Source organism: Ictalurus furcatus, chromosome 1 (genome assembly GCF_023375685.1).
Source record: "Ictalurus furcatus strain D&B chromosome 1, Billie_1.0, whole genome shotgun sequence".
Taxonomy (NCBI): Eukaryota; Metazoa; Chordata; class Actinopteri; order Siluriformes; family Ictaluridae; genus Ictalurus; species Ictalurus furcatus.
The window spans coordinates 36754838-36826926 of NC_071255.1; the positions used below are offsets into that span (position 1 = coordinate 36754838).

At 40.9% G+C, this 72089-nt stretch overlaps 1 protein-coding gene across 1 annotated transcript; it reads left to right on the forward strand.

Annotated features, from left to right (window-relative positions):
• Positions 1-4488: 4488 nt before the first annotated feature.
• olfm3a (olfactomedin 3a) lies at positions 4489-51604 on the forward strand. Its single transcript, XM_053625188.1, has 6 exons — positions 4489-5713; positions 28064-28207; positions 37810-37965; positions 40229-40448; positions 47785-47891; positions 50065-51604. Exons 1-6 carry the CDS (start codon positions 5645-5647, stop codon positions 50740-50742), a joined length of 1374 nt encoding a protein of 457 aa, XP_053481163.1. The 5' UTR covers positions 4489-5644; the 3' UTR covers positions 50743-51604.
• Positions 51605-72089: the final 20485 nt, after the last annotated feature.

The window sequence follows — 72089 nt, forward strand, 5'->3', positions numbered from 1 at the left end:
CTCAAGGGAGGGTGCATTGTTATTGGCACTACTGTACATGAGACTGTGAAGGAGGGCACATTTGAAAGCCAACACTGTATAAGGGACCTCTTGGGAGGGAAGTATGTGAGATGAAGTTGAACTACAAAGAGCATTTGTATGGGGAGTTCTGTAGAAAAGAGCTTGCGAGAGAATATATTCTACAGGACCTACCTGAGAAGAAGTATCTGAAGGGCACGGCCACAGAAGGAAAGTCACATTTGAAGGGCATATTTAAAGGAAACCAAGCACTAAGGGAGGGTGAATACATCAAAAATGTTTGATGTACCTTCAAACATATGTACACACAAAAACAAATGGTAGCAAAGTCAGAACCAAGTTTGACTTCCTGTGTGCTTTTGTACATGATGAGCAGTACCAGTCCTCTAAAGCACTCTCCATTAATTACACAGCCAGTGGTGTAATTAAAACTTACCCAGCTCTCATGTAGAGCTAGCTAAAAGCTTTTTGAGAGGCTTCTCTGTCTCTCTCTGTTTGTGTGTATGTTTTTGTGCATGGTTTTCTATGCTGTTCTTCTTGTGTTTCACATCCTCTACACTCGCCTTCTTAATGGACCGAAGACACTGTATGATGAAGAGCTGGTCCATATAACTGTCTTTATGGGGACCAGGTTTTGCTCCTCATTAACCTTCCTCATGGGTACTTAAAATGTTTTAGGAGTTTAAAAAAATCATAAATGTATTTGTATTCATATTTTAGGAACTATATTTGTGTTCATCTCTTAATGGTTTCACACCTACCTTGTGGAGACTCAGTCCCATTCTGGTCCCCATAAGAGTCCCTACTCTGTATTCTTAGCATCCTGAAGATATTCTGCAAATACCACCTAAGGCTGTTTTCATACACACACACTCACACACACACACACACACACACACACACACACACTGTTTAGTCCATTTGAATGGTGTGTTCTTCCCCTCAGCTCTGAGTCAGATGGTCTCAGACCGCTTTCTCGTGTTTGAAAGCATTTGCATCGACTTGACTGCAGGAAACGAATAAAACATGTCGTGTGCATTGGGTTGCAGAGCTGGAGTACTGCAGAAACACCACTTTTCTGGAGATTTGCACTAATAAAAAGTGAAAATAAACATGATTTATGTCATTTTCTCATAATTTATTGAGCTCTGGTGTTTTCATAAACACTCCTACCTTTCAGGATGACCTGCCAAGCATTTGTTTGCGTATCCACGTCACTTCACGTTTGTATGAGTATAATTTCAAGCTTTTTCATATATATTTTAATGCTGGGATCATTTTCCAAAAAGGTCACAGTAATAATGTGCATAAAACAGCGCAACAATACACACGCTACTGCAGGGCGGTTTGATAAAGCAGTACAGACCATTAGCACTCTGCGTTAGGCTCCGTGTTCTCAGAGGGATTTCTACTCTCACTCGACTAGACGTTTTTTTTTTTTACACCGTCATATTTCTGACCGATGAATGAAAGAGATTTTTGTGGAGGGTTTTTAGCTCTTCATGCCCCTCAGACAATTTTGTATTTTTATTTATTTTTTTGCTTTTGTATTAAATGAATACGTAACATTGAAACGTAATCAGACCGAATAGCAAACAAACCAAAAGAATCAATTTCACTCGGATTCAGACACAACAAATGGACTAAAAGGACATGAAAGTGCTGTGAGACAGAAGGACCACAGTGTGTCCCGACTGTTTTCAGATGTTGAGCAGAAAGGGTTTCAAGATGGTCATGAGGATCATCGATAAACGCTATCATTAGTTATATAACACCTACATAAGGCCTTTATGAGCATTGCATAACATGTTTATGAAGCAACATTAGAGAATTTAGGAAAGGTTTGTGATCAAAATTCTATTATTATATTATTATATTAAACTATTATTATTATTTTTAAACTTACGCTTATCTCACAAGCTTTTCCTAACAGTTTTATAAAGGTGTACATAGTGCTTCATAACGTGATCTTTTAGTTTTTATGGAAATTCGTCTAACGTCACGTGCAGCTACACAAACATAATAGCAAGTGAAAACACAATCACGAATGAGCAGCCTTATTTGAGAACATTAAATGGCATACATTTATTTTATCTGTGGTTTATTTGTGCTCATGTTCTTTGCTGAGAAACAGAGTGTAGGTTTGAGGTGAATGTCTTCTGTGTGTGTGTGTGTGTGTGTGTGTGTGTGTGGTTGTGTGTGTGTAGCTTATTGTAATTCGTCCTTTAACATCTCCTCCTGCATAATGTATAGTCTATCAGGAGTGGGTGTTAAACTGTTTGATTTCACCAATCACACCAAAAGTGATAGACCAGCGAACGCCTGATGATCTCGTCCTCCTGTTCTCCTCGTGTTATGTTCTTCGTTTCCTCCGTCGTTCCTTCGTTCATTTACATTTTCACTCGTTCATCGGAAGTGAGGCAGAATCCAGTCCAAGCCACAAGAAGGAAGTACAAAGAGCCAAAGTGCGGCTGAAGAAACTTTCTACCAGCAGACCAGAAACAGGAAGTGAAGAATCAGCAACTAAACACAGGCTGGATTAACAACTAGTATCCCACGACACTGCTGAATTCTGGATCGTGATTGGTCAGAAGGTTTTGTAGAACAGCAGCTCTGACAGTAGCGCAGCTGCAAATCACAGGTTTATATTAGTGCGCTCGTTGTGATACGGTATCGTTTCCATAGTAACAGCTCGTTCTCAGGGACTCGTACTCCGGACGATCCACGTTAAGAAGCACCCCAAAAAAGTGTGTCATTTGTTGATGTGTATGGAGACGCTTCTGTAACGTTTACGGAAGGAGCCTCCAGTGTTATTACAGAGTCTTATTAACTTCGAGAGAGAGAACACAGAGCGGCCGCTGGGGGAACGAGTGCTTAGAGCAGAACAGGAACTAACTTGTTTCAAGAACGTTAAATGTAACAATAAATGGATAAAAAGCACAATGTTTTGTGCTTTAATCTTTTAAAATTGTAATCGTTGACAAATAGCTGTAATATATACTCACGGTCCACTTTATTAGGAACACGTGTACACCTGCATATTCATGCAGTTATCTAATCAGCCAATCATGTGGCAGCAGGACAACGCATAAAATCTGACAGATCCATCAGAACGAGGAAAAAGTCTGACAGGGGTGGAACCTGATGTGGTCGTCTGCTGTTGTAGCCCATCCACCTCAAGGTGTGATGTGTTGTGCATGCTGAGATGCTTTTCTGCTCACCGCGGTTGTAAAGAGAGATTATCTGAGTTACTGTATCCTTCCATGCAGCTCGAACCAATCCGGCCATTTTCCTCTGACCTTTCTCACCAACAAGGCGTTTCCACCCACAGAACTGTCGCTCACGCAGTGTTTTTTGCATCATTCTGTATAAATTCTAGAGATTGTTGTGTGTGAAAATCCCAGCAGATCAGCAGTTTCTGAAATACTCAAACCAGAGCATCTGGTACCAACAACAACGCCACGATCAAAGTCCCAGAGATCAGACTTTTTCTTCATTCTGATGTTTGATGTGAACTGAAGCTCTTCACCTGTATCTGCATAATATTTTGTTTGTCCTGCTGCCACGTGATTGGTTGATTAGATAACTGCATGAACGTGCAGGTGTTCCTAATAAAGTGGATGGTGAGTGTCAGTGGAATAAAGAAAAAATCTTTAGAGCGTGCTGTTATAGGAAATGAATCCACCTCTGCTTCGTGTTGGACCATCCTGCACCATTATGTTTCAATCATATCAACAATTCCATCCATCCATCCATCCATCTTCTACCGCTTACTCCTTTTCAGGGTCACGGGGAACCTGGAGCCTATCCCAGGGAGCATGGGGCACAAGGCGGGGTACACCCTGGACAGGGTGCCAGTGCATCGCAGGGCACAATCACATACACACTCACACACCCATTCATACACTACGGACACTTTAGACACGCCAATCAGCCTACCATGCATGTCTTTGGACTGGGGGAGGAAACCGGAGTACCCCATATCAACATTTTTTTTCACTAATTTGTGAAACCTGTTAAAATACACAAAAAAAGAAAAAGAAAACTGTTTCACTGATTGTTGACATTCACTAAGCTTTAAATGCTTTATTTTGTACAGAGCTCGATGCTTCTACTGAAGAGAGTCAATGAGAGAACCGTGTACGACTATGAATCCTCTCATGGGGGTCATTTCATGCGGTAATTAATGCATGTGGACCTGCTAAAGTATGTTGAGTGTACGCTGATTCATTCATTAGGTAATAAATACAAGTGGATCTCTTGATGGGGTATGCCATGTGACCCTGAGCTGTGGAGCAGATCAGGCATGTACACAGTCAGTGAGGAAGTCATGCATGGAATATCTCTGGGGTAATTACTGCACATGGTTCTTACTCAATGGGTTAATCAATAGAAGCTTCAGAAAATGTGTTTTAGTGCGATGTTATAGAGCACAGGTTCCCGACCCGGGACAACACTAATACGTGCAGGTCAGTGGGTACTCCGATTCCAGGGCCGGGAACCTGCGCCATTTTAAAAAAAAATAAAACTTCTCAGTTGCACCAGCAAAACTGGTTAAAGATCCATCAATCAAAAACAACATGAACAAACCATCGGATCGCTAAGACGACAATGCCATGGGTACCACCAGGCGCCGGACGTCAACATGGACACCCCTGAAACACGTGGACGTTCATGCAAGACCTGCGGGCATTGAAGAAGACATGGAACGACGCAGAGAGCCTGGCCGGAGACGGAAACGTTGGCGAGAACTTCCAGCCCGATATGCTGCGTAGCATGGGAGGATCTAAGTCTACATAAGTAAGATTATGTATATATTTTATTGTCTATTTTACTTTGAACTGCACTCTTTTCTTCTCATTTTCTTCGGACCTTTATAGTATTTTTACTTTTGTTTTATTCTGTAGTAGCTTGTCTTGTTGCGTTGTCACTGTGACACACTGTCTGTGGTTTTGGTATGGACGCTTTTCTGCGGTTGTAAAGAGTTGTTATTTGAGTTTCTGTAGCAGTTCGAACCAGTCTGGTCATTCTCAGCAACAAGATGTACTCGTCAGCAGATGTGGAAGTTTTTTTGTTTGTTTGTTTGTTTTGTTTCTGGACGCCTCTCTGTGCAAACTCTCCAGACTGTTGGGAGTGAAAATTTCAGGAGATCAGCAGTTTCTGAAATACTTGCACCAAGAACCAGGTCCCCCACGCCCGATCCCCCCCCCCCCCCCCCCCATCATTATGAAGTTTGATGTGGACATGAATGATTTTATGCCCTGCACTGCTGACACGTGATTGGCTGATTGGATAATTGCGTGATTATCAAATGCATAATCATCATTTGCATGCCTCTCCACGGAGCAATTAACGCACGGTACATCTACTCACTCGGTAATTAATTCACGTGCATCCACTCTTCCTCCTCCTCCTCCCTCTTCCTCCTCCTCCACCTCCTCCTGTCCGGTCGGCGCCATCGCTCTGATCGGGAGTGCATCCATCTCCCAGCGCGCGCGCGACGCCGCCGCTGCCGCCGCCACTCCCGTTAGTGCGGTTAGTGCGCGCGACACAGCGACTACACCAACCAAGACGAGACAGGACGAGTCGAGAAGGAGGCAGAAGCAGCGACCGAGACGGAAGCAGGATGCGCGCGCTGCTCGGCGTCCCGACTCCCATCTTCCTCCTCGTCGTGTACGGATTGTGTCCCTCTATGGTGAGCGTGGCGCGTGCATTCTTTACCCCAACGACGCGTTATAGCTTTCGTATGAGCGCTCTTCCTACAGTGATGGTCCAGCGCGTGGGTTGAGTGTCATATCGATCTCTTCTATAGACTATATGATTATTATTATTATTATTATTATTATTATTATTATTATTATTTTACAAATGCATCTAAGGTGAAGTTTGTATGTTTGTATTCTTACTTCACGTGAACTATAGAAGACGCACATGTACAGTACAGTATACTCTTTGGTGCGTGCGTTGTATTGCATTACGTTACAGCAGCGGGATGCTCGTGCACGCGTGTGATGGTCGGCTTTAAAGTTTGACTTAAAAAACAAAAGTCAATAGGAAGCGAGCAGTGCGCTCGTGACGCGTGTATGGATGGATAAGCAGAGAGACAGGTTCACGCTGCAGGTTTGATTGCATGCACAGATATGCGCAGAGGTGCGTTTGCAAAAAAAAAATAATAATAATAAATAAATAAATAAATAAGAAAAGAAAAAAAAATACAACAACTGGAAAATGCAATGTCATTATAAACACCCGCGTGCGCGCGTGCATCACGCGCTGTTGCATGCTCCTTTTCACGTTTAAGGAATTTGCTTTGAGTTGTGATTCACTCACACAGCACATCTCACTCTGCTTACCTGATTTATCAGATTAGCGTCTAAAGTACCGAATTATCAGATTATCTCATGCACATCTGGATCAACTCCAAAACGGTTAGAGAAATTGTTTTATTTAGGTTCATTTACACAAATCGTACCACAGATTTAGCCTCTCATCCAAGACGTGTTTGCCATCTAAAGGTTTTTATGCCTTTTTTTGTGCTTTTTTTTTCGTTAATTTTGCATCAGTGGTAATAAGTAGCATATGTTTATATCTCACCCAAGTTCTCCATAAATTCATGTCAAAAGCTTAATGTACTTGCTTCAAACAGGATCATTAAGCTTCGTAATTTCATTTTAAACAACGCAGTGAGATTATTTATGACTTTACGAGTTTGTTGGTGGAGAACAGAAATGTTTGAAATGTTTTAGTGGGAAAGTGTCCAGTATCGTGGCTCGTAGAATATTCTAATATCCAGAGACATAATGAAGATGACACAAAGTTCCTGTTGTCACTTACGTTATAGCAGCTATAAACAGTCGTTCCCTCACCAGCCCTCTCTATTTTCTCTCTTTATTCTCTCTCTTTATTTCCTCTCTTTATTCTTTCTCTTTATTCTCTCTCTCTTTATTCGCTCTCTTTATTTTCTCTTTATTCTTTCTCTTTATTCTCTCTCTTTATTCTCTCTTTATTTCCTCTCTTTATTCTTTCTCTTTATTCTCTCTCTCTTTATTCTCTCTCTTTATTTTCTCTTTATTCTTTCTCTTTATTCTCTCTCTTTATTCTCTCTCTTTATTCTCTCTCTTTATTTCCTCTCTTTATTCTCTCTCTTTATTCTCTCTTTATTCTCTCTCTTTATTCTCTCTCTTTATTCTCTCTCTTTATTCTCTCTTTATTCTCTCTCTTTATTTCCTCTCTTTATTTTCTCTTTATTCTTTCTCTTTATTCTCTCTCTTTATTCTCTCTCTTTATTCTCTCTCTTTATTCTCTCTCTTTATTTCCTCTCTTTATTCTCTCTCTTTATTCTCTCTCTTTATTCTCTCTCTTTATTCTCTCTCTTTATTTCCTCTCTTTATTCTCTCTCTTTATTCTCTCTTTATTCTCTCTCTTTATTCTCTCTCTTTATTCTCTCTCTTTATTTTCTCTTTATTCTCTCTCTTTATTCTTTCTCTTTATTCTCTCTCTTTATTCTCTCTCTTTATTCTCTCTCTTTATTTTCTCTTTATTCTCTCTCTTTATTCTCTCTCTTTATTCTCTCTCTTTATTCTCTCTCTTTATTCTTTCTCTTTATTCTCTCTCTTTATTCTCTCTCTTTATCCTCTCTCTTGAAGTTAATAAGGTAAAAAAAAACCCGAAACAAAACCTGCAGCTTGTTACGCAAGTTACCGAGAACCCTGAGAAATCCTGTCCTCAAGATGTCGGAAAACTTACCAAAAAAGTCACAGCTTTAACTCTGACCGTTACAAAGAGCTGACACCGGAGACTCCTTCCGTAAATGTTACAGTACAGGAACGTCTCTTTAGTACAGTACAGTGCAGTGACCCACACTTCAGCAAATTCATTCTGGAAAATAAGAAAAGACAACCTCCAGATACGAGGTTCGAAGCCTGAATATATTTACATTGTAAAAATAAACCTTTTAAATTCTTCAACTCTTAAACTTTAGCTGCTTACCCACTTACCTTACCTCTCCGCTTGCACGTTGATACACTTAACGGTGTCTACCGAATAAATTATAGTAAAAATAAAAGTAAAAAGAAAGAGGTTTGAAGTAAGTAAGTGCTTAAATCTGTTTTTTTTTTTTTTTTTCCTTAAGTATCTGCACTTTAGGTTTTTTCACCACATACTTTTTGACTTCAAAAGAAAAAAGAAAAAAAACCTCCTAAAAGCACAAATTTTTCCTCACTGCGTTCTCACAAATCACTGCAGTCGTCTATAACCATCAATCTACAAAAATGACATCTTAGCAAGTGAAAAAGTGTCGATTATAGACAAATACATCCAAAATTTCTTATTAGCAAACAACAATACACCAAATATAAGATTCTTATTTTTTTTTAAAAATGTAAAACTAATTTCAAGCTTGAACTAGTCTCGTTCTACTGTAAAGAATAGAAAAGAAGCAACATTTCGAGGCAATCGAATCAGAAAATGTAAAGCTTGAAAACAGTAAAAGTGTCTAGAAATAGGATTCATAATCGTATATTTAGTTTATTGTGATTTTATAATTAGAAAATATTTGATTAAATTGAGTATATTCATGATTTTTTTTTTTTTAATAACCAAGATGTCACTTCAGTGTGTAAGGTGACGTTCTAGTATCAGACCGCTTCTAATCTAAATTCCAAACAAACGTAAAACTTTTACACAGGTCTTTTACATGCAGGTCGACCATCGCACCCATGTGATTTTGAGCTGAAATTAATCCTATGCAAATGAAAAACGCTGGTCCAAATCGTTGCTTCAACATGCACTTGTGCTTTACTGTGGTGGTTATAAAGCTCAGTACTCATGAGGGCTGTAAACAGTCCTTAAAACGTTTTGAAATGTTTCCAGAACATTGCCGAATCATGAATCCTGAACTGGGAAGTACAGTGCTTTATAAAATCGAAGAGTTATCCAGAATAGCAGGATAGCTTTCGCCACTCTCAGTGTCCCCGGTATAGACATGGTAAACAGTCTGCACTTATATAGCGCCTTTTAACTGTAGCAGTTCTACAAAGCATTTTACACTGTTTCTCATTCACCCATTCACACCCAGGCACTAGCCTGCCATCAGGAGCGACCCGGGGTTCAGTTTCTAAGGACACTTCGGCATGTGGAGGCTTGGGGACCAGGGATCAAACCACCAACGCTGTGATTAGTGGACAACCCGCTCTACCACCTGAGCCACAGCCGCCCCAAACCTTTCAGCTTCAACTGACTCGGACAAATCTGTTCCATTTTCTTTTGACAGTTTCTTTGACAGTTAATTTCTACGCCTTTTACACAGAGGCTTAGTGGTTACCATGTCCGCCTCGCACCTCCAGGGTTGGGGTTTGAATCACACATCCACCCTGGTGCGGAGTTTGCATGTTCTCCCCGTGCTTTGGGGGGTTTCCTCCAGGTGCTCTGGTTTTCTCCTCCAGTTCAAAGACATGTGTTGTAGGCTGATTGGTCACATCCTGGTTTAGGCACACCGTACCTATATATATATATATATATATATATATATATATATATATATATATATATATATATATATATATATATATATAGAAGAGGCAGAGGCAGGGGATTCCAGAATCTTTCAGCTGACTATAGCGCCCCCTTGCTGCAATGCTCAGAATACAGTAAACAAATTTTGACCATGACACATTTCTGAACCCAACAATACGTGACATCTACTTTGTGTACCTCAAAGCATATGCATGTGCACAGATACATTATGGCAGGGTTCTTCAATCTTCTCCAAAAAGGGCTGGCGTGACTGCAGGCTTTCATTCCGGCCAAATACCAGGAACACTTGATAGTTAATTGGAGACCACTCTGAACTGATTAAACTAGTGGAATCTTGCTCAGTTGGAACGAAAGTCTGCAGCTACATTGTGGACATGATTGAAAACCCTTGCATTAGGATACATAAAGTTGCTCAATTATTTTAATGGCAATGTCAAAAACTATAACTTCATTCTAAGTAATATGGCCAATGTCTGGAAAGTGCTGGCTTTAAACTTGAGTAGTTTTTGGTTGGTGTTGATCAGTACAATAGAAATGGAGATAGTAAGTTAAATAAGAAGTTCAATTTGATATAAAAAAAATAATCTCATGTTTGTTTTGATTGTCAAACCCCACCTTTATTTATTGCATTTATTGGAATATCTCATTCATCAGATAAACAAACAAAAATGTTTTTTTTTTTTTCGAATCAGCAGATTCAGATCTACAGGCTGAAATGGAAGGATCAAACTAACCAGAGATAACCAGGCAAAGAGTTGGAGTCAAAACAGGTGGAAAACTGTAAAACTTTAGAGAAGTTTTATAAGATTTTATATAAAAACAAACTCAAAAGCAAACAAAAAAAATAGACACACACGTAACAGCGAGACTGAGACCTAACACACATCACTGTAGTCTATCTGCTTCTACGTACACTTTGTATTCATCATGAATAGCTGTTAGCATTTAGCTAGAGTTATTAACATGCTAGCTAGCATGCAAGAGATTAGGAATAACGCTAGTTAGTTAATATTAGTTAGCCTTAGCTAACATTCCTTGGTTCCTATGGCACCGATTTAGCTTTGTGAATCTTCTTTGTGCTTTTACTTTCATATTCATGTAGATGCGCTTTAGCACTTGCTAATTGAATACTCAGTGCTGACTACTGAATGCAGATTCTGACTAATAATTTCACAGTGGTTTCTAATATTTTTTTTTCATTAGCTAGCTATTGTTTGAATCCAATGAAATGCAGTTTTATATCTGTATATTTAGATTCTAGCTTTATATCTATATATTTTTACCAAATCTACCCATTGCTATTTGTATTGTCTTGGAGAAGTTGTCAATCTTAGCTTAATAGCTCATCTTTAAACAGGTCAGGTCTACTGGTAACCAAGATGGTGATGCGTTTTGACACTGAGGCTCGGTGCGGTCCACTATGAAGCTTCATTACAATGTTACAATGACAATAAACCTTCTTCTTCTTCTTCTTTTTCCTTATTACCCTAAAACAAAATGGCTTCCTAGTTCCTAAGAAGCTATAGCTAGCACTAAATCTAAAACACTGTAATTATCAACCAGAAAATAAACTAGCTGTATTTAAAAAAAAAAAAAAAAGAAAATGAAAAAAATGAAAAAGAAGCTACAACAGTTGAACGTACAAATATACGTTTAACCTTTAACCTTTAATCAGCTTGGATAGGAAAATCCATCATTTTAAAACACTCTCAAAGAGAAAGTGTGTGTCCAGGATTTCATTTTTTTCCCCCTGTCATGTTTTTCTTGAATGCAATTACACAATTATGTGGACAGGGGGTCAGCGACCCTCGTTAAGCACTGATTGTAAGAGACACTCGGTAAATATAAGCCTGCATCTGTCTGAGTGCTGAAACTACGCCAAGTAATGCATGTGACTCAAGGGTAAGCGCATCACGGGACGTGGCTGAGTGATGAATTGATGCAGTCAGTAAGTGGAAATATAACATCAAGGAAAATTACAGTCATGGAAATAAGAGGTGTCTGTGTACTAACTGATTACATGGTATACTGCGGTATATTGTCCATACCTGTCTATTTTAGAAAAGGCTCTCCAGATTTTTTTAGGGAACATTGCATGTGTCCTCCAGTTCCCACTGTGAAGTTGATTATTTTCTCACAACAGCACATCCTGAAGTGTTTTCTTCCGCTTATACCACAGCGATTCGTCAACGATTACACATTTCTGTTTATTAAAGAACGGCACACCATACGTTTTATCTGTTCAATGGTACCTTTAATGTCGGAGAATGTCTTTGAAACAAGTTAGTTCCTGTTTTCACTTACGTTGTAGCAGCTATAAACAGTCATTCCTTCACCATCCCTCGCTTTATTCTCTCTTGATGTTAATAATAAGGAAAAACGCAGCTTGACTTGTTACCGAGAAACCGCAAAGAAGCTTAAACTCCTCCGTCCTGAAGATGTCGGAAAACTGAAAGTTCCAGCTTTACCTCTGACTGATACAAAGCGCTGACACTGGAGACTCCTTCCGTAAATGTTACATAAATGTCTCCTTAAAGAAAACTTCACTGTATCAACGATTACACACATTCTTTAATCTGTTTCTGTGTTGCGTTCACCGTACAGGTCCCTGTGATTGATTTGTGTTACTATAGAAACGATAATGCATTAAAATGAGCACGTTGATCAATAATCCGTCAACCGTTAATTAATCAATACCTCCTGACCAATAAGAATCCAGAATTCAACAGTGCTGCTGTATAATTTTGTTTATTATCATTCTATTATTGAACAGTCTTCTTCTTGACATCTTAAAATGGTCTACATTTGGAAATTCTTAACTTGTATAAAAAGTTACGATCGTTAAGGTTAGTTTTAGGCGAGGTATTAGTGTTATTACCTTTTCTTGTGGCTTTATGATTTAAAAAAATTTCATACAAAATCACTCACATTGGGTTATTGAATTCTCATAAATTTCTCTTGAGATCAGCTTGACTTGCTCAATCATGTAGTGTTGTCTCCCACATGGAAACTTCAGGAACTCCATTATTCACCTGCTTCTATACAACAAAGGCATCAGTTTCCGACTGTATCTGTCCGATGCCTTGGATTTTCTCTTGATGGTGACATTACAAACCAAAACCCCACTGTCACCTTCTTTTGTCTCTTCTCAGCACATAGCTTTACTCCTCTATCATTGTGATTAATCTTGGCAGGCTTTGGATTATCACTGCTTCTGTGAGTAAGAGACATATAGTGAATGTTTTACTGTGAAAATAGAGATATCAGCCTAACTAGCGAGCTCAGGTTTGTCAGTGCTGAGCATTATCTCCTGTTATCAAACTGTCAAGTAAATTTTCCAGGGTGGGCGAATGTTGATGCATTAACTGTTTAAAAATAAACAGAGATCTGGGGAAACCCTTTGTACACTACAGATTTTCATGAAGTGACATATGTTTCACTCTTTGTACCGCTGTATTTGATAAACTGGCTACTTATACAACATGATAATTGTGGACAGACAGCAAGGTAAAGTAAGGCATTTGCCTAAATGAAAACAGTTCTACATTGTTTTGGAGAAATATATTTAAGCTTTCTTAAGTTCCCTTTCAATGGGAACTCAACGTTGCATGAGCTTCATGCTGTGTGAAGTGTCCTCGTGCGTGTCCGGCATCTGAAGCTCAGTCAGCCTCTGAGAAGCTTCTGACTCTAAAGGTAGCTCTTCTGCTGGCCCTGACATGTCTCAAGCGAGTAGGAGATCTAAACTCTCTGTTGCCCCTTCCTGCCTTAACTTTTCCCCTGGATTAGTCAAGGCCTTCTTATATCCTAGGCCAGATTATATTCCTAAAGTGCCTACATCTGCTGCCCAGCCAGTAGTGTTGCAGGATTTCTGCCCTCCTCCTTTCCTCGCACCAGAACAAGAGAACTTACCCCTGCTGTGTCCAGTAAGGACTCTCTGTACTTACATCCACCACTCTAGCCAGTGGCGTAAGTCGGAGCAGCTGCTGGTCTGCTTTGGCGGCGACAGCAGAGGTGATGCTGTGTCGAAGCAACGCATCTCTAATTGGATACTGGAAGCAATCTCTATTGCTTATGAGGCACACGGTCTCACTACGCCTCTGGGCATAAGGGCTCATTCCGCTAGGGGGGTCGCCTCCTCAAAGGCTTTGTCCAAAGGGTATCCTTACAGGATGTGTGTGCTGCTGCAGGGTGGTTTATGCCACACACATTCACTCAATATTACAGCCTGGATATACATTCCACCCTGGACTCGAGTGTCTTGCAGTGACACTCAGGCTCAGATCTTTTTGAACGGCCCGTACCCTCAGTATGACGGAATGGGTATTCTCTTTCCCATAGCGTGGAGCTCACGCAATGTTGAGTTCCCTTTGAAAGGGAACGTCTGGGTTACACATGTAACCCTGTTCCTTGAGAAGGGAACGAAACGTTGCGTAGCTTTGTAATACTGAGGCATGCCTGTGAATTACGTCTTTGCTTCAGATAATAGAGGCCGATGACATGCTTAATTCCCACGTCACCTGATCACGGCAGGCCTATAAATAGGCATGATGTTACACAAGCTTCAGATGTCGGTCACACGTGAGGGAGTGTCCCACAGCGTGAAGCTCACGCAACATCTTACATGTGTAACCCAGATGTTTTTCAGTCTTGTCACCTGAAAGTACAAAGCCAATGAAATGCAGCCAACAGAAATCTTTGGCTGTTTGCTAGAATTCAGTCACACTGATGTATGCCGGGATTTCCCACGACACCACACACAAATATAGAACCCTAAACCGTACTTAGAGAAACATAGTTACATATAGATCCTACAACAGGGGGGTTCTCTATCAGAGAAGGTTCCATGTACGACCCCACTGGAAATCCAAGAACCCTTAACTATCCAAAGAAGCCTTAAGAAACCTTTTTCTAAGATTAGACTTAGATCTGTTTTATTTTTATTTTTATCCACCATCTCTTTTTAGTGATGAATAGAGTAATCTTTCTATTTTTTTATTTTATTTTTGGCTATGTAGGCCAGTTGGACTGGTTGCTTCTGGGTTCTACGCTGACGTGTGCTTTCTTTTCTGTTAGTCCATTTGCAGAGTTTGAATCAGAATGAAACTAATACTTTTGATTAGCTTGATTTTGGTTTGGTTTCACATGGCCTGTAATTAAATGAAACAAAAAAGGTGAAAAGGTCTGAAAGCATCCTCATAAAACTCTCATATTCATCAGTCAGAAATACAGTCATGGAAAAATATAAATAAACCTTCTTCAAATGAGTAGAAGTTACCCAAATATGCAGAGCACAGCGCCGGTGCTCAATAAATGAATTAATGAGAATAAGCTTTAATGATAATTATTTAAACCAAAATTGAAACCATTTTGTATCACGTTCAGCATTTATTTTTTCATTTTGTTGTTGTTCCAAATCTTATGAAGGCCTCGCTCAGATTGTCTCAGACCTGAGTATGACTGTTGTGTTCTCACCTGCCTAAAGAACCGCAGCATAGTGGAGAACACACCAGGGTTATATTCAAACACGCTAAGCACTCGGCCTCAGCGCTTAAAGTATAGCCAGGAGCCTTGTTGGCTTTCTGAGCTTGTTCTGTCTGTCTGTGGTTTATAAAAGATTGCCAGAGTGTGCGCGTCCTTCCTAGACAGTGATGTCTCCCACAATTTGTCTCTTGTCATCGTCCTTCTTCTGCTTTTTATGACCATCCAATCAGGTCGGAATAACCGGGTTTGTTTTGGAGCGTTTTGTCAAGGTGCAGCTGTGATCTGAATGCTGACCTGCCATGTCACTTCTCCCAACACCTGATGCCGCTGTATAAAATCACATATCTGCTCTGTTTGATGATGACACCGACTGAATTGTAGGCACAACTTTTTTATCCGGCATTGACATTCCCATTATCAAGCTCCAACTCCTGTAAATGGGATTTTGACTCTCCTTATTCAGAGCAGATGTGAGAAATGGGTATCACAAACTCTTCTTTTCTTGCTGCTTGGGTAATGTTACTCTCTGCCTTGACAAACAGAGTGACACCAGCCAATCATGAGCTCATGAATGTGTAAGAGGGCAGATAGCGCTTTCCTCCGAGTGTGTTACGGTGCCCTGTGACGCAGTATGAGCAGAAGTTTGAGAAAACAAAAAACACATGCTAGCCTTCACCCTACCCCACTGCTAGATGTGAGAGAGCTATCTAGTAGGTAAGAATTGGCAAAATGACCAAATTGGAAGAAAATTGAAGAAAGCAACAACTACAACAACAAAAAAAGAGCTAGCAAGAGCTAGAAATACACGTCATTCAGGACACGGAGTTAAAAATGTTTTGGGATGTCTGTCTGTGTATCCGTCTGAGTTTTTTGCTAGAGCAAAATCTGAAGAATGTGTGGTTGATTGTTTGTAGCATTTACATGGAATTATTATTGTAGCTAGCAGATCTGGAACTGATTCGGTTTTGGAACAGATCCGAACATCGTCAAGGTCACAGCAAGGTCAAATATGTGAAATAGTGTTTCCTGAATAACTTCCTTTGTTGTTTGAAGTATATTTTAAAGGAATTTCAGACACAAAGTCATAATAAGAAGGACTAGACTTTTGACTTTTTCTCGTGTGATTTTTCACACTGACACAGCAGTTCTACGCTCTGTAGTTATTGTTTAATGGTTGGTGCATGGTATGGTAAACCAAAGAGATTTGGTTTTGGGATCTTGAACTGCCATTAGTATTTAATACTTGTACTCGAGTTATTAGAACAGTTGCGGCGCTATTTGTTTAATGCGATGTTCAGGGGTCCAAGCACCAAATCTGCTGGAAACTTATTGTTTTGTTAGGATTTTAAGGGGTCCAAGCACCGAACATGCTAGGACTCTATTGTAATTGGGATGTTTCTGTATTTCTTCTTCTTCTTCTTCTTCTTTTTCTGTCTTATATCGAATTGTACAGACCAAACCATAAGTCGTAGACACGTGAAACATGGTCAACAGGTAGTACTCCCTCCCACTACTCACGGAAGCAAGACAGGCCTAATTGGCCTAATGGTGGCTCTGTAGCGAAGCATTTTACATTTCATACCAAAAACCACAAGTCCTTTAAATGGTTATTTGTGATATCATTCTTGTTACCTAGATCATGTAATACCATTCAGGAGAGTAAGCCATAACATGTCCTTCCTCTGATACACACACTGCCACTGCATCCACAAGGTCACACTCATCAACAGACAGACAGACAGACACACACACACGCACATACAGATATGCACAAGGTCATTTTACCCAGCCATGGATTAGTTCCAATTATGCGTCTCAGCACTCACGAATGGCTGTGTAGTCATCGGGATTCGGCCTCATGTTTTCTCAGTAATAAGCAGAAACCTTCGTTTCGAATTACATGTCAGAAATTCCAGGGACATTATGTTACATAATTAGTGGGAGTGGCATAAATAAGTACCGCCTAGATAAGGTGATGTCAACTGGTGGATCCAGTAAATTCATCACACCAAACCGAGTACTTTGTACTACAGAATAAATCCTGTAGCTCAGCAACTTCGTTTTTCAAAACTCTAACCTCTAATCGCAGTTTCTGTAGCAGATCCTTGTTATCAGCCAATCACATGGATTTATGTAAATTATTTAGCTGCAGAAAGCTCAGTGAGAAAGGAGAGTGTTTCCATAGACTTTCATGTATTTTTTATTTCGTGCAATAATGACATTATAATTTTTGAGCTACAAAGTGTGAAAAATCATTGATGCCTCCATGAAAGTGCGTGTTTTATTAGCAACAAGCCAGCCATCTAACATTAATGACATAATCCACACAGAACTCAGACATAACAATATATATAGTTATGTAAGTCAGTCGGAGTAGCCTACAGACGATTGTGGTACAGTTTGGACCAGCCACGGGTAAACGACTCTCATCACTGCATTTTTCTTAAGCCCAAATAGGAATGCATGTCAAAACAGTGACAGTCCTGCTACCACCCAAAACTCAGTCCCAACCACAAATAATGCTAGCTAGCTACATTAGCGTGGCACTTAGCAAGCCATGTTAATTGTTTACACCAATAGTGTGCGATGGGTAAAGTGTTCATATATCAACATAACCAATTTTTATTTATTTATTTATTTTTACAGGTACTGTTTAGCGGAACATACATGACTAAGTGCAATAAATATTTCTTAAAGGGAGTACTGTTTATATTAAGATCATTAAATTAGCATTGAGCCCGGATGAAAATATGTGACGTGTTTCCTTAACGTTAACGTTGTGCCGAGTTTTTGTAGATGTTTCAAGCATGCTGCTTATTAAAATTGGTTCTGTAAATCAATTCTGGTTCCTGTAGAAGTATGTAAGTTTGTTAGTGCACTCGTTCCCACTCTCACTTTGTGCTTGTTCTACACGGGCTTGTTTGGACAGATAATACATCACACACTGTGTAGTGAATGCTGATACACCAGCGAGAAAGAGCAGGAGCAATGGAGAATAAATAGAGTAAGTAATAAAAACTGCAGGTTCTACAACCTTCTAATGGCTTTTGTTTGGAGGAAGAATTGATGAGAAGCATGACACGACAAAATAATAATCATTAGGACGACATGCCGTCTCTCTCTCTCTCTGTTGGTGGGGAAAATATGAAACATGAAGATGTGGAGAAATGCAGTACCACACACACACAGTCTGCAGGGACGTCTCACTGTGTTGCTGCGCTTTAACTTTACTATTTGTCATCCCATTTGTCACAGCGTCATTAATGTCCGTCTCCATGCAGTTAGAGCAGAAAGCACGGGTCTCGGTAACTGTATTAAAAACGAGAGGCTCACGATGATAAATGGTGATGTTTAGGAGCAGCTACAAACCCGTAGAGAAAGCTCAAAGACGAGAAACGGAGTCCCTCCTCAGAGCCGAAATGTTAACTCGTTTAAAAGGCGTGATCATCAGTCAGGATGCAGTCGTGTCCATTCTGCCAGATCACTAGACCTTTACAATGTCTTTTTTTCTCTCTCTCTCCCTTTAAATGAAATGGCGTGATGAACGACTGGGTGAAGCAGCTCCATCATTCTGCTCATATTTACTGAATAATTCTTGAATAATTCAGAAGGTTATTACTTTCCAACAGCACAGTGCACGAAGCAATAAACTTAGCTTTGATCGTTTATATTTATGTTTATGTTATTGTTTCATATGCTGATGAAATTCCACTTGTCCGGTATCAGAAGAACGCTGGAGAAAATGCCGTACCGTATATGTGTTCAGGACAGATAGACAGCTTGTTCTCCAGTAAAGAGAGAGAGGGCGATAGAGAGATAAAAGAGGAAAGAGTGGTGCAACAGGGCCAATTGTGAATGACAGGCGTATATTGAGTGTGAAGAACTGTGTGTGTGGTTGCGTGTTCAGTTGTAGGAAGGTGATGATGGATAGACAGATGATGAACTCTAAGTGTGTTTGTCCTGTAAGGTACATCCACAGGAGCTAAAACCACTCTCACTTCCCATACCCCCCACCACCCCCCCGCCTTCACTCTCTCTTTCTCTCTCGCTTTCTCTTTCTCTCATCTTTCCACTGGGGTAATTGTGGAGCCACCTGAATCGTTTGCTTTTGTTCTGTGCCATGATGTGCCTCGCATCTCAACTCCACCTCCGAATTATAGATCAAAGCCTGGAGAGAGCGATCAGGTGCAGTGTGGGAAGAGAGAGAGAGAGAAAGAGAGAGAGAGAGAGAGAGGGCGGGGGCATTAACAGAGCAATGTGACAAGCCTGTCCCACCCTCTTCCTCCCTCTTCCCCTCTCTCTCTGTGATCTGAGAGAGACCCCTTCGCACTCCACACCAAAACACATTTCCTGTTAAATTAGGGCTGGAGGAATTCAAGGCAGAGCAAGAGTTAGAGCTCATCCATCTTTTACCCAGCGAGTGTCACCAGGGAATCAGCTGCCTTTGCCACTGCCGCTTTTATAGCAAGGAAGCTATGTATATGACTTGGACAAAAGAGTGTGTTACCTTCTTCAAGGCTGGAGTACAAAAGAGAAAGAGAGAGAGGGGGCAGAGAGAGACAAAAGGACAGTGAGGTGAAAGACAGAACGATACAAAGGGAGAAGGAGACAGAGCGATATAGAAAGAAAAAAAAGAGAAACACACAGTTAGAGAAAAACAGCAAGAGAGGCCGAGGGAAGGGAGACAGAAGGAAAGAGACAGAGACGTACAGTGAGAGAGAAAAAGAAAGAGACCAAGATACAGAGTGAGACAGAGCGATAACAAGAGAAAGACAGACAGAGGGAGAGATAGATAGAGAGGGATAGACTGAGCATTCACATGGGGAAGAGTCTGGCACCAATAATTCTGAAGATCGTGACTCCATCAGTCCAGCCAGAGTGCCTCTGTGCATAACATTGACGCAGGTCCCGTACAGCACTTTCTTAGAGGCATTTTCAAGCATTGTTAGTTGTGGTGTTCGGAAGGACAAAAATGATCCCCACTGGTAATCCTCTACTGCTGCAGAGCTTTGTAAGAGCAATGGGGCTGCTGGCTTCCTCAAGGTCCATGCCCCAGAGCCTCCCTGAAATGGGAGGGCAGTCATTAGATTAGATGGTCTGATTGTACCCCCTTCTCTGTGCACAGTTCACCTGCTGTCTTCCAGTTGTTATCAGACCCCTTGATTTTTGTAATTCCTGCTCACTCTTAGATGTATGTGGATGAAAACATTCTGGACTGGATCAGTGGATCGTGGAACAGTGGCTCTTCTTTTGTTCTTGGGATGGGCTGTGCAGGAGTCCTGCTGATGTTCAGCACTGAGGATGAGGCTCTCAGGACAGACTGGTAGAATGGTGTTGTTGCTGACAGGTCCATTTAATTCAAGTTCAGCATGAACAGGTGCTTGTCATAGGTCAAGTCTTCAATGCACTGGAATAAGGCACAAGCCATGCCAGCCCATACCAGCCTTTCTCCATGGAGCAGCTGTCCACAGTCCTAAGTTCAGGCCCTGACCCCCGTCCTGCAGCGGCAAATGGAGAACAGAGGCATGAGTCCAGTGCTGTCCAGTCCAGAAAATGTTCACAATCCTCTTCTGGACTTCCCTGATCAATGTTTCCGGGGGTTTGATAATGGTGAGACAATGTCACAGCATGGAGGCGATCAGGTTGTTGGTGACCACTAAAGTTTCCCTGTAAGACAGCTGGGGCAGGACCCAAGTCCACTGTGATAGCACACCTTCTCCACTAACCCCTCCCAGTTATTGTTTTGAAAGTCTGCTGTTCCGAAGTATTTCAGTACAGCTTTTGCCCACTCATTACTGCCTGGTTAAATGGGAGGCCCTTCTCTCTGCCACTGCCCTACTAAAAAGCTCTCACATTTGTCCCACTTGAGGCATGCTGAAGAAGCTCCAGCAAAAGTACTTAGATTACAGGTCAGCGCTTGAATGTCATCTTGGTTCTTGATTAAAAAAAAACAGACATCATTAGATCTATTGTGGCTATATGATGATCTGAAAAACCAATGGGGACGATGACTGCTTTAAAAACTCTACTACTGTTTGTTTTAGTGACATAAAACATGTCCAGTCTTGCTCCAGTGATCCTTGTATCAGTAATTTTAATGCATGTGTATTGTTTTATGGCCTGATTTTTCTCCCTCCACATGTCAAACAAGCCACACTGACTGAGCCCTCTGATGAGTCCTTAGCAGACTGTGGGTGTGGTTCCTCCTCTTTCCTAACCTTGATCGAGTTACCAAAAGTCTGTTATTTCCTTGAGTGTGTAGAGCTGTTGATCTCCCCCAAATCTCCACCTGCTCTGTTTGAAACTTCACTGATTCTCCTGCGCTGTCTGACCCCCCCACTGCTCTGTGTGTTTATCTGTGCTGAGGGCTCCTCAGCCCTCTCCACCTGTACACCTTTCTCTGCAGACGTTTGCACATCTGACCCATCGTTTAATTCCTCACATCCACTCGTTCACCATCTACCTGTTACTCACCTGTGTGTTCACCACTGTTCAGTACATTATCCCCCACAGCGTGTTGGTCAGTGTCCTGCCCTCCGGCAATATCTGACTGTAGCTCGCACCATCCTGTCTCACTGGCCTGACCCTGCTAGGTCCAGCTTCCACAGGTTCATGTACTCTATGCAGGCAGATGAACTTTTTGTGCTCAATGTCTCCATAGCTGAAGCTCTTGAGGCTCCCAGTGCTGGTGTACAGCATGTATGATTTTCCCTTATGCAATACTCTGAATGAGATATCTAGTGCGGGTTCATTTAGAAACATGAGCAGGGTTTTTACAGTTTAGCGGGACTACACTGTTCATTATTTTACCGAAGGAGACAGTTCCTGCTCAATTTCTTCATTAGGGAAAATGGGGAATATTTAACACAGTAGCTTTTGTTGTTGTTGCACCCAGAGGAGTAACAGAATAAAGCTCTGCACTTAGCTTTATTTCATCTTCAGTCAGCTGGCGCACGAGTTCCCTTTCCTCTACAAACACCACCACAGCTTTGTTCATCCGTGATGCCGACACGTCCAACATACTCTCCTACCACCACTAACACCTGCTCACACCACGTCACAGAGTGAGAGAGGACAGGATCTACCGCTCAGGTGATCCCCCATCCCTGCACTCAGCCACGAGGACCACAGCTCCACATGGCGATAAAATAAAATTAATTTTGACGTTTGCTTGTTTTTGATCTTAGCTGTTTACCATTCAGAGCACTTAAATTTAAAATGCTCATTCACTCTCGCACCACGATCCACACTCCACTCTCACCCACCAACTCCCAGCATGCACCAGAGAGAGAGAGAGAGAGAGAGAGAGAACGAAAGAGAAGGACAGCTAGACAGATAGAGAGGTGTGAGATACAGGGGAGAGCGAGAGTGAGAGAGAGCATGCATTACATGTGCATACTTGAGACATATTAGTGTGAATTGTTGTCAGTTCACTTGACAGGGGTCAAACCACAGGAGGGCAAAAGCAGAGCAGAACAGAGCCGGGTAATTCATAATTAATCACCACCACGCAGACAGATCAGGGGTTAGCACCTCTACAAGACTTACATTGTGAACTACTACAAGGACCAGACTAGATAATACACAGCTATGTAATGCAGACTTTAAAAAGATAGACTAGTCAGAGATAACACGCTACAGGTGAGAATAATTAACAACAGAGGTGAGAGGTTAATGAGGTAATCATTCTAGTACAGTTGTCCGAAAAAACATTTTCATCTGTTTAGAATACTGTGTCAGTGTCAGATTGAGTAACGACTGTTACAGTGGCATCTCCCTGGCAACATGAACAACTCAACAGAGCTAGTGTAAGAAAAAGTAAGAATTTGTTTATTTATTTATCATTTTATCTATGACTGGAATGTGTTGGTGTACTTTGTAAATATTTATAGCTGCATATTACTGCCACTGTTGTTGTTTGTGGGTGTCATTTTATTTTAGCTCAGATGAAAAATTGTAGTAGCTAAATATGTGTGTCTTCTAAAGCTAAGTAGTTAAACACAATTAAATAGTCGGTGTGAAAATCGGTTGTTTGATTTACAATGCCCAGCAAAGAAGGCAGTGAAAAATGGTCTTTATTGTTTAAACTTTTGATCTTTTGTATAAAAAAAAAAAATCACAAAAATACTCGCGTATAAAAAAGGCGTGCAACAATTATTGGCACCCTTTTAGTCAAGACTTTGTGCTACCTCGCTTTGCCAAGATAACAGCTCTGAGTCTTCTCCTATAACGCCTGATGAGGTTGGAGAATACATGGCGAGGGATCTGAGAGCGTTCCTGCATACAGAATCTCTCCAGATCCTTCACATTTCGAGGTCCACGCTGGTGGACTCTCCTCTTCAGTTCACCCCACAGGTTTTCTATGGGGTTCAGGTCAGGAGACTGGGATGGTCATGGCAGGACCTTGATTTTGTGGTCAGTAAACCATTTCTGTGCTGATTTTGATGATGTTTTGGATCATTGTCCTGCTGGAAGATCCAACCACGGCCCATTTGAAGCTTTCTGGCAGAGGCAGTCAGGTTTTCATTTAATATCTGTTGATATTTGATAGAGTCCATGATGTCATGTAGCCTAACAAAATGTCCAGGTCCTCTGGCAGAAAAACAGCCCAAAACATTAAAGATCCACCTCCATATTTAACCGTGGGCATGAGGGACTTTTCCATATGGCTACCTCTCTGTGTACCAAAACAACCTCTGGTGTTTATTACCAAAAAGCTCTATTTTGGTTTCATCTGACCATAGAACCCGATCCCATTTGAAGTTCCAGTAGTGTCTGCACACTGAAGACGCTCGAGTTTGTTTTTGGATGAGAGTAGAGGCTTTTTTCTTGAACCCCTTCCAAACAGCTTGTGGTGATGTAGGTGACTTCAGATTGTAGTTTTGGAGACTTTCTGACCCCAAGACACAACTAACTTCTGCAGCTCTCCAGCTGTGATCCTTGGAGATGTTTATCCACTCGAACCGTCCTCTTCACAGTGCGTTGAGACGATATAGACACACGTCCAATTCCAGGTCCATTCATAACATTTCCAGTTGACTGGAACTTCTTAATTATTGCCTGATGGTGGAAATGGGCATTTTCAATGCTTGTGCCATTTTCTTATAGACACGCCCCATTGTGTGAAGCTCAGCAACCTTTTGCCGCACATCACAGCTACATTCCTCGCTCTTACCTCATATTTATACCCCTGTGAAACAGGAAGTCATGGTTGAACAATTTCCTGTTCCTAGTCACCCAGGTGTACTAAAAAAAAATGTAAAATATCAATGGGAATATACTTCAAATATATTTTTCTCATATGAATTCATAGGGGTGTCAATAATTGTGGCACACCTATATTTAACAAAGATTTTTATTTGATAAACCTGTGTTTTGTTTGCAATTGTTTGATATCCATGAGAGCAGAGTGTTTTTGTGAATTTTTTGAACAAAAGATCAAAAGGTTAAATAATAGACAATTTTTCACAGCCTTCTTTGCTCATATATACCAGGGGTGCCAATATTAGTGGAGGGAACTGTACATGTTACTTGATTAGCAAAGGAAGCTAACGATCTCTGGTTTATTTTTCTTCACGATTTCTCTATACACATTTAGAGGTTGATTATGACAGGATAAGATGATGTGTGTCAAACAGTAAATGGGAACCAGGAAATGAAGAAACATTGGACCACGTGTCATAGGATTGGTCCGAGGAATGATTCGAGCCAACCGTTTGGATTTTGTGTGCTTTACCCAATTCAGAAAATAATCTAATCTTTCAGTAACTGACTGAAATCACAGCTCCCACGTAGAAAAGAAATGCAAAGAAAATCGTCTTTGTGCTTTGTTGCTTGCTTACTCTGAATGTAGGGTTAGTATGAGAATTTGTCTTGGTATTGATCTTCCACACAGCACCTGCTCACTTTCAGAGTCTCTGGTGCTTTTGTAGATGGCAGGAAAGTTTGACACTCAAGGCGGCCTTGTGTGGGCTTGACTCCAGCTAAAAAAATACACTCATTAGCATAGGATCATACTGCAGAGGTACCGAAGTAGAGCGTCTATCATTGATTAATATACTTTTCCACACGTTTAACTTTGACCTATCACTCCTACTTTCTACAGCACCTGATAAACACATCCAGTGCAACTGCTAAAGATTGAGATTTCCTCATTGTAGCCCAGAACTTAGCATGCCCACATGCTAACTACTGCATGAAATAGCTAGATGGAGTTTAGATCAAGGCTGAACGAGCAGGAAAGATGTCACTTCAGTTTCCATGGTTAGGGTTAAAACAGGACCCACCTTAAACAATTCAGAAGAAAACCAACCGAAACAAAAATAAATCATGAGATTGAAACTCTACTTTTAAAAATCAGTATCAAATAAAGAAAATCTCAATTTAAAAAAACAAAACAAACTATAATAAACCTAAAAAAAATGCAGCATAATAGTTTGAAAGATCAACACGTTGTGCTATACATGTATTGGTCTGTGGTTAAAATCTAAAAAATAAAATCTAAAATAAAACAGGTGTGAACAGAGTCAATGACTCAGTTCATGACTCAGCCGATTAAGCTACACTGAAGTAAAAGAGACTGAAACACAGAGAGAGAGAGAGAGAGAATGAGAGAGAGAGAGAGAGAGAGAGAGAAAGAGAGAGAGCGAGAGAGAGAGAGATAGAGAGAGAGAGTGAGAGAGAGTGGGAGAGAGTGGGAGAGAGAGCGAGTGAGAGAGAGATAGAGAGTGAGAGAGCAAGAGAGTGAGAGAGAGTGGGAGAGAGTGAGAGAGAGAGAGCGAGAGAGTGAGAGAGAGTGGGAGAGAGTGAGAGAGTGGGAGAGAGAGTGAGTGAGAGAGATAGAGAGAGAGAGTGAGAGAGCAAGAGAGTGAGAGAGAGTGGGAGAGAGTGAGAGAGTGGGAGAGAGAGCGAGCGAGAGAGAGAGAGAGAGAAAGAGAGAGAGAGTGAGAGAGAGAGCAAGAGAGAGATAAAGAGAGAATGAGAGAGAGAGTGAGAGAGAGTGTGAGAGAGAGTGAGAGAGAGAGAAACACTGTACCATGTGTATGAGATATTTCCTCCCAAACATTTCATCAGCCAACACAATAAATGCTCCTGTCTCATCTTGAGGCCATAAGCAACACTACTTGCTTTACGTGCAAGAGAACGATGCACAGGTTCCACGTCACATGGCCACATCTGCAACATCGCAGCTTTCACTGGTTATCCATAAGAATGGGGACAAAAAAAAAAAGAATTCAGAGAAATGGAAATCATGATGAACTTTATGCTATTCCCAACGGGATGCTAACATTGCTGCAGCAGTAATGAGATGAACATGTGGCAGTCAATGAAACCAATACATCGTGCAACACACGGACTCTTCATATGATTCTCATTATTAAATGTATACTCTTCTGTACAAAAGCAAACAAAGCACATGCTCCAGGTTCAAAGTTGTTATTATTAGCGTTTATGGTAACCTTACTCCTTGTAAATAGTTGATGGATCGTCACGGTTGATGAGTTCTTCTTCATCGTACACACGATTTCTAACTAAAATCACACTCTTTAAAAATTAATTACCAAATGACGGCTAACGTTGATTTATATGTCACAGGCTGAAGGAGGAGGATCGAGCAATCAAAAAGGCCTCAAATAGACTCAAGGAATTCCCGCTTAACTTTCATTAGAAATCTCTCTATGAAAAATGGACAGGACGCTGCTTCGCAGTACAGATGGATAATGACCCAATACATACTGCGAAAGCAACCCAAGAGCTTCTTAAAGCAAAGAAATGAAACATTCTTAAATGTCTGATTACCTCAACCCAGTAGAACATGCTTTTCAATTACTGAAGGCACAAAGACCCACAAACAAGCAGCAACTGAAGTAGCTGCAGTAAAGACCTGGCACAGCATCTCAAGGGAGGAAACGCAGTATTTGGTGATGTCCATGGGCTCCAGATTTCATTCAGTCATTGACTGCAAAGGATTTGCATCCAAGTATTAAAATGAGTCCTAATATTTATGATTATGTTAGCTTGTCCAATTACTTCTGAGCCTGTGAAAATGGAGGGACGCTTCAAAAAAATGGCTGTTATTCCTAAACGGTTAATCATTAACCGTTAATGCAATAGTATTGTTAACCCCCCTTAATTTAAAGCGGAAAGTTTACACTTCAAACACTTGTTGATTGCTTCAATTCAGATATGTTGTAGTGGTGCACAGAGGCAAAAATTACGATAATCGTGTCGCTGTCCAAATACTTATGGACCTGCATTTATATCGCATAAAAATGACCTGGATGTCATCAGACAGTAGACGTTCATACTTATTGAACACTGTATGTTTTGTGCGAAGTCATGTTATGTGATTGCTAATGATAAAACAGCATTTAAACGGCATGTATAAAAACTGCACGCTTTCCAGAGAAAGAAGAGAGATCAGTTTCTTCCTTTCAGCCTACGTACTGCTCTGTCGATCTGAAAATCAAACGCATTTCTTTCTCCAAAAGATTTTGTTTGATCTCTCGCTGTCCCGACTTGAACTATGTATGCAATTGTAATAATCATTTTAATGGGGTTTCCCTTCCTTAGCGTGCTTCCTTACAGTGAAACACTAAACATATTGGACATGCCCAGTTATAGTAGTGTTTTATGATTGTACTTTTGGTTTTCTGGACAACTTTTCTCTCGCTAAAAACAAGTTGAAACACCTGGCTGTCTGTCCCAGGAGGAAAAATCATGCAAAGTCCGACATGTACGATGCACACCTATCTGATGTCTAACAATTACTCAATACAGTGCATGAAACAATGCTAAAACGTCTCGTGTACAGGTGAGCATGTAGCGTATATACAATTTATTTGAGCTAGAATCAAGCTAGAGTATATAAAGTTCAAATGCTGGGATATAGCTGAAATTTGTGCTAGTTTAACGCTGTGGTGCACAACGTTCAAACGCGTATATTCGGAAATTACAGTGAAGAAATAGATACACATTGTCACTAGTGTGTAAGCGTAACATACTGTATATACGTCGTGTGTGTTTGCAGACGATCGGGCCGAAGGAGGGCTGGCAGGTGTACAGTTCAGCTCAGGATGCAGACGGTCGCTGTATCTGCACTGTAGTGGCTCCGGAGCAGAACCTCTGTTCCAGAGATGCCAAGAGTAGACAGTTACGCCAGCTACTGGAGAAGGTACCGCAACACACACTTTACACACACATACTGTACACACAATGCTGTTAGGAGATTTAAAAAAAAAAAACAATGGATACTGAAGGAGTTATGAGATCATGAATACATCGGATGCTAAATATTTAAGATTTGTGCGGTTTAAAAAAGTGGGAATGAAATAAATGCAGTTTCCGGCTACTTTGGATTGGTGAAAAGAAAAAAAAAACTAAAACATGTACAACACATGGGAACGGGAAGCAAAGTTAATGCAAATGTGTTGTAATCAATTTGAAACATCTGGCGTGCAAGGTGCTAGGATCTCCTGTGAGTGAATTGCACTTGCTTATGAAATACTGTAACTACACTAGCTGGGAAGAAATGGTGAGGGACCCTATTGTTTTTCTTGGAATCCATTCATCAAAAGTTTTGTGCGGGCTGGGGGAGTGTGCTTCAGAGTGAGCTTCAGCATGAGTCGTGTTCAGTGAAAGGGACATTTTCAAAATGTTAAAACGTCGCGAGAATCTGTAATTCCAACCAAAACAGCACAGAGGACGCAAACATAGATTACTGACGAAGTGACACCAAAATCTAATTCATCGTGGCGAGAAGGCATCTGTTCACATCGACATTGGTCAATTATATATCACCTGAAGGAATCAAGGAATCATCTGGGATGAAGAACATGACTCAAGAAGTTTAAAGATGTCATCATATCAAAAGTTCTAGGGCTCATATGACTCCAGCTAAGAGCTCTGCCCACAAGCTGATGCGTTGAATATGGCCTTCTTTGCAAGAAAGCAAGTCCACTGGCTCTGCATTTAAATTTACATTTGCTCATGACTTACAACTGAGACAGGATACAACTGAGCAGATGAGCATTAAAGCCCTGCTCAAGAACCCAGCAGTGGCACCTCGGCAATACAAGGATTTGAACTCGCGACCTTCTAATCAGAAGCCCAAAGCCTTAAGCACTGCTCACCACTACCCTATTCCTCACAGACAGCAAGAACAATTACACCATGATAACGATGGAGCTACTGTATATGCCTTTGTATCGATATGCACACAGCCTTAGCCAGTGACCACAAGCTGCTTGACGCAATTATGTGCAAACTGCTCATCTTCACCTCCCTGACTACAGACGATGATACTCCAGCTCCACTGATATGATCCCACAATCATCCACAAACCCAGTAAGGCAATATTTGTTGCAGACACAGTTTCCAGAAATATCACTGTCAGACCAAGGGGACAGCTTCAGCGAAAGCATGGATATCAAAGTGCAGTCATGCTAAACTGGCTGAGATCCAGAAGGAGATTGCGAAAGCCATGCAGTTGACTTGGGGGGAAAAAAATTGCATTAAAGGCCTTAGGAAAGATACACAGAAAATGCCTCTAAAGCTGCATGGAGTTCTGCAAACGGTCAGAAATGCACGGTATTATTTTCAGGGTGAAAACTAAGAGCAGAAATTCTATCATGTATTCACAATGGTTATTGGACGACCGAAAAAACCCAAATAAAACTACAACCTATCAGAAACTTGCCATCACGCTTGGGAAAGCGTTATTGATTGGTGGAGTCTTATGGCAGGGGGTCTCATCAAAACTATTCTGCATACACAGAAACACAGTAATCGAAAAATCAGATAGAAAACATTATCCGTGTCTCTTCTAATAGCAAACACAGATGACTGCAGGTTCTGCAAAATCAAGGAAACTCCACAACACTCGCAGGAGCTTGCAATTTTTCAACATAACAGCATGTTTTCCACAAATTTGGGCTGAGACACGTCATGTGACGTCATCACGATGCACGTTCAGCCAAAGCCGTCTTCGATTCACACGAGTCACACGTGAGTGCAGCTAAAAGGTCTGCTTTACCAACAAGCATCACTGTGCAAAACTAATTTGTGCGAAGGCAATTAAAAAAAAAAATAATAAAAAGCACAAAAACACCCACAGCCTTGCTTCTTCATACATTATGTGTATTTTTACTTATGACCATTGGTGGTGCTGTTGTCATTCGTTAAGAGTAAATAAGAGGACGTAGATGCGAAAATAGTTTTGATTGAGAAAATAGTTTTTTCTTCAGAAACAAAGTTCAAGATATTTTCTGGCTAGCTATTAGCATGTGCAAGAAACTCTATTTTCCTCGAACACAGACCGTCAGATACCAAAGAGCCAATGCTCAGGCACAAAATCCAAAAACTGGCCATGGCAGGTGGTCACCACAGATCTGTCCACCTAGAACAGTACTGGCTATATGATCACATCAGTGTTGACTGCCATACTCGATGTTTTACTTTGTAAACTTCAAGCGTAAGCGTAATACACAAGCGGAGAGTACAGGTTTCCCCAGGCAGTGCATACCCAAAACAACCATATCCAACAATGGACCTCAATACAAATACAAAGGCTTTTGAGATCTTTGCTATGTCATGTCTCATATCACCAGAGCACAGTCCAGACTATCCACAAAGTAAAGGGATATCAACATAAGCAACAAAGATCTTTAAATTCCTACCGCAAAACAGCGACAGTGGCTCACAAGATTTCATATCCGAGTCTTCTGGAATATCGCAACGTCACTGTCGACAATTTCAAATCACCTGCACGTTCTACAGCTGTCAACCACGAGCATACATGGACGTGAGAAGAGCAGAACATCAGCAATGCCAGAAGTAATGCTATGACAGGTCAGACAAATCACTTTCACAGCTACAGCCTGGTGAGTGTCAGAATTCAACTACACGGTATTGGAAGCCAGCAGCCGCCAGCCAGCCAACACACACTCATCAGAAGAGGATCAGGTGAAGTGCAGAAATCGTTGACACACAACACAATAGAGCAAGTGACAACTCGGTATGAAACTGAACAGAGCTGGGAAAAAAAAACAAAAAAACCCACACATTACTGTACGAGTACTACAACACGGATCGCAGAGAAACCAGACAAAAACACAACGTGTGCTTCGCTCAGAGTGTGCAGGTGTAATGGCTGTCGGCCAAGTGAAAACACCAATTATATCACTGAATTTTTGGTGTTTGATTCATCACTAAACAAGAAAGACCCCGAGCAAGTCTTTATTTCATCAGTTATCAAAAACACACACGCAGTTGTAGTGTGGAAGCGTTTGAATTTGAAAGTACGGACTGGAAAGGCTGAGCTGCATTACTGGAAGATTTAGTGCATGCTGTGCTGGGGGGGTTCTCTTTCACGGTTTCGTCTAGTTAGTGGGAACGGCTGAAAGGAAACCTGTTTGATCATTTATGGCTGATTAGTTTTTATCAACATCACTTTTACCAAATCCTTTGTAAGTGGCATGAATGTTTAATTCGGTTTTGGACCTACAAAACCATTTACACACAGCTCCACTAAATGATACGAGGCCCAACGTGTGTAAATGATTGAAACAGATCATGTGGGATGATTGAAAAGTGAAGGTGTGGATTATGATTCAGAATGAAGGATGTTTCTATTAAACACTAAGTTTTAAAGGTGTAAAAGGTTGATGATGAGACATTACAGGATTTATATCTTTGATAAAGGACTATGGTGTAATCATGTAAGGCTGGCGTAGGTATAATGCTGGCTGGTGAAAGTTTTGATAAGATTAAAATTATAATAATGAATTAATTGCACACTGTCTTTCATAAGAAGCACTTCTGGCGTTACACGAATATGTTTTGAATTGAATAAACTTCAGTGAGTTTAGTCGGATTCAAACTGTGTTGTGTTGCTATACATTTCACTTGAAAGAGCATTTTTGGGTCTTCTTCTTCTCAGCTTGGGGATTCATGGTGTTGGTGTATTGCTGATATTACTGCTACAAGTCCTCTGTTTATGTATTATAATAAGAACACAATGCATTATTTGCATAACTCCATCACCGGGACTGGCAGGCATAGCGTACACGCCACCTTCACTGGGATTGCCAGCGCAGAGGCCACACCCCCTATACAGGGACCGGCCAGCACAAACTGACCATGCTGCCTGGTCAGTGGAGTTTGTTCCACAGTATCAGACTCATTCTAGACCGAATACTTAATAGCTACGTTTGTGATTAATAGCATGTACTTAATTCAGTGGATCTGCACAATATGCTAATATTAGCACCGATTTTTATAAACATTTCCATATTATTTATTGCCACTGAATGAGCCCTTGCTTCTGATTGATGGATTCTCTATGTTGCCACCTGAGAGGCCAGGCCTGGTGTAAGATAAGGAGGAAACACTCAAGATGTCCAAAGGCTGTTCATCACACCAGATGTTTAAACATTCATTACCGCAAGACTGGAAAAGAAGTGCTGGCTTGGGTGTATTAGGCAGAGGAAGACGCAATTTCTCACAAAAACTACAGCATGATAATAAAAGATGTTCAACATGAAGACAAATGCCTGAGAGTTTAAATCAAATGTACAGGTTGGTTATAGAAATAAAAGCTGGTTATTGTGGCTGATTCATTTTATTTCACACGAAGGCCACAGATCTTTTTCTAGATCTTTTTTTTTTTTTCTGAGAGTTGAATTGACGTCCTGCGTTTCCGCATTAACCTCCACGTCACTCGGATATTTACCCCAAAACTCGGTTTTGACGGTAATTTCACCGTCTGAGTACGCTACCTATAATTGTTTTCAATTCAGCTGTTATCTAAATTTGATATATTCTACTGCTGTTTATTACTCAATAAAGCAAGAATCACAGGTTGATATTAATGCGCTCGCTCTGATATGTTATCGCATCTACAGTAGCAGCTCATTCACAGGAACATGCGTGTTGGACGCTAAGCCTAATCATAAATGGATTTTAAAAACGTATTATTTAACAAAGAAGAATATCCAATCCTCGATGAGGTGAACTTTTCGGTAACGGGACTGTAGATAACTGATGATTTATTGTGCAGCCAATAGCGACACACTCTGGGTGTGTCTACTTGTATTGTACTTCTCCGCTTGATATATCGCTTTGCCTGTATTTCCTCATTTGTAAGTCACTTTAGATGAAAGCGTCTGCTAAATGAATAAATGTAAAACGTATAGGTGTCAGTTGGGGTCAAGCTCAGTTGCTGTTTTTTGGACTTCCTGTTTAGATGCGTTTGTGCAGTTGCTCTGCGGCTGTTAATAATGGTCTCCTGCATACAAATGCCTCTGTGCATATCAGTCTACACGGTGTCAGAACAAAGAAAAGGGACTGTAAAGCATAATGGCTAAACCATTTTCTCGACCGGATCCTCTGATCTTTGATGGCAGTATAGCAAAGAATTGGCAGAAATTTGAACAAGAATATGATATACTCGTTGCTGCGGCTCACGGTGACAAGCCAGATAAACCTGAAGTCTACGTACTGCTTGATCCTACGGGAGCAGAGGCAATGGAAAGACAGCGTTCGTTCACATATGCGCTGTTGATTCCGGCTGTTATATAGACAGGATTTTTGGTCATACACAAGAGGATCCGAAATGTTTGAAAGGAAAATTCAGAGACGTATGCAACCCAGAGCCAGACGTCACAATGGATAGGCATTCATTTAATACCAGAAATCAAAACCTGGAGAAACCATCAAGGCATACTGTATGTGAGTAGCCTGAGAAACAAAGCAAAACCATGTAACTTTGGGACATTATTGATACAAAACAAACTGATCAGAGACAGACTGCGCTGGCCACACCACGGAGCATGCCCACGAGTGCTGATGAAGTCCACCATACTGCAGAAACTGCAGTGGGAATCACCCAGCACCCATCAGAGCAGGGACAGTGCCAAGCCTTTGGACAACAGTGCCACCATTGCAAAAAGTTTAACCATTTCAAGTCCCAGTGCAGATCCACATCAAAAGATAATGAGCACAGGCAGCACTGAGGAATCATTCCATATTGATGGACTGCATCTTGGCGCTAGTGAAATTGACACCTTTAATCAGCACAGCATAATTAACAAACAAGTAATTCACTGTAGTGTGACAGTAAATGGCAAACCACTGGAGCTCAAAGTTGACACAGGAGCAATGTGTAGTGTCATCTTATTTGACACATGTTAAGTAGTGAGAAATAGGGAGACCATTCATGTCAAGTCAACAGCAACATTAGTGGCTTATGGAGTCACTGTGACGAAAACAAAGGGAACTGTGTTGTTGCAGTGTCTGACCAACGTCTGACACTACCGTGTTTTTTTTTTTTTGGTGCTAGATGCTAAAAGCTCATTCTGGCAAATCAGGTTAGACCATGCATCTTCCGTACGCGCCATTTTTTCCACGCCTTTTGGAAGATATCATTTCTTTTGAATAGCTTTCAGCATTAATTCGTCATCAGAAGTGTTCCAGCAAGCAATGGAGCGAATCTTTGCAGGTTACCCATGTGCCATTTTTGATGACATAATCGTTGGTGGAAAGGTAGCAAAGGAACATGGTGAATATTTTAAAAAATGTCCTAAACAGAGCAGGTCAAACTGAAACCGAACCCACACAAATGCACATTCAGGCTCAAAGAATTCAGTTATGTGGATCATGGAACATGGAATAAACCCTGATCCAGCCAAGCTACAGGCTATTACAGAGGTGCCTCTGCCAGATGATAAAGCCACCCTGCAGTGTTTCTTAGCTACGGCTAATTACCTTGCCAAATTCATTCCAAATTTCAGTGATTTATCAGACAATACTACACAGAGACGTAGTTTGGTGTTGGACACAGCAACAGCAGAAAGTATTTGACATGCTGAAACAATGCGTCACACGACCACCGGTATTTAGACGTGAGCAAACCTGTCACTATCACGTGTCATAGTATGGCTAAGGAGCAGCATGCTTACAGAACGGTGAGCCTGTAAGTTACTGTCGCTTCACATACCCTCACTGAAATGGAAATGAGATATGCCAAAATCGAAGTTCTACAACTACATCTGTGGAAAACCGCTCATGATAGAGATGGACAATCAACCCCTTGTTACTTACTATTCTGTAAAAAAAAAAAAGAAAAAAACCCTACACACTGCTCCAGCACGTTTACAACAAATAATACTGACATTGCACTGAGACAATTTAACCTGACACGCACCTACAAAAGACGAAAGCAGCTCTATGTGCTCCCAGGAAAATAACAACATAACACTTCACTAAAGAGGATGAATTTGAGTGTGCCAATGTCACTGAAACCTTTCTTCCCTTTCAGAGATGAACTTTCCATTAATAATGGAATCATCATGAAAGGAACAAGGGCCTTGAAACCTTACAGACTGAGTACTTACAAATACTGCACAAAGGCCATCCAGGAGCTGAAGCAACTAAGCATAGAGCACACGGCATTGACAACACTGTGCAGTCTGGCAGCACATGCAATTCCCTGAAACCTCATCAACAGAAGGAACCACTGCACTGCCATGACATCCCAATACTGCCATGGTCTGTAGACATATTTGATTGGAACAACCAACAGTACCTAGTGTTCGTGGATTCTTACTCTAGGTGGTTTGAAATAAACCCACTCAACACCCACTCAAAATACACTTATCTTTGCATGGCATACCTCAAAATCTGATCCCCAACAATGGCAATCTGATTCACAAGTCAGGCTTTCAGAGACTTTGCACATTCATGGGATTCTGTCACACCACTAGCAGTCCTGAATATCCCCAAGTGAACGGTCTTGCAGAAAGGGCAGTTCGTAGTGTATAACGCTTCCTCCAAACCAGAAAAAGAGAAGGGTCTGAACATCCACAACATTCTTGGACAAGATACTAGGTTCACCCGCACAGAGACTGTCCAGGGTAACTTGCACCAACATACCTATCAGCAAGCAGATGTTCAGACCAAAATCAAAGAACACAGTGACAATCAAAGCCCAGCTCTCCAAGAAGAGACGAACACAAGTGTTTTACGACAAAAGGAGCAAATCACTCTCTCACCACTGCATGACTCTGAAGTGGTCTGGCTGCAAACATCAAAAGGGCATGACAAGATTGGAGTAATAATAAGCACCTTTGCAGAGCCCAGATCTTACACTGTGGAGTCTTAAAGTAACGAATACAGGAAGAATCACTAACATCTTCTTCATGTAGAAGAACCTCCTCCACTTCAAACACAAACTGAACTTGAGGATCCACCATCAGATCCATGAGCCGAGCCAGACAATGACACTGTGCCTGAAAGTGTAGTGCATGCTGAGCAGAACATCCTAACTGAACCTGTTGCTGTTTCTGTATGTATGTTGTTTAAGTCAAGCTCGGTTGCTGTTTTTTGGACTTCCTGTTAGACGTGTTTGTGCAATTGCTATGGGGCGTTTAATAAAGTTTCTGGTCTCCTGCATACAAATGCCTCCATGCATATCAATCTACAGTGATGTTTATTTAATATTACGGAAGGAGTCTCCAGAAGTCTCCAGTCTCAGCGCATTAAATAACACCTCGGTACCATTTTCCGGCATCTTCAGGACAGAGGAGTTTACACTTTCTTTTTGTTTTAATAGCTTCAGGGAAGAGAAAAAAACAGGCTGGTGAGGAAATAACTGCTTATAGCTGCTATATCACAAAAGGAACTAAAGGTCATGTAATGAGGGTTAGGATGGAAGCAAGTGCAGATATGGCACTTTAATAAAATAAGTCCAAGGGTTCAGATAGTAATCAATAAACAAAGACAGGCAGAGATCAGCCAAACAAATCAAGACAAAGCAAAAAAAAAAACAAGGTCAAAAACAAAAACAAAGTGAAAACCAGAATAAACAAACAAGGTATCAAGGTTTGGTAACGGCAGAGACAAAACATAACTGAGCATATACTTGTGTGTGTGTGTGTGTGTGTGTGTGTGTGTGTGTGTGGTGTCTGATTGTATTGTAATTGGGAACAGGTGTGTCTGATTAGTTTGGGAGTTGTAATCATCGGCCATGTTTGTAGTTCGTGGTGCATTCTGGGAAATGGAGTCACCGGTTTGCCGTGAGATGACACTAAGTTTTGTTTTGTGGGTGTTTCACAACATTCAATGTGAATGTATAATAGAATAAAAAGTACAGTGTGTCGTTCTTTAATGAATAAAAAATAATCATTGTCAAATTGCTGCGGTGTATAAGGAATAAAAACGTCAGGAGAGGTTGTAGGAAAATAATTCCGCTTTAGAGTAGGAACAGGAAATCTGCTTTATCACCAAATTTTTCCATTGTGAAATGACCTTTGGAGGAAAAAAAATATATTCTAAATAAAATATTTTTTTTTTTTTTTTTTTTTTTTAAACGTTCTAATAAGGCAACAATGCATTTTCAGTATTCAGGTTGCTAGCTAAGCTAACATACTAAGATATTGCTATAGCTAGTTTTAAAGGGGTAAATATTAATTTTATATCTAGTCATAACCAACATCTTAACTACGCACTGTTCAAGCCACATCCTGGTCGTTTATTTTTCCATATTGACCATTTCAGGATAAATGTGTGACAAACTGAACGAGTTGTGTTGGAGGATATTAACCTGTGTAACAGCAGAGCAGTACTCCGTATAGCATAGTGGTATTTTCTCGGCTCTGACACGCCTGATTCAGCTTTCCTTGATGAATTAGTGCCTTAGAGAAAGAAATAGAGTGCCAGAGGACTGATGGGAATTGATAAGTGGTGCTACGTGCTAACATGCAGTGACGGATGGTGCAGGTCCAGAACATGTCGCAGTCGATTGAAGTGCTGAATCTGCGCACTCAGCGGGATTTCCAGTACGTCATGAAGATGGAGAACCAGATGAAGGGGCTCAGGACAAAGTTCAGACAGATCGAGGAAGACCGCAAGACCGTCATGGCCAGAAACTTCAAGGTAAACTTTATCGTAAATTAGCAGTTCTCTTCATATAAATGTTTACAGTGGTATGAAACAACGTGTCTGGGGAATCACGGTGGAAGATGTGAATGGCTATAAATGGTCTGGGTAGCAAAAGCATCTGAGCGAGGTGGTCTTGGTCCACTTCCAAGTGAACTCTAGTGAGAAAGTGAATCGACTCGACTGCGGAAACTGATTCAATTGAATGAAAACGTGCCAAAAGAGTCAATTATGCTCTGATGAGCCCAATACAAGTTCAATTTAATTACAAACTTTTTTAAACCTCATTTACAACACAGTTAAGTATAACAAAAGAGAGATGATAGAAAGCAAATCTAGAATATAAATTTAAAAAATTGTATATATATATATATATATATAATAAAAATTATTTTAAAAACCCACAAATGGATTAAAAAAAGAATGATGTGAAATTCTGGCACCCTGTCCAGGGTGTACCCCGCCTTGTGCCCGATGCTCCCTGGGATAGGCTCCAGGTTCCCCGTGACCCTGAAAAGGAGTAAGCGGTAGAAGATGGATGGATGGATGATGTGAAATTATAGACATAATGGACCAATAGACTAAGTAATAGAATCAATAATAATAATTTTCAATGGATATTAGAACTGATTTGAAACGATGCCTTTTTAAATACACCAACTTATACAAGTGAGTTGAGTGTCCGCAGATCATATTGAGACATGAAGAATGCTCCAGCCACCAGCGTGAGTTTGGTCAACTCCATCGTTCAAGGTCAATCCAGATGTAAACCAATAAGAGCCTCGTAAATAAACAGAAACTAATTTAGGCCGCCAGAGTGGTGCAGCTGACTTTAGCATGCAGCATGCACTGATGCGTATTGTGGTGATAAATCAGAGCTCTGAGTGATAAACGGAATCCACAGATTTTAGAGTGGTAATGAAAGCATGCCTGTGGAGCACATCGCCATAATAAGAGCTCAGAGGACAGATGTCTCCACTATCATCCTTCTGCTGTAACAGAAGGAAACTATTGTTTTGTTTCTGTAAAGGAAATCAATGCGTTCATGAGATCAAATATACAGCCTCATGTTCAGGCAATGTATTTCCTGTCACTCTTTCAGTGCTGGTAGTTAGGGTAGATATTTAGAGTATTATAGTCCATTTCATCCACAGAAATAAATCTGGATTTTATTTGCATTTGAAACTAATTTAATTCTGTGGTTTTCAATGCTTAGAGCAGAAGTCATCACCTGGCTGACTGCAGTCTGGATGCAGACCCAGCAAAGTCATTCCCTCCAGGATTCAGCGATTTTGCGATAGCAGAAATTAACTCAAAATCAAGGAAACGCCGCAAAAATCCATAGGGGCTTGCAATTTTTCAACATACCGCAGATTTGGGCCAAGACGCGTGACGTGCCATCATCACAGTGCGCCTTCAGCCAAAGCCCTCTTCGATTCACGTGCGCTGAACATGAGTACAGCTAAAAGGTCTCATTTACCATCAAACATCACTGTGAAAGAGCGTGTGAAATTATTTCGTGCAACTGCAAATTCGCCAGTTCAAGTAGTTTTCCATGCAAAAAAACCTTAAAAAAAAAAAAAAAAAAAAAAATCCATGCAAAAATTTTTGAAAAAAGCCTCAGCAAAATCAATCACACAAAACACCATGAAATGCTGTATGGACTATTAAGTATTTCAGCAGACTGAACCAAGTACTCGGAAGATGTCTTGACACCATTCAGTCACATTAGTGGCTTATGCAGACATTTATGAATGATTAGTTTCATATAGTTTCATGTGATTTTATGTAGTTTTATGTTTTACATTGTACTTTTTTTCACAGCAGAAGGTAAAGTGTTTTCCATTACAGGATTGTCTGGGTACAGATTTACATACCAGTATTTTTAGAAAAAACAATACCATTAATATAAATTACAAACAGAAATGGACCCAGACCTGAGCTGTGTGGAACACCTTTTTAGATTTAAGATTTATTTTTGTCTGGCTTTCAGAGAACAAATTCAGATTTTTTAAAAGAAAATCTAATGACACAACGAATGGTATTGGAAATAAGGGACAGCTTTCATTTTTTACGGACATTTGGTTTGGGTGTTTTTAAAACAAAGTACAGCTTGTGTTTAAAAAAAAAAAAAAGAAAAAAAGAAAAAACATGCCAAAGCAGTTCCTTTTTGGTACGGATGTTAGGGTTAGTGTTCGGTGTAGGCATTTAGCAGTTGTTCAAGATATTAATATAAATCTGTGTGTTTGTGTGTGTGTAGGAGCTGAAGGATCGAATGGATGAGCTGCAACCTCTGATCCCTGTGCTGGAGCAATACAAAACAGACACTAAGCTCATCTCGCAGTTCAAAGAGGAGATCAGGAACCTGTCGGCGGTGCTGACGGGGATCCAGGACGAGCTGGGGGCGTATGATTATGACGAGCTTTACCACCGAGTGATGAGCCTCGAGAGCCGTCTGCGCAGCTGCATGAGTAAACTTAGTAAGTCATGTCACTTTGTGTAAACGTAATACAGTCATTACCACGAGCACTGTCATTTATACGCACAGTGACAGGAAAAATCCTCCCTGGGGGACTTGGTTTCAATTTCTTTCATTAGCATGTTGTCCTGTTTTACTTTAACAGTTTATTACATTAACCACAAAACCATCCTTTAGTGCTCCCATATTCAAACACCACTCTTATTTTTCACTGGTACACCTGTCATCAAAACTGACAGCCAATGAATAGAGTTCTGATGGTTTGGGAGGAAGACCACGTCTGAAGCTTCACCTTCTTCCTAGTTAAATTCTTAGTTTATACACTACCACATTCCTGTCCCCTCCACACTGTTCAGCTCCTACAGAAGAGTTTTTATTAGAGGGCGTGGCCATTTAGTGCAAGCCAGAAGCCCAGAACCTCCGCTCAAATTCTCAGAGATCTCTCCATTTATATAGCGCCACAATCACTCTTCATTTATTTGAGGGTGTGGCCTGGATTCGCAGCAGCAGTCATTACTATAAACACAACCATTATCATTACCGACGCTGCAAACAGACCGCAAAACATCATTGATATTACTGTCATTTCTCTTATTACTGTCATTATGTCATCATCATTATCATTTCCCTTCTGTTTACATCACCAATAAGCATTGTACTGCTAAATATCATTACCGGGATGAATAACACACCTACATCTACTGCTAACGCTTCACACCTCTCAGAAAACATAGGAACTGTTGCTGTATTCCAGGCTGATTTTACTACAGTACAGTAGGTCAGAGGTCACTGAAGCCTTGGCACCTAGTCATATCTTAGGTTTCAGATTTTCAGAGATTTTAGATTCAGCACGTTGATGTATTTGTCTTATAACAGTGCGAGTCATGATTAACCTTTTTTTTTTTTTAAACTTTATTTAATCTACGAAAATGTGGATTTACCCATTCCGAAAATGTTAACACATCCCGGGCAACAATATTATTTTCATAAGGTTTCTTTTCTGCATTTTGCTCTTAAATGAGTAACAGGGTTGAAAGTAACAGGTTTGAGGGTTTTAGCATAGAATACACAAAATGTGATTAACTAGCATACATGCTAATGTCATGAGGACATTAAGGACATTGTAAGAATTTACCGTAAGATCACTTCCGGTTAAGCAGACGATGGCGTGTCTTATAGACGCTGCTTGTCCATTTCTTTTTTTTTTTAGCCATTTTGTTGGTTGTATCATTATTTTATTTGATTGTCGTTAGTATTTGTCTTAGCATTTCTTTTTTAATTGCTTCCATGCCATTACTCCATTAAGATCTCTGATCATCCACGTGGATGCTTCAATCATTCTATAAAGATGAATTACACTTTGATGTTGGAGTTTAATATAACCCTCCAGCCCTGAACCACAGGATCACATCACAAGGATTTTCCTCATCAGAGCTTGGTAACTGGTCCACAGCGCTGAGTTTTCACCATATATGCTACTCAGAATCTCCACTTCCATGTCATGTTGTGTGCATGTTATTCTGTCTTAGGTAAGTGGGTTCTATCTCTTTCCTGCATTGTTTCTGATCACATGAGGTATCAAACTCGCTGAGTTTGTAAATGGACATTTCAAAATCCCCATATAAAATGTGGCTCTCGCTACAAACACAGCTCCTACACATAAAAAAAACAAAAAAAAAAAAAAACAGGAAGCTTTTTGAAACTGGATCGTCATTTGTTTCTACATGGATTTTAGGTTATTAAGAAAAAGTACCTAAAATAGACCCTGATTGGTTGCATCAATACCATACAATACCATACCCACCTAACTCAACTAAACATCTGCTCACTGACCAATACGGCCATGTTTATCTCTGATGTAATCTTGGACCACAATATTAACTTTATGTGTCTGATAAAAACGAACGACTTTATTGCATTAAACCAAGCCACACCCCCAGAATATCGGTATCTGGATGAATCACACACAATACTGATCATGGAGGCAGGCTTTCTGTTCTGTTCTGTTTTGTTTTGCTCTTGTTATAAGGTCAAATCTGTACCGATATCCATGTAACATCATTTGACTGCCTTGCTTTGAATGTCACTGCTGGTTGTTTTAGTTTACTGCACACCAAAAAAGTCACCTGGTTTTATATCTACGCTCCTTACCTCACTGAGTACACTCTATGTACCCTGCAGTATTGCTTTAGGAGACTTTCATATTTACATCAATATAGCTAACACTATATCACACTTTTCATGAATATTGTGTGTTCACACCTCTTAACCTGAGTCACATGGATTTTGCCATCTCCCATTACAAGGCTGTGCTGTGTGACCTGTCTATTCCGTCTCTATCACGCAAACACCTAAAACACCGCAATATCACTTTTGGAAACGTAAACACTCGGCCCTCAGTCGTGAATAACATGCTCAAGCAGTTTCCTATTTCTCCGTTTCCCACTCCATCACCAGATGCTCTGGACATCCGCTAAACAGTAACACCATTGTCTCCGCTACCCTTGATCGACTAGGTCCCCTCAGAACACGTGCAGTGACCTTCACTCATCCTTCTCCCTGGTTCACTCCTGAGTTCCACCGTATGAAAGCAGCAGGTTGCCAACTAGAACACCTCAGCAGGAAGACAGGCCTGAGAGTTCATGCATTCGCCTACAGAAACCAAGTTACAAAGTACAAAGAAACACTTTAGAAAGCCAAGATGGACTACCACTCCAACGTCCAGTGCTCAGGGACCAAAAGCCAGAACAACCCTCAACAAACTGTTGTGAAATGCTAACAGTTTTCTTTCTCACACTTTCTCCAGAGCTCTGTTAGCATTTTTAATGACAAAATAGAACATATATGTATCTCCAGTTCCTGCAATCTTCCTTCCCAGCAAATGAGCCTGTCCCAAGGATATTCTATGATTTTGCACCTGTTGAGGAGAGTTACATCGCTAAGCCGATTAAGGCAGCTAAAGCTACCAACGGTAACCTGGACCTGTTGTGTACTGCCTTGGTTAAAACATGTCTTCCTTGAAAATTATAATTAATTTGCGCTTTTCGGTCATACAATATATTTTGACTTATTCTACTCTGTTTCCTTGTTTGCAATTTTAACTTTGTGGTACGTTAAAATGTATGGAAAAAACACGAAAACCCGTGGTGGCATTCAGACACACCTGAGGCCAAGTGTGCGCGCCGTGAGCGAGTCCCCTTCTCCCCCGTATCCGCGTCGCCGAGCGGTGACCCTGACTTCGCCGCACTCAGGCTCGAGCTGCTGGCTTTATTGAGGAAGGAGATTGCCGATATTTTTAAAAAGGAGCTCCAGGAGACTCTCGGGGACGCACTGTCTACTATCCAGCTTGACGTGCAGGCCGTGAAAACACAGCTGGCTAGTGATAAAGTCGCTATCGAGGCTACCATATCAACACTGAAAGGTACTGTTGGGGAAATGGGGCACGCTCTCTCCGGTTGCACCGATGACATAGTTCATATGAAGACTACTATCGAGTCTCTCACTGCGACCGTGACTCAATTAGAGAATAAATGTGAGGATTTGGAGTCGAGGTCACGGTGCAATAACGTTAGGATAGTGGGAGTTCCAGAGGGCACTGACACATGTACAACTGCTGCTGTAGCGGCCTTGTTCAAAGAGGCGTTTGGTCTGGAGAAGGAGCCGGTTTTGGACCGGTCCCACCGGACCCTTCAGCTGAAGCCCAAGCGTGGTGAACGACCACGAGCTATTGTGTGCAGACTCCACTATCACAGTGACTGTGTTGATATTTTACGCCGTGCGAGAGAGCTCCAGCAGATTAAAGTGAGGGATTTGACCATCTCCGTTTTCCCTGACTACATAGCCAAGACAGCCCGGGCCGCGTTTAACGAGTTTCGGCGTCAACTTCGTGGTATTGAGGGCGCTCGCTATGGAATACTTCACCCAGCTCGGCTTCGCATTACATATAACGGTGTTCAGAAGGACTTTATTTCAGCGGAGGAAGCAGGAGACTACGTTAAACTCTTGATATCGGGGTGAACTGCATCACCTACACAGCGGCGTCTTTTTCGCTCTTCTTTTATTATTATTTTTTGCGCTCGGCCTTCCAGCTCTACAGAATTCGGATTGTTATTGAAGATATTGTCGTTGCATTACTCCACCTACATTTTGTGGACTTACTCCTCTTAAAATGTACTTCTGTATTAATGTGCTTCTCTGTTTCGATGCTCTGACCGGGTTAGAGTTTCAGTTTATTTAATTTTATTAGTGTTATTTCCTCGGCTTTACGTGCTACACTGTTATATTATTTGTTACAAGTCTTTAAAAGGTAAGGACATTACATTTATTATTCCGTGCAGACTGTTTATCAGTCTTGGTAATTTTGTTGGTTAGTCCAGCTTTACTCTCCGAGTTGTTTTCACATTGTGGACAACATTTGGTTTCTGTAGGATACACTGCTGTCTCATTTGTTTATGGAGACTTTGGGTGTGGGAGTTTGGAGGATTGTGAGAGTAAGCGGAACACGCCAATGCTTTGAAGGATGTAATGTTATTTAATTGTGAATCTGTTTTAGAGGATTTAAATTTAACATGGTGAACAAATTATATTATAGAATTCAGGCAATTTTACTGGGGTTATCTCATACAGTGTGGCAAGTAATAATCTGGAAAGACCTTTGTAATATCACAGTCTAAAACTGGATTTAAAGAGGAGCAAATTAGTAAATGAATCACATGTAAATGAATCATATGTAAATGAATCACATGAAAATGTATCACTTGAATATGAATCTCATGAAAATGAATAAATAAATTAAAGACGAAAACATGTCTTCCTTCATTATACCGGCGAATAAACAAGGCTGTCAATGCTATGCATGGATCTGGCTCTGTTCCCACCAATTTTCAATTACACCAGTTCCTACAAAGCCTGGACTTGACCCTGTGGTGCTCCAGAACTACAGACCAATTTATAACCTGCATTTTCTTGGAAAGATACTTGAGATTACTGTAGGAGCTCACTTTAAAGGTCACATCACCTCCAACGACATGTTTGATGTATTATAGTTTATATTATAGTCTATAGGGTTTAGGCAGAACCACGGTACTGAAACTGCCATAGTCAAGGCTATAAATTACATGCTAGCTGCGTTGGTCAGGGGGGTCGCTGTATATGCTTTTGACACAGTATGCCACAACATACTTTTGCACAGACTTGGAAAAAAAATGGTTGGCCTTACTGTTACTGACCTTTCCTGGTTTAGATCATATCTCTCTGACAGACAAAAAATGTTTTAATTGATAGGTTTTGGACTTATCAGTTTAGGACTCGCCTATCCCATGGTGTTCCTCAAGTATTAGTTCTTGGCCTGTTGTTATTCATCATAAATACAGTCCCCTGTGAAAGTATTGGAAAAGCAAAGGCAATTTTTATTTTTATTTTGCTATACAGTGAAGAAATTTCAGCTTTCAGGTAGCCAAGCTGACCTCCAGGCTTGACTACTGAAGTGCAGGGTCTTAACACACTTCAGTATGTGCAAAACTCAGTTGCTACAAGACCACGAGAACACCCATACTCCAAAAGTTACACAGCCTCCTAATTCTCTTCCATATACAGTGCAAGATAGTTCTTCTGGGCTTTAACGTTCTGCATGCTCTTGGCCCAACCTACTTATCTATCCTCCTCCTACCATACACACCTGCACACATGCTTAGATCCTCTGACACTCTCCTGCTCCCAGCTGTAGGAGACAGGGCTTTTAGTGTCGCTGCTCGTAATCTGTGGAATTCTCCCCCTCTCTACCAACGTTGTAAAAACTCATCGTTTCCACCATGCATTTGCTCACACCCCAATGACTGCTAAATTTGTGTCATAGATTTATATACACATATGCATTCTTGCCCTTTTATATTCGTTTATTTACCTTCATTATTAACTGTGTCATTTAAATGTTAAATGTTTAAGCTTCACTTACTTTTATCACTGTTTAATTTTGTGTATTTTTTTCTTCTAATTGTACAGTGTCATTGGGTACATGATAGTTGCTTCAAAATTATTATTATTATTAAATTAATACTATAACTTTCAGTATATCATTTGTGTAAAAGGTTTGTACTTTCAAAGTTACCCTTCAGTCAATATCAAAATATCACTGAAAATAGAGAAAAAACAACTTACTTTTTTCTTCTTCCTGTGATCTCCAGGAAGTTTGTATGATGCAACGTTCTGTTGAATATTCCAAATGATTCATGGGGCTGAATGTGTTCAGGTAACAGGGTTGAGTGAATGAAATAAACCATACACTATACAGCCAAAAGTATTTGGACACCTGACCGCTGAACATCCCATTCCAAAACCATGGGCGTAAACGTGGCGTTGTTCCCCCTCTGCTGCTACAACAGCGTGGCTATGGGGATTTGTCCGTTCAGTCACAAGAGCACAAGAGGTTGTGGGCACTGATGTCTGGGAAGAAGCTCTGGCATGAGATTGGTGTTCCAGTTCATCCCAAAGATGTTCAGTGGGGTTGAGGTCAGGGCTCTGTGCAGGACACGCGAGTTCTTCTACTCCAAACTTAACACATCATGTCTTCATGGAGCTCGCTTTGTGTACAGGGAGATCGTCATGCTGGAACAGGTTTCGTGTAGATCACTTAGTTCCGTGAGAAAAAGAGATCCTAATGCTATAGCATACAAAGACATTCTACAGTAGACTACTGTGTGTTTTTTGGGTTTTGGAGAAGCCCACATAATTTTGGCCGTATAGTGTACAGCATGTTTTTGCATAACCTAATATATGACTAATGGAAAAGGATGTTTCAGGCCATGTGATGTTAAATATGCAAACATTAATGCAGAAACAGTGAGGCTTTTGAAGTATTTTATTGATTACATTTTAAGGTGTAGTTATAGTGGGCTGGGACAGGCAATCCTCGGAAGCTGTTTATCTGAAACGTGCACATAGGTTGTTGTAAAGTACCTTTAATTTACCTTTGTAATTTTAATATCACTGCAATCATGCATCACTGCTCTTCCATTAGACTAGCCATCATAAAACTCATAAATATACTAATAGTCATTCCACCAAATAGCCTTAATAAATATACAGAATATAACATTTCCTAAAAATGTATCCAGCATTAGGAAACTACTTAAAGCACATCCAACAGATGTTTCAATGCATTATTGATAGCTGTGCTAATCATGCCCTGGTCTAGGGGTTTAAATGTGTTAAAGTGGTTTCATATTTCTGTTTTAATATGCAGAACACAGCAACACACATTATCAGCACCGCCATGAAATTGGCTTCAGGAATCTAGTTAGGAGGCCTACATCTTATCGGTGTGTTCCATTCTTTCGCAGCGTGCGGCAAATTAATGAAAATCACAGGACCCGTGACCATAAAAACGTCAGGCACGCGGTTCGGTGCATGGATGACCGACCCAATGGCATCTCCAAGAAACAACAGAGTGAGTCACTTTTCTTTCTTTTGTGTCCCTAATGGTTTGGAGCAGTGGGATCTGAGATAATTGGTGGAATGAATAAGACCTACTCTTGTATGGTGTGGTAATTGTGGTCATGTGGTACATAAACACTCACTTCCTGTGTAGATGGCTATCTTTCAAAACAAGATAATAGAGCTATCTGTTTAAATGTCAGCATCAACAAATCAATAATGCATTATGATTAAAGTGTTCTGCTGTTCAGGCTAGCGAATTAACTGATTTAATTTGAGCAGCTCAATGACTCCTTCATTATACTACCTTCATGAGGCAAACCTGGGCTTTGAAGCTGTCCTATACACACTATGTACTCTACCAGTCAAATGTTTGTATACCCCTGCATATCAAAGGTCTTCATTTGGACTCTTTTCTATTTTAGAATAATAATGAGGATATGAACACTACGAAATAAAACGTGGAATTATATAGTGACCAAAAAGTGTTCAACAAATCCAAAATGTTTGATATTTTAGTCTGTTTCTGAGGTCATCCTGGGCTCATTGCTGTCATTAGAGCATTGCTGCTGTGTTGTGGTTTGAGCAGGAGTGATGAAATTAGAGTCATTTGTCTAAAGAGTGATGGTCAGTTTGTTAATGTAGACTGTTTCTTTCTCTCAACACACTGCCATGTAAATGAATAAAAAAAGATAAGGTTTTTTTCCTAGGCCTGGTGGATTGCCTGCTAGCATTTGTAGGTACCATAGGTCGGTGTCATACGTCTCAGAGGATGTATGTGTTTGCCCCAACTTTCCTGGCTTGTAGATGTCATGTGATAGGGGAGAGTTAGCTAGTGGATGTGAATTAGCCAAATCAAATTGGGGAGAAAAAGGAGGAAAGAAAATGAAAACACATTGTTTGATGGCTTTTCTGGATTTCAACTGACCACCTTACACAACATTCGCTGTGCTGGACATGCCAAACACCAGCAAGGTGGAGCAGGTGTAGAAACCCATGGTTGAAGTCTTAGTTAAATACAGTATGGTCTCCTTGGTCTCTTGAATTGTCATTGAATTGTGATATTAATATAAATACACCTGTTCTTGGAAAAGCTCAGAGATCATATCTAAACAAAGACGATGAGAGCGTCATCAAAACAAAAGAGCTATCAAAACAAGGCTGGGGCACAGTTCTGGAAATCAGGGTCTGGTTATAAAAAGACATTTTTCACACTTCTCATGGAACATCTCATGGAGCGATATTAAATACATTATTAAAACACGCCTAGAGGAGACCATCCACCAAAATTCAGTGAGTGTGTGAAGAGTGTATTAATCATTATGCAAACACCACCATGCTCCACAGTGTACAGGTAGATGTTATTTTCAGGGTAATGAGCAGTGTTGGGTTTTTAGCAACTACAGCATTTTGTGTCAAGCCCAAAAAGTTCCATTTTAATCTAATGGCAAACTCCAAACAGGATTTCATTGACATTTATTCATTTAGCAGACGCTTTTATCCAAAACGACTTACAAATGAGGAAATACAAGCAAAGCGATCTATCGAGTGGAGACCAATACAAGTAGTGCTACCGTACAAGATTTATAATTGAGTTTCAGAAATACCTCCCCTCCACAATACCTTGAAGCATCTGTCTGAGACAAAGGATTCCACCCAGCGCAGAGCCGTTCCGGTGATGCCCAGGCTGGAGAGAGTTGACAGGAAGATCTGATGATTCACAGTGTCGAAAGCAGCAGAGAGGTCGAGTAGGATTGAAGGTTGATCTTGCTAGTCGTAAGGCTTCAGTGACGGAAAGCAGAGCAGTCTCCGTGGAGTGACTGCTTTCGAAGCCTGATTGCTTGGTGTCCAGGTGGTTGTTCTGGGTGAGAAAATTGGAGAGTTGATTGAAAACAGCTCTTTTTATATGGTTTGACACTCTTCCATAAATCCTGGCATTGTGGAGTGTTTGGGCTGTGAACATCTGAGCTGTGGACCTCTCCAGCAACTTCAAAGTTACCATTGGTCTTTTGGTTGCTGCTGTGGTTCAAGTGCGGTAATAAACCAATTTCTAAGGATAGAATCCAATTTAAGCATTAAGCTGAGTAGATGAGCAGACAGTGTGTTGCTCAAGGACTATTTTGCAATGCAGGTATTTGATACCACTGCCCGAATTTATACAATCTGTTCTTTTGTGTTTCATGCAGGTCTGGTACATGGACACATACACCAACAGCAAGGTGGTGCGAGAGTACAAATCCATGGCAGATTTTGTCTCGGGTCAAGAGTCTCGAACGTACTACCTTCCATTTAAGTGGGCGGGGACCAATCACGTTGTGTATAATGGATCGCTATACTACAACAAAGAGCAAAGCAACATTGTGGTCAGGTACAGCTTTGAGACAGGCCGTGTGCTGGCTCAGCGGGCACTCGAGTACGCTGGCTTCCACAACGTCTACCCGTACACCTGGGGAGGCTTCTCAGACATTGATCTAATGGCTGATGAGATGGGGCTGTGGGCTGTCTATGCCACTAACCAGAATGCAGGCAATGTAGTGATTTCTCGCTTGGAGGCTGAGACGCTGGAGCCGCTTAGCACTTGGAACACAGAGTACTCAAAACGCAATGCTGGCGAGTCGTTCATGATCTGTGGAACACTCTATGTTACCAACTCACACCTTACTGGGGCAAAGGTCTACTACTCCTATGACACAAAGACGTCCAGCTACGAGTATGTGGACATCCCCTTTCACAACCCATACTTCCACATCTCCATGCTCGACTACAACGCTCGGGAGAGAGCGCTCTATGCCTGGAACAATGGCCACCAGGTTATCTTCAATGTCACACTCTACCATGTCATCAAAACTGAAGACGATTCATAAAAACACAACAGAGAATCTCAGTGCCAGATTTTTCCTATTTGCCTGGAACGATGGCCATCTTCAATGTCATGTTCTACCATGTTATTCATAAAGAGACAAGTGGTAAGGATAGGGTGGAGGTGCTGCAGGGCTACAACACAATGCTCTTATTTGCCTGGAACAGGATCCACCAGGTCATCTTCAACATCATGCGCTACCACATTATCAGAATCAACACAACAGACGAAGGGGCCAGTGGCTATGACATGATTTTCTTAGGGCCATTTTCAAACTTGCTCATCAAAAAACCAAGGACAGCATAGAAAACGGATTTATAAACACAGAGAAGAAGAGTCCAGTGGCTGTCACAGGCTTTTCTTGTTCACCTGGAACTACAGCCACCAGGTCTTCAATGTCACAACCTACCACGTCATCTAAAATGAGCATGATTCTTGAAGAGTCCAGTGGCTATGACACCATTTTCTCACTCTGCCTCATCATCGAAATTGATTGCAGCTTCTCAAACTTCAGCAATCACCCTATTTCATTCAGAAACACTGGGTGTGGGGCAGGAATACACCCTGGGTGGACTTCCAGTCCATTGCAGGGCACCATGCACACACGTTCACACCTCGGGGGAAATTAACATAGCCAACCGGAGAACCTGAAAGAAAATAAAAGAGAGAACATGTGAAAATCCACATGAGGACAACTCATAAAGACAATTTGCAAGAAGATTGGTGTCTACAATATGAGCAAGGGTCTTCAAATTTACACTCCACCACATCATTTAAACTGAAGACTGAAGTTTTTAGCTCCATGATTTTGTTGTTCACCTAGATCAGGGGTCATCAACCGGCAGACCATGGTCCAGATGCAGAAATAAAATAAGCCGTGGACTCCAGGTTTCTAAAATTATATATATATATATATATATATATATATATATATATATATATATATATATATATATATAGTGACTAGTTGCATGCATTTATGCAAATGATTTAGCTGAAAGCAGCTCATATGCCTGGAGACTATCTACAAGCTGAGGGACATTAGCTCAGAAAGGAGAGCATTTTTCACAGATTCTTATTTTATTTATCCTCTCTGGTCTAATTAGCGAAGTGACTAGGAACTAATCGATAATGGTTAAGCTTTAAAAGGTAAGTTGAATACCCCTGATTTAGAGCAACAGAGCATGTCGTCTTCAGCATCACACTCTACCACTTCATGTAAACTGTGGATGATCCAGACAGACAAATTCTAAATACAGGGAGGAGTCAGGCCACTGCAGCACGAGTTTCATGTTCTCCAGGAACAATAACCACCGTCATCCAAACGGATAACCGATCGACTCAGCTTACATCCTTCACAACATGACTTCATTATCCTTTTAGACCCACCAAGTCATCTTAAACCACATTCTCGTTAAATCTGAAGAAGAAGAAACGGAGCCCGAGGAACGTGGTGGATGAGAAGCGATAAACAGAACGATAAATGGGAGTCATTGCCTTTTTTATTTGACAATGAGCGACAAAAGGACGTAATGTTTTGGTGAATATACGGACAAGAACGGCCATAATGAATGAATGAAAGGCAAAACGAATGTTGAATTCTTTCAGTTCTCGACACTGATGACCATGCCTTACCTAGTTTTGTGCAGTTATTAGGTTTCAGAAAGCTTTTTTTTTTTTTCTTCTCCTGCATGAACGTTGACCTTTTTCGTTCATTGTAATTTATTATTGTCCGAGTGTTAAAAAGAAAACAGCTGTCTTGTGGAATATGTTTTAATAACCAAGTCAGTCCTATTTAGCAAGAAACTGATTAGGTATCCCTTCGTATAAAGCATCATGACCTTCTAAATATCAACCAAATGTGAATTCTATCCTTCTTCATGTCTGTCAGAATGAATTGTTTATATGAAATACACTAACGGCCCAGTGAGATGGTTATCCGTTACGTATTTTAGTATACATGAAGTGGTCAGGGGCATCCAGAAGAGTGTGTGACGGATAAAGTGGAAATGATGAAGGTTATAAAATAAGAACAATTTTCTCTTTTTTTTTTGCTGAGTCTTGTGACAGGCCGGCTCTCTGAAATCGGGAATTGTCCCACGTTTCCTTTGATGACTTTGAGTGCGGCTCTGCTGCAATTTCAATCAACATGAAAGGCAGAGGAGCGGCAATGATTGGAGTCCCTTAACTGCAATTTCTTCCTCTCATGTCAGTGTCAAGATCCTCTGTCTGCCAGCACAAAGGGAATTTAAATGCTGCCCAGCAGATCAGCGGGAGGAAATGGCAGCACCTCCGGGATTTTGTTTATGCATCCTTCACACCTGTGCTATCACATACTAATGGCCTTCACACACACACACACTTACACGAGACTTAATTACCTTCTAGTTATCTCCTGCATTTGTTATATGTTTTATAGCTGGTTAAAGTATTTGGTTCGTCATCATTTTCCCCACCAATCATACTCGATTGTTTCATAACCACACCCACACCAGTTTCCCTTTTCCTTCTCAAGGCCCGACTCACGAATCTAATCAAGCAATCACGCGAGGTCACGGGTTCACTCGGTAATACTAAGCTATATTTTCAGGCATGTATAAAAATCGACGCGTAGCTGTCCTGATTGGTTTCTTAACTGCTACTTTTGCAGATGGAGCTGCGAGTTTTCTCTTTCCTGCAGTGACGTGACAGCTGCTTCAGAAGCAGTTAGTGGGAAATACTGGAAGCCGAGAACAAATCAAACAGCACTCCTGGTTCTCATTTTCAATTCCACAGACAGCAATAAAACCCCACGGTGAAGGGAAAAAAAAAAAAAAAGGAAAGCAGCCGTGAGCGCTCCATCATTTCTTTCCCTCTGAGTATTGATATTTACCACTGTATGTGTTTTCTGTTTGCTCTGTCTGAGAATGAGCATTACATTTATTTTCATACTGCAGGACAGTATTTTCTTGCAGGAAACATACTTTCTACACAGATGGTCCTTCTACATAAACCTGGCTAACGTGGCTGTCTAACACGAGATCCTCGGTAGCCAGGCAGGAAGTGATGAAATCTGGACGGGACGTCTTTAGGCCTACTGGGAAAATGTTTGGTTTAGGCTATCCTTTTCTTGAAATCACACTGGAATGGGCAAAATGTTGTAATTAACCTGTTTTTAAAAGAACGTTTTCACTCTGGAACAGTTTAGAGTGATTGTGTTGAAATTTTCAGTAACATACAATGGAAATTTTTTTCTTTTTTTGTTCTTGTCCCTGTAACATTTCTAATTCCTGATTCCAAGATCTTGAGCTCTGTTAATGTTCTTCATGTTCTTCGACCCATCCTATGTACAAGATGTGAAGATCGTCTATTTGAAGCTCACGCGGTTCCAGTCAAGGTTCCGGGTTTGTCCTGGTCTGCTTGATTGCCTGGTGATTTTAAATAAACACCCTGCACATGCATACTTGACAGAAAGTCTCTTTATTGACTGTTGATTCGTGTATGTGGTTCATTAAAAAAGGATAAACACACAGAGACAGGTTCATCCTAAACTAGCGGCCATGATGCCGTGCCGTGTGGAGTTGCTCCATTTACAAATGGGCTCATGAGAGAAGCTCGCAATCTCCTATTTTGTTTTACTCATTTATTTATTTACAAATTTACATTACAGATATCGTTCTATACGATAAGGAGGAATTTCATGTGCTACTATTTTGAGATGTTACTGGGAGTCATATTTAAATGAAGCGTGTACGTGCTATTTCAGTCTTTTTCTTCATCTCCTGCACTGCTAGCTCCTCAACACAGCAGAGTGACTCCGACTCAGTGCAAACGCTGAAGTCGAGAAAACAAACATGATAGTGTTAAACAAACATTTATTAAATATGAATGTACATGTTTGACGGTAAATAATGTTTTTTCTTTTCATTTATTGTTCACATGTGAGCTGAAGTATGAAATTCAAATGTTACAGTAGTCCTAAATGATCAAATCTAGAATCAAAACACGTAGGGTGGTCAAGGCTTGGGGTTACGCAGATTCATAATGTCCATTTAGGATCGTTTGCCCAAGAACCCCTGAGCTAATCAAATGCAAATCTACGGTATGTTCGCCAATCCAAAACACGTGCAAAATACTGGACATCAATATCAATATCAATATCAATCCTAACAACAGAACTAGCAGACACTAAGGATAAGGAACAACCTAGGAATCTGAAAGACACAAATTAGCATGGCTTAGAACAGAGGATTAGCACTAGCAAGACGCCACCACAAGCTGGTGTAAAAACCATAGCCTAATGGGTACGAATAAAACAAATAAGAAGAAACAGCTGCAAAAAAAAAAAAAAAAAAACCATCCTGCAGTGTGTTCAGGGTAGAGCTGGAGGAATAAAAGCGTCAGATTAACTGTGTAACACCAGGCACTACGGGCCATATTCAGAGCACACGCATCGAGGAGTTAACACCGTGCTAAACAGTCAAGTCCATAGTGTATGATCTAAACATCGTTAGATTCAGACGTTTAAGTGCAAAAGATACATCAGTGCAGTGTTTACATTGGGAAAGTTCCTCGTAATCAGAGTCGGGTTAAGTACATGCTTAAGGCAATGTTCTGTGCGCCAGAAGATGGAGTTTTTCCCTAGTGTCTAAACCACCGCCTTTAAAGATCAAAGATACAAGTAAATACTATTTATAAAAGACTAATATCTTTATATATGAATAAGAAGATGCCGAGTGTTGAAAAAAATACTAATAGGAGTCTAGTATATCACTAGTGCATTACTGCATGAATAGTCCTAGCTGTAATTGTCAGCTTTATCACTGCAAACTTAACAAAATGGCTTCCACAATCATTATTCAGCATCATATAGAACAGAATAGAATAGCGCTTGAGCACATCTCAAAATAACATCCTGTTATATGACATCATATCACATACATACACTGACTGAGCGCTCATCTGCTGAACTTCAAGTGCTGTTAAGAATTTTCCACCCCGTGTGTATCTCTCACATAACTCCCGAATAACCTTTACGTCTGTACTCACATCACATCTGAGGTCCGAATTTCAGCATTAAATCCCGACTCCACCCCGAATATGGCCCACTGAAGCGAAATGTCAGGCGGCGTTTGTGTGACTTTATTCTAAAGTGACAGTTAACTTTAGAAAACTTGATAAGGTAGGGATTATTCCGATACGCCAGATTGAGGCTCAGATCGAACTTTAAATGCTGTCTAAGTCAAAATCAATAGCAAAAAAAAAAAATAATAATAATAAAATAAAAGGAGGCCAGATTCTCTGGTTAAAATACAATCGTTCTTTAAATCTGGTCTCTGTTCCCTAAAGCCCTAATGTAATAAACATTTTATCTTTCAGCTCTGCAGCGAGGTGGCTCTCACCTCTGGAGAAATAAAATGGAAATTTCTCCACGTCTCTTCCTTTCTACTAAAGCCTTTGTTGAATATCTCTGCCCCACACACACACACACACACACACACACACACACACACACACACACACACAGAAACTACATTGTCCAAGAAATGACCTGAATTCAACTAAGCCTTAGTGGCATGTAATTGTCAGTCAGTGGAGTTATCTTCCCCTGAATGTTTAAGAAATGAATAAAGGGAACATCTTTTGGCTCCAGCTATAGAAGAAGAAGAAGAAAAAAAAATCGCTCTTTTACCTTAACGACCATGTGTGCGCATTGCTTTCATGTTTAAATTCATTTTCCTACACGACCTCACAGCCAAATTAAAAAGCTAACAAACGATCCTGACTGTAGAAGCAGCCCCGTGATTGTGTGCCTAATAAATTAAAATGTCAGCGCATCCTAATGAAATCCAACACAAAGAGCGGGCTAAGCCTCATAAAGCGTAAACTACAGAGCTCGATATTTTCACACGATTGATGTGGAGTGTACGCGTGCTCTTCTCTGAACGAGGCCTAATTATTTCCCCGCATAAACAAAAACACTCAGGGCCAGACGAAGCCAGGAGTAATTGGAGGGCAGATCAACAGCAAGGTTTTCTTTAGTGTTGGAGAAGGTGCCACTGATTTCCATATCAATAACCGGGACTTCTTACTAGCTCCGTTTCGGTTTCTCGGCCTCTGTAGCAATACCGGAGTTCTGACTGACGCCACGGTGTTAAAACAAGAAGTCTGGGAAATCTTTGGACAGAAATCAGGACACCGGACAGATAATCTGTCTCTGAATGAATAGAGAAGTCATTTTCATATGAATTTCACACAAACATGGAAAGACAACAGAGATTAAATGAAGTCCCTGAAAGACTTTGAGATTAAACTGAGTCACCAAAAGACTATTCATGAAAGACTTTGGAGCGTCAGTGCAAGGCGTGAGAAGCAGACGTGTCTTGGCTGATGGACAGCATGTGCGGTTGTTGTAACGTCCTCTAACTGAGCGATTCGGTCATTAAGTACGACTCGGTTGAGTATGAAAGTGAATGAAGCTCATACATCTTAATTTACATCGGCCATTTTAGGCTTAATTGACATTTATGATGAAATATTAGCTTGCACAGTTCGTCAGTCGAGCAGACGGATTGCCGTGTGTGGGAAGTAAACTAGGTCAAGAGCTCGAAGGCTGTGGAATTGAGATATGGCTGTGAGATCAGCGCAGCACCTACACACGTTATTCATCTGCCGGGTGCTTTCATGCAAAGTGACGTACAGTACAGGAGACACAGGATCCATCTGTCAGAGGAAACGTTTAACTGACGGGCCTAAACACCGGTGCTAGCAGTGAACAGTAAACCAATACAGTAATACCATCTGTTAATACAACCTTGATCAACTGACATTAATGGAGTAATGTGTGTGTTTTAGTTCAGAGACTGTTAGTATTCACGTCAGTAGTCGGTCAGTAGTTACGTCCTCAGAGTTCAGGTGTTTCAGCGTCAGTAGTCACGTCCTCAGAGTTCAGGTGTTTCAGCGTCAGTAGTCACGTCCTCAGAGTTCAGGTGTTTCAGCGTCAGTAGTCACGTCCTCAGAGTTCAGGTGTTTCAGCGTCAGTAGTCACGTCCTCAGAGTTCAGGTGTTTCAGCGTCAGTAGTCACGTCCTCAGAGTTCAGGTGTTTCAGCGTCAGTACTCGCGTCCTCAGAGTTCAGGTGTTTCAGCGTCAGTACTCGCGTCCTCAGAGTTCAGGTGTTTCAGCGTCAGTACTCGCGTCCTCAGAGTTCAGGTGTTTCAGCGTCAGTACTCGCGTCCTCAGAGTTCAGGTGTTTCAGCGTCAGTACTCGCGTCCTCAGAGTTCAGGTGTTTCAGCGTCAGTACTCGCGTCCTCAGAGTTCAGGTGTTTCAGCGTCAGTAGTCACGTCCTCAGAGTTCAGGTGTTTCAGCGTCAGTAGTCACGTCCTCAGAGTTCAGGTGTTTCAGCGTCAGTAGTCACGTCCTCAGAGTTCAGGTGTTTCAGCGTCAGTACTCGCGTCCTCAGAGTTCAGGTGTTTCAGCGTCAGTACTCGCGTCCTCAGAGTTCAGGTGTTTCAGCGTCAGTACTCGCGTCCTCAGAGTTCAGGTGTTTCAGCGTCAGTACTCGCGTCCTCAGAGTTCAGGTGTTTCAGCGTCAGTAGTCACGTCCTCAGAGTTCAGGTGTTTCAGCGTCAGTAGTCACGTCCTCAGAGTTCAGGTGTTTCAGCGTCAGTAGTCACGTCCTCAGAGTTCAGGTGTTTCAGCGTCAGTACTCGCGTCCTCAGAGTTCAGGTGTTTCAGCGTCAGTACTCGCGTCCTCAGAGTTCAGGTGTTTCAGCGTCAGTACTCGCGTCCTCAGAGTTCAGGTGTTTCAGCGTCAGTAGTCACGTCCTCAGTGTTCAGGTGTTTCAGCGTCAGTACTCGCGTCCTCAGAGTTCAGGTGTTTCAGCGTCAGTACTCGCGTCCTCGGAGTTCAGGTGTTTCAGCGTCAGTAGTCACGTCCTCAGTGTTCAGGTGTTTCAGCGTCAGTACTCGCGTCCTCAGAGTTCAGGTGTTTCAGCGTCAGTACTCACGTCCTCGGAGTTCAGGTGTTTCAGCGTCAGCATTCGCATCCTCAGTGTTCAGCTGTTTTTTGAAGATAGTGTGGAAATCTGCAGAGTGAATGAAACTGTCAAATATTCTGTCACATTATATTTCTCAGCAAAGATCCATCATTCTTGTCTAATTTAAACAGGGGCGATAAGAACACACAGAGGACTGTACACCAGCTGAGTCAATAAGACAACAGGAGCGACTGATGCAATGCCCAGCGTGGCCGAGAGAAACAGAGATAACTCTCAGTATAGCGATAAATATAAAGAGCTTTATTACATTTTATATCCATATTTATCATACAGCTAAAACGTGTCATTGCTAATAATGAGGAGTTTGTGTGAATAGTTTGTGTGGTTTGGTACACGACCACAGTAAGCTGATAAAACTGAGACTTTTAATGATATTCAAGTAGACTGTACAGTTAAAAAGATATATACTAATGAGGTTATGAATGGTTATGAACTTATTATGGTATTTATGTGGACTGTATAGTGAATATCATGCATCATTTGGGACATGTCCACATTGGACTGATCGCTGCGAGTTATCTGATTGTCTTTGTGTCTATATATTGAACAGAGTGTGTGCTTTGGGACACAGCCACAGTAAGTTATTTGATTATGTTAATGTGGCCTATATAGTGAGTGCCTTGTGTAGATTGGGACATGCCCACAAGTCAACTGATTAGGATGTGTGGTTTGGGACATGTCCACACTGATTCTGGTGAGTTATCTGCTGGTGGTTTTGTACCATATATAGCGAATAGGGTGTGTAGTTTGGAACACGTCCACATTGATTATAGGGAATTATTCCAGAGTTTATGTGGCCTATATAGTGTGCAGGGTGTCTGGTTTGGAACACGTCTACATTAATTGCAAAAAGTTATCTGATGATTTAATGTTCCCTATATCCTAAGGAGGGTGTGTGGTTTGGGACTCATTCACAGAGGACTGATGATAGTACAGTTCTGTTTGTTTGCTTTGGCACTATTTTCACAAGTAAGTGGTATTTTCTTTCCACAAAATAACTGTTTCAAAACACAAGATTATTGTAACATGTAATGAGAACATTTAGTACAGCGATTAACATTAGTCTTAGACAAAAAAAATATATAATAATAATAAAATAAAAAAAATAATGCACATGTAATGTGGACTAATTGAAAAAAAGCATTTCTCAGACATGGTTTAAAATAGTCTCAGACTTTCCCTGATCTTAAGTTTTAACCTCTTCCAGATTTGTAGAAGGAGGATCAGAGCTAATCTAGGTTTAAGTGAAGGAATAACTCAAGATTAACTGATGATGAAAGAGCACCACCAAGACCAGACAGAAGGGCAATTATAGACAGGAACACCCCACTGAATGCGTTTTGATGAAATAAACTTTCGTGACCGTTTTCATACGTACAAACAAAATGCAGCTGACAGAATTTGTTTGCTTGAGCCAAAGCTTTCATCTCAGTCTTTCAGGGGAAGGCCTATTCTTTCTTTCCTGCAAGTACTGATCACCCTGAGGTACTTGGCATGTGGAACATTCCATCATGAAACAGGAGATTTGCATGTCATAAGTGAACCCACTGTGTGCAAAAAGTCTGAAGTGCTATACATCAAGTTCCCTGACGCTGCTGCCCAAGTCATCTACAAGGTGGAGTTCTATGAATATGCTAAATTCCCTGGAGTCACTGGCTGTATTGATGGTTGCCATGTTCCCATAAAGTGTCCTCTACAACAGATGCTGAAGAGTACAGAAATCCTAAAAACTATGCAGTTTTCCAACAATGTTGCATGTTGGAAAGGTGCAACTCATGACTTGAGGATTTTCCCAAAACTCCTCTTTGTATGCTCAGTTGGAAGGAGACCAACATAATGGAACCATACTTGGGGACAGTGGGTATGCACAGACCAACTTCTTGTTCACTCCCATCTTCATGCAGTCACACCTGAGCAACAGCGGTATAACCAAGTGCACAGAGGTCTAGTGGAGCACACGTTTGGTGTACGGAAGAGCCGTTTCCAATGTCTCAGAAACACCTTGCACTTTGAACCAAGAAGATGCTGTACTGTGATAATTGCAACAGCAGTGCTTCACAATTATATCAAACAGCGTGGCTGGCCAGATCCTGAAGTAGAAGATGACACTGATCCAGAGATTCCTGTAGTTGAGGCCAACAAAGACATATGAACTTGCCTGCAGAGATGCTTTTGCTTTGCAGCATTTATCACAAGATTTTTTTTTTAAATTTCTTTTTATTTTTTCAGAAACGGACATGCCAGAACCCTAAACAGTGCGACACTGGTGCTGCTTCATGTTTCTCACCTCCTCCTCCATCATAGCTAGCTCAACATGAAGTAATTTCATCTTCATTACATCTTCTTCTTTTAAATACTTTTATTTGCGCTCATGAAGTTCCATGTCCAGTTTCTCATGTATGGTCACCATGTTCCCTCCTGACCTGCATCCTGTCTCAGGCCACCCAAGCTCTGGTGATCAACTGGAAATCATTGTATTGATGCATTAACAATATTTAAGTTTTTATTACATATTTTTGCTATGTGAGAAAACGAGATAATGGAGAGCATTATATATTCCCTGAAGTGTGAGGATGGCACATGTTGAATGAATGTTGCCTACCAAATGAGGACTGGATCGGCACCCCATCTGAACTGTCCAGATGGTCATCATCTGGGATAGCTTCCAGGGACTGCTGGCTATTGATGAGCACAGTCAACAAGTCTCCTAGGTCATCAGTCTCTGGTCTTCCTGGAGGTCCACCACCAGTCTTGAAACACTCCCTGCGAGCAACAGCATTTATCTTCTTTAACTGTATTTTTAAATGTTTTTCCAGAGGATCTTAAGAAGATGGCAATTTTGAAATTATGTTAGAATGTACAGTAGTATACTGTTTGTTATATTTCTGGATCACAAATATATTTAGGTCCCGTCGTGTTGCGTTACACAAAACAAACTTTTCAAGGTAACTGATTTGTAAAGTGGGCCAACTTGATGAATACAGTATCTTACCTGAAGTTGTTGGACTGTCCTTTTGATTACTTTTTCATTTGAGGTGAATTCATTGCAGATTTTACTCCAGGCATGCTTTTTCTTGTTTTCAGTTGATGAGTCATGCTGTTTGTTCTCAATATTTGGGTGGTTTGCAACAATTTGCTTCAAGAGATTTTTTCCACAGACATTCTTTGAATGTTTTCTTTTACCGTTGTCCGTTATTTGGTTTGATGATTTACTCCAGTTCCACACAACGATACTGTTTGTTAGGGTTCCATCCCTGGTTTTTCAAGTGTCCTCATGTCAGCACTATGTGCACATCATTAAACTAATCAGGCTTCACAAAGAGCAGCTGATTAGTCTTTATTTACCTTAGTCTATGACTCCCTTGTGTAGAAGTAATCAATCTCAAGTCTCAAAAAGCCATTTTTTTTATATCTGGATTCATTTAAGTAGAATTAGAATTAGTAGTTTTGACTTAATTGAATCCCTGTCTGGGAAAAAGCCCCTTAGTGTAATCAACAAAACAGAACAGAATCTTCCTTCAATTTAGTACTTTTAACAATCAGTTAATTCAACAGAAAACAATGCAAGATATACATTTCGACTCACCCTTGGTTCTGAATGAATGTTACAGTATACGCAGTCATCACAATAGATATTACACTTACATTATCCGAAAAACTGACAAAAGCCTTAATAAAAACATTTATACAGCAAATAAAATTATGACCTAAGAACACATCAAACGTCATTTGTGCAGGGAAGATATTTTATTTTACAGTATTTTCACAACAGTACTGTGGCTGCAATGTGAAACAAAATAAATGCAAACAATTTACTGTAAATGGAGATGATCTCCAATTACTTAACATCAAGCCTGTCTTCAACATTTCGTCATAAATTTTCATCATCATCACAGTGAATATCCTCACTGTTCATGCACCATGAACAACAGCATCTAGCATTCAGCACCTAGCTCAATCACCCTCTAAAAACATCATTTGGTTAGCTCTTTACCAAGAATAGTTGACATTGTTGGTCTGTAGTACAGTACCACATAGCGCTGTACCCGAACATATTCTGCACGCAGTCGTTTCACCCGGGCATTATTTCTCTCAAAAGGTACCAGGTAAATTTGTTTCATAGAAACCTGGTGCTTCTTTAAAAGGCAGGCAATAGTTGGAAGGCTGATTGATGCCACATTGGCAAAGGTGTCATTGCTCTCCTCAATAACTGGCTTTATTTCAGACAGCCTTATGCCATTCCATGCGCTGACTATTTCCACCACAGAAAACTCTTGTCTATGCTGTTAATATTTTACTACTCTAAATGATTAAAAATGGGTGATAATTGCATTTTGTTCACTATTCTATACAGTAATGCAATTTACTGTACCATAATAGTATAGTGAATAGTTAGCAGACTTATCGGTTTTCTTGACGATGGAGCTTGACAGTTGATGGAGCTGACAGTTGACCTTGGTAAGTTAGGGTGAACTAACCTGGCAGACTCTGCCATAGTAAGGCCTGTGTTAACCACATGGTCAACAATGATGGCCTGGACTTCATTTGAAACGACGGTACATTGCATTCTGCTTACATTCTTCTGATGCCCACCCCTTTGTCTAGACACATGCCCACCTCTTTGACTAGGCTCATGCCCACCTCTTTGTCTAGGCACATGCCCACCTCTTTGTCTAGGCCCATGCCCACCTCTTTGACTAGGCCCATGCCCACCTCTTTGTCTAGGCCCATGCCCACCTCTTTGACTAGGCCCATGCCCACCTCTTTGACTAGGCCCATCCCAACCTCTTTGTCTAGACACATGCCCACCTCTTTGTCTAGGCCCATGCCCACCTCTTTGACTAGGCCTATGCCTACCTCTTTGACTAGGCCCATCCCAACCTCTTTGTCTAGGCCCATGCCCACCTCTTTGACTAGGCCCATTCCGACCTCTTTGTCTAGGCCCATGACCACCTCTTTGTCTAGGCCCATGCCTACCTCTTTGACTAGGCCCATTCCGACCTCTTTGTCTAGGCCCATGCCCACCTCTTTAACTAGGCCCATTCCGACCTCTTTGTCTAGGCCCATGACCACCTCTTTGTCTAGGCCCATGCCTACCTCTTTGACTAGGCCCATTCCGACCTCTTTGTCTAGGCCCATGACCACCTCTTTGTCTAGGCCCATGCCTACCTCTTTGACTAGGCCCATTCCGACCTCTTTGTCTAGGCCCATGCCCACCTCTTTAACTAGGCCCATTCCGACCTCTTTGTCTAGGCCCATGACCACCTCTTTGTCTAGGCCCATGCCTACCTCTTTGACTAGGCCCATTCCGACCTCTTTGTCTAGGCCCATGCCCACCTCTTTGACTAGGCCCATTCTGACCTCTTTGTCTAGGCCCATGCCTACCTATTTGACTAGGCCCTCGAACCTGCTACATATGAAATATCCATGAATATCAATGAAGGAGTCCTCTGACCAATCAGATTAGCTATATAGTGAATACTGTTTATGGTTTGCAACACTCCCACCAAGGATGGAAGATGATGTAATGCTTGATAGTGTTTTAGCAGAGTATGAAGTAAAAGGAGGGGTGGTTTGGGAAACGTCCACAAAAGATTCTTGTATACTGCTTTTAAAAGCTGGGCAGAGAGACAGATCTGATCAAGTAATATTTCATACAAAAATTCAGATCATGATTCAGAATGGAAGTGGGAGCTCAGTGGTTAAGATGTTGGACGGATCAGAAGGTCGTGAGTTCAAATCCCAGCACTACCAAACTACCATTATTGGGCCCTTGAGCAAGCAAGGCCCTTAACCCTCAACTGCTCAGTTGTATAAAAATGAGATATTTGTCACTCTGGATAAGGCTGTCTACCAAAATGCCATAAATGAAAATGTAAATGCCTTTCTGCTTAAAAGCAGCAATAATTATGAATTAGATAAGCCCTTAGAACACACACAAACCAAAATACTATCAGTTAAGGTCTTTGTCATTCTGTCAGACATGCAGCATTTTATCCTTTCCTGGCTGCAGATCACTCAGCATGATCCCAGCAGAGACAAACAAGAGACAGAAGTGATAGATGATTTTTATTTTTTAGAAATGTTCCTGCTCATTACCTCTCCACAGATCTTTCAACAGACATGGAGACCGCAGAGCTAATTCATCAAATTACTCTGTATTTAAGTAGGGAGAGGAGGGAGCGGAGGGAGGGGAGGCTTTCATATTTAAATGATGGTGGCTTTTTAATGGTATTACATAAGCACAATGCTAGGAAGCATCTGGCACTGTTCCAGTACACTGGTGGGAGGGGTGGCTATAAAATCCTGGTTTAGAGGTTTTAGAAATATCTGCTTTGGTCTGTTCCAATACTATAATCTACATGGTGTATAACTGATGAAACCACAGTGTTGCCCCATTCAACCTTACATTCACATTCATGGAATTTATAAAAGTGATGTTAAACAAAATACCACATAGAGTCCCCGGATTTGGCCATTGCTATTAGGTATGGCCAAGGTTGGTCCATTTTTGGTTTATAAGCAATTGCTAGGGTTTTAAATCTAATGCAGGAAGCCACTGGGGGGAACTTTGGGAGATTGAAGACAAGATGAGCTATTAAATTTGGATCAGCTGTAGAGACCTACCAGGAATGAGTAACTGAAGTGAAATCTGAATATGAGGAGAAACTCAACAGGTGGCTCACTTGGAGAAATGGTTAAATCCTTCTCGTAAATCCCATTTAAGAGAAACCTGCATGACCAAAGGATAGCTAAACTCTATCTTCAATTGACTTTATGGAGGCTTATCAGTTTCCTTATCATAAAGGGTTCCAAGAAAAACCCTTTCAGGAGTCTAAAATACTTAACGATCTAATCGTCCCTAAAAGAACCACTGACAAACTTTTTTTTTTGTAAGAATGGACATCCACCAGTACATTGAGCTTTCATCTCTTTACAGAATTACTGATCAAGATTAGACATGCGTTTCCAGGAACACTCTATATGGCCAAACGTTTGTGGACACCTCACCAGTCACACCCGTATGTGCTTGTTGAACATCTCATTATACTGTAGATTCAGTCCCCCTTTGCTGTTATAACAAACTCCCATGCTTCTGGGAAGGCTTTCCACTAGCTTATGGAGTGTGGTTACAAGAGCATTAGTGAGGTTGAGGTCAAGCGCTGATATTGGGTGAGGAGACTCAAATTCCAGTTTATCCCAAAGTGGGGTTGAGTTCAGGTCCAACCAAAACACACCGTTTAATGAGTCTTTATTGGTCACATATACATTACAGTGAAATTCTTTTCTTCGCATGTTAGAAAGTTGGGGTCAGAGCACAGGGTCAGCCATGGTACAGCACCCCTGGAGCAGAGAGGGTTAAGGGCCCAACAACGGCAGCTTGGCAGTGCTGGGGCTTGGACCCCCAACCTTCTAAGCAGTAGCCCAGAGTCTTAACCGCCAAGCCACCACTGCCCCATTTATCCATGGAGCTTGCTTTGTGCACAGGAGCATTGTCATGCTGGAACAGGTTTGGGCCTCTTAGTTCTAGTAAAGGGCAACTCTTAATGCTATAGAATATAATGGCATTCTAGACAGTTATGTGCTTCAAATCTTCTGGCAGCAGTTTGTGGCAGACCCACATATGGGGGTCATGGTCGGGTGTCCACCTACGTTTGGCCATATAGTGTATCAAAAAGCTTTCTGGGATTGTCCTGGTGGGATTCAGCTGTAAATTTTGATATATTACATCCATGATGAGATGTCAATATCTGTGTAGCAACCTAGCTCTGAGGCGGGAGGAGAGGGTGAGTTGGGTTCCATTAGCATAACAGTGTTAGAAAACGCATGTGAAATGCTAATGTCATGTAGACCATCTTATTACAGCAGTTAGATTAATCTGGGTGATGGGATCAGAGTCCCTGTGGCCTCATGGCCATTGTGGAGGGAACGACATTCTGAGAGTAATGCTGTTATTAATAGGAACTGACTCCAGTTTATTCCCAGCATTCTCATAGATTTGGAAATATTAATCACCTTTGGAATGAATTTCTTGTTCCTGGTGTGTTGTTCCTGCTCTGTATATGAGAATATATATTACACTGTTCTCATAGATCTCAGTTTTAATGGTTTACATATTTGATTAAAGGCAAGCATCGAACATGAAGCTCTACAGCACTGCAACTTCAAATTAAATCTGCCTGAAGGCTTTAATTCAGTTTCTCTAGACAAGACAAAATTCTGGCTTTTATTATTTAAAGTAGGGCAATTTGATTAGAATGATTGGGATTGAACACAGGTCTAAATAACTTCAGAACAGAAGTTAAAGAAAGTTAAAGCCCAAGTGGCCACCATCACTCTGGAGTGTCCAATCAAAACGCAACTCAAGAAATCGGAGTATTGTCTACGATCATGCCATTATAACAACTTCGCTAAAAACACTATAAATGCAAATGAACACAGAGTCTAAATGTTATCTCATTTACATCAAAAAGACGGATCATCGCGGCCTCTTAAATGAAGATTGAATCTGGGCCCATGTGATCTGTTTTTGTTTAGGATCACCTGAAGGATCCGAGTTGTCGCTGCATTTCAACACCAGTACTGTCTGGTTGTATAAAAAATGAGAAAAGTTATTAATTAAATCGTTTTTTTTGTTTGTTTTTTTTAAAATATTGCAAAAGACAAATGAGTTGGGTTTAATGTGTTGGGGAACCATTTTGAATTTTGATTGATAAGAATAAGAGCAGCGTTGTTGGTCTAGTTATTCTATATTTTACAACTGAATAATAATGACTACAGCATAGCTGAATATCAGCGCTAATCTGCCTCCAGTTGTTCCTGTTCCTCGCAGCTGCTAAATTATGCAGGAAATATATTCTGTATGGTTGGGAAACTGCCTTATGGCATTTGTCCTTTTTAAAATGGTGAAGAAAAATGTTCTTTCACTACAGATAAATATGAGTTAAGGCAGTTTTGGTGGTGCAGCAGCTAATGCCTCACAACTCCAGGGTTCCCAATTCATTCTTGAGCTCAGGTTACTGGCTGTATGGGTTTTATCCGGGTTCTCCGGTTTCCTCCCACCTCCAAATACACTGCAGTAGGTGAACTGCTGACTCTAAATTGCCCCCAGAGTGTAAGTGCGCAGTGTATTTCTGCCTCACTCACGGTTTTTAGGGCATTGACTCCGAGTCCAGCGGAACCTTGACCAGGATAAAGCGCTTACTAATGATGAAGGAATGAATGAATGACCAACATTTAGATCAACTCTCTCATTATTAAGACATTTAATGTCTTTAACCGGAAGAAACAGTTTTCCACAAATTTAATACCTGCCCTTCTGACGTATTAATGACTCAAAGTGACAAAAAGTACTGACTCCGCCCTCTATTTTTACCTTTAGGTACAAAGCGCTCCAAATGGGATAAACGGGGAAGATTTTGCTTTAAATGAAGGACAGAATTCTCGGCAGACCCTGTCAGTAAATCAGCTTTCACATATTTTGCGAGTGTTTTCAAGTTTGCACAAGCAGTTTCCATTAATCTTCCATTACACTTTAGCAATATTAGCCTTGTGGCACCAATGCAAAACAAATTTCAGACGCTAATGTCTCAGCTAATGTTGGTGATATTTTGGCTGTTGGTCACTCTTTCCATCCCTCTCACTCTCTTCTGCCTTTTCTCTTCCTTTACCTCCCATTGTATCCATCTTCTCTTTGCACGTCTGTATGAGTTTCTCTCCATTTCTCTTACTGACCTCATCTCGCTCTCCATCTTTTTTCTCTCTCTCTTTCTTTCTTACGAGTTCCTCCCTGCCTTTCTCTTTCCATTCTTTTCCATATGTTTTCAATCCCTCCATATCTCATCCCCGATTTCTCTCCTTTTACCCTTTCCTATATTTCCCTGTATGTATCTCTCTTCATCGTTTCTCTCTCTCTGCCCCAACTATCTGTCTCTCTCGCCATCACTACTTCTTTCTTCTCCATCCTTCCTTTTCACTGTCTCTGTCTATCTGGCTCTCATTTACTCCCTGCCTCTCTCTGACTTTTTTACTCTTTCTATGTATGCCTGCTTCTCTCTATCATTTTTATGCTTTCCGTTATTCTTCCCCGCTCTCCGTCATTTCTTTTCCTCTCTTTCTCTCTCTTTCTACTTCCTCTCTCTCTTTCTCTCAGATTGTCCGATCCCAATCTGTCCATGCTTCTCCATCTTTCCTTTTCATTCTCTCGCTTTCAATCCCCACCTCTCTCCTTCTATCATTTTTATCCATCTGTCTCGCTCTCTCAGCTCCATCACTCTGCCTGTTGCGCCCTCCCTCGCTGTAATTATTACGGGCAGAAGCACTCAGAGTTGAGGGGAAAACAAAGTGCTTGATTTGTGATGAAACTCTGAACGCTGGGAAATTGAAGATTGCATTGGCATGACATGGGGGGTCAGTGGGAGCAGGCGGGGTGGGGGAGGGGGTGCGTTTGAGGGGCTGGACACACTCAGAGCAGACCATTAACATAAGTGTTTACTCCGTCTGCTTATCTCATGCTGACAGAGAGACAGGATCCACAGCTCTCCTCCTATCTCTCTCGCCCACTCTCCTGATTTCCAATCTCACACACACACACACACACACACACACACACAAGTGCACAAGTGCCATCACAAGTCACAAGATTTTACTTCATGCCCTTCAGCGCAAACAAGAAAAAAAAAAACATTCAGCAAAAAATGATGCTGAGCTTTTAACATTGGCCAATGGTCTGCCAACTAACATGACTAATGGTACTATGGGCGGGGCCACCAGTACTGTTTGATGGTAATGGGTCAGGTCTGCCAATGTCTCAGCCTCAGATACTCCACCTACGCTTCCTTGATTGCTCTGTCCACGTCCTCATACGCTCCACCCATAGTCTCCGATGCTCCGCCTACACCATCAAACACTCCGCCCATAGTCTCAAACGCTCCATCTATATCTTATTCAGAAATGACATGCAAGTTACACATGAGGGGCAGAGTTTGAGTAAAGCAGAGGCGTGTCTCTGACCAGTGCCACTGTCTGACAGTTTGATATAACCACAATATCACGCTGAAGTTTATGTTTTGGCGGTAAACACACTCAAAAACAAAGTGGAATGTCATTCAAGGTTAATATTAAATACATAAATATGGCAGTATTAATTAATAAAAAAAAATTCTTTTTAAAGTCAATGAAAAGTTTTGGTTTTTCAGCACATTACGATTTCATGACCCTGATTTTATACCGCATGGCTTCAATAAGTTCAATAAGTACGCACAACTAACTTTCATGGATATAGGATGCGCTGGATCAAGTGCTATTCTATGTGCTGCTGAATAATGAGTGTGGAAGCCATTTTGTTCAATTTAACCAAGTGGTAATTACAACTAGGACTATTTATGCAGCAATATATTGGCATTATACTAGACTCCGATTCGATTTATTTCGATATTTGCCATCTTCTTATTCAGATCATCAGCCTTTTTATATTCTGTTTCTAAATTGCCTCTTGCGTTTATGTTACATCGTATTACACTTGACAGCAAAGAAAAAAAAAACGCTATTTGCTTCTTCGGCCCACTTTTTCTACCACTGATTTTTTTCATCTTAAAAGGCGAGTGTTAATGGTTAAACGCGATCATCCTTATGCTAATGAAAAACTCTGTCTCAGAGGAAAACACTCGGAGGCATGAATTACAGGCTGGTGATTTTACTAATCCGAATTTCCCCATGTGCATACTGATGTAATTTTTGTAATTAATTGGACCTAAATTTAACAATTTGATTGTGAGACATCAGTCACTTATAAAAAATAAAAATAAAAATCCGGACATACCGGGAAAGAAACTCACCCTGAAGACTTGAGCAAAAAAAACCCCAAAACAACAACGTTAATTAAGCTTGTCGCATCGATTCGTGTCTCCTGAGAAATTAATAACACCCACTCACCAGCTTTTTTTTCTTCAGCTGAAGTGCATGATTTGGAAAAGGCTCCTTGAGTCAGTAATTATGTTTCTCACAAAATATGAACCCGAAATTAATAATGTCTGCTGTACACGAACGAAAAAAGAAATAGAAATGCCCTTCCCTGGTAATGACAGTTGTGAATCCACAGCATATTGAACATGAAACATGAAAAATACAATCAGACTAACAGTGTTTATTAAAATGACGCAGACGGCCCTGTAAACATCCTCTAGGACTTTATTTCGATTAAATGAAATTTTTCTCTGTATGAGGAGTGCAGGTAGATAAAAAAAATAATAAAATCAGAGCTCGGAGCTCTGCTGTGTGCACATGTCTCTTGTGTTTGCTCTCCTCTGCTGGCTCGGAGCAGAGGATTATGGGTATACACAGAGGTTTTAAAGTAATTCCATGGTAACCATCAGCCAGGAGGCTGCATGCAGGAAACAGGTTTAGTATGAAAGGAAAGGAAAAACTGAAAAACTCAATGGAGCTCAAGTCTTTATACCACGAGGAGAACCTTTAGGATTACTAAGCCTCCAGAGAAGGTGGAAAGATTCCCTGTAACAAAAATAAAAGTTCTTTTTTTTGGTTATTATTTCTCAGAAATATGTTAGTTGTATTTGATTTCAGTAATATTCCCTGTTCAGTCAGTTCTGCTCAGTCAGTTCTGCTCAGTCAGTTCTGTTCAGGCAGTTCTGTTCAGGCAGTTCTGCTCAGGCAGTTCTGCTCAGGCAGTTCTGCTCAGGCAGTTCTGCTCAGGCAGTTCTGTTCAGGCAGTTCTGCTCAGTCAGTTCTGCTCAGTCAGTTCTGCTCAGTCAGTTGGAAATGAAAGTGTAAAATCTTGACATGGATAAACTATCTAAAAGTTATTTCTTTTCCCCATAATTTAATTCAAAAAGTGGAACTTTGATATATTCTAGATTCATTACACACATAGTGAAATATTTCAAGCCTTTTTTTTGTTTGAATCTCGATGATTACAGCTCACGGAAATCAAAAATCCAGTATCTCAATATTCGAATAAAGAATTTATAATAAGAAATGTCGACCTGAGACGACTCTAACCAGATAATTAACTCAAAACTCCTGCGAAGTTTTCCTGAGTCTTTAATCTCTCAGTCTGGTTCAGTACACACACAGTCACGGGAAAGATGAAGGTAAACGTTGTGTTTCATTTGGAAATCAAGGTTCCAGAGTCTGGAGGAAGAGTGGAGAGGAACAGAATCCGAGCTGCTTGAAGTAAGTGTGAAGTTTCCACAGTCAGTGATGATTTGAGGAGTCATGTCATCTGCTGGTGTTGGTCCAGTGTGTTTTCTCGAGTCGAGAGTCGATGCAGCGTCTACCAGGAGATTTTCGAGC

Coding starts and splice junctions, on each gene's coding strand:
- olfm3a (XM_053625188.1), top strand. CDS start 5,645: ATGCGCGCGCTGCTCGGCGTCCCGACTCCCATCTTCCTCCTCGTCGTG. Junction 5,714..28,063: donor ACGGATTGTGTCCCTCTATG/GTGAGCGTGGCG, acceptor GTGTGTTTGCAG/ACGATCGGGCCGAAGGAGGG. Junction 37,966..40,228: donor TCATGGCCAGAAACTTCAAG/GTAAACTTTATC, acceptor GTGTGTGTGTAG/GAGCTGAAGGATCGAATGGA.